A 72,089-nucleotide genomic window follows, 5' to 3' on the forward strand; every position below is an offset into this window, starting at 1 on the left:
AGAGGAAACAGAGAAATCATAGCATCATAGAATATCAGGGTTGGAAGGGACCCCAGGAGTTCATCTAGTCCAACCCCCTGCTCAAAGCAGGACCAATTCCCAACTAAATCATCTCAGCCAGGGCTTTGTCAAGCCTGACCTTAAAAACCTCTAAGGAAGGAGATTCCACCACCTCCCTAGGTAACCCATTCCAGTGCTTCACCACCCTCCTAGTGAAAAAGTTTTTCCTAATATCCAACGTAAATCTCCCCCACTGCAACTTGAGACCATTACTTCTTGTTCTGTTATCAGGTACCACTGAGAACATTCTAGATCCATCCTCTTTGGAACCCCCTTTCAGGTAGTTGAAAGCAGCTATCAAATCCCCCCTCATTCTTCTCTTCTACAGACTAAACAATCCCAGTTCCCTCAGCCTCTCCTCATAAGTCATGTGCTCCAGCCCCCTAATCATTTTTGTTGCCCAGGAGAACTAGAACACCAGTTTCCTGAGGGCTAGCCCAGGGCTCTGCTCACTAGACTGTTCTTCTCAGTTACACTATGCTTATGATAACAGTCTGTAGGAGCTATAGCTTGATTGGTTGGTTGGTTTACAGGTGGCTGTGTTGGCTCTACGTATTTGTGAAGAATTAATTGAGGGAAAGCTAAGGCCCTGTCTAAGGAAATTTTAACTGCTGCAAAAGCCTACAGCAGATGCACCAACCTGGTACACAGTGAGACTTATACCGATGCAGGTTAACCCACTCATGTACCAAAGGTGGGCGTGCGTCCATTAGGGGTTTGCAGCAGTGTAATTCTTACCGACATATGGCCTGTGTTATACAGGAGATCGGGCCGTTGATCACAGTGGCCCTTCTGGCCTTGGAATCTATGATGTTGTTACGCTGGAGTGACTTTCCTTAATGCAGACTGGGCATCCGCCCAAGGAATGAATTTTCCGTTTAGTTCTGAAAGTGGAGAGCTCCTTCTTTGCTCATTGCAGTGGACGATCACAATAACTGGCGCAGTTTGTCCATTCCTGCAGTGAAAGGGCATTTCTTTCTGGGGAAGATGCTACAATGATTTCCTTACAGAGGTGCAGCCACAAAGGGTGAGTGGCTCAGAGGATTCCAGGCATCTGCAGGAGGCCAGTGCCATCTGCACAGAAGCCCTGGTACCTGAGTACTTGCTAGTGTAACCCCAGTAGAGCTATATCTGGCTGTGGCTTCTTCTAGGGCAAAGGGTGTGTGGGGGGCCAGACACCCATAGAACAGTGAATATGAGTCAGGGCTCTATGAACTGTTCCAGGGAAGTTTCACGGGGCTGGTGGAAAGACGACATACATCCTCCCCTGTTCCCCCACCACCTCATGGACAGACACTGGACTTCGTGGAGAGCCCCCTACAGGGGAGAGGAGGGATGGTGCCATGGAGACACCCAACCCCTCTTTCTGCACAGAAGGGGTGAGATCCATGCTTGTAGGCGCTCACCACAAGCAGGTCACGGGGTCCAAGGCCTGGCCACGGCATTTCTAAAATTAAGTATAGGTTACTAAGGGTTGATCCTTGCTGCAGTCGTTATTCAGGTCAAACACCAACAGAAATCCTTCAGTGCGTGCAGCAGGGCTGGAGGATCGGGTCCAGTGAGTGGGGTCTGTCCACACCTTTCACATTTTCAGACAGGTTTTAGAGCTATTTTGAACTTTACATGCTTGCAATACGCTACCTTCTCAGCCTCTCCATTCAAGGCTGAGGTCTTCAGAGACTTCCAGAGACATATTACAGAGTTTGGCACATAAGAAAAGCACACCATTATTTTTCATTCTTGATTTACCGCAGAAATCTTGGAAGCCTTTTCTCTCTCCCTCTCCCATAGGACCTCAGTCAGCACTCCCTCCCCCAGCAACATGCCCATTGACCTCAGTGATGGGTGGGAGGGAGGGAAGAGGGGAATGTTGCCTAGTAAGGAGAGGTAAAGAGGGCCCGTATCTTTTTTCTCAGAATGTTACCTTGATGAATTACCTATAATTTTCCTGTCAAGCTCTCTTCTTTTTAAGGGACGCGATGATGGATTTCAAACACCGTTGCACTTCATCTAAGAGAGAATAAGCATCATGAATATTTACCCTGTAGATTTCCTTAGTTAAAATGAATATTTGTTCTGCAGATTCCACACAATTAAGTGAATACGTTGATACGTAATAGCCTGGGTTGCCTGAGAGCAGGAAGGTGTCCAAGTGGTAGCATAGCAGTGCTACAAGGAGGGGCAAATCTGGAGTAACACAGTGGTGAATTAAGCCCCGAAACTTTGAATTGCCCACAGAAATGTTATGCTTTGGTGTGTTCCTGTTTTGAAAATGTTTGGCATGCAGAAGAACAATGAAATCCATCACGGCATTCCTTATTGTTCAGACACAAATAGTTACACACTTGGTTATGATGTCACAGGTGTACATGAACGTCAATATTCTGTTTCACTTTCTGGTTGGTTAGTTTAGAAAGAGGTGTGTGAGTGTCTGAATAATCCAAAAGGGATTTTATGGCAGTGTTCATATGTATATGTCGAGGTGTGTAACTCAGATGTTTATAGGATGAACCAAACAGCATAATCAGATTTTTGTAAGTAAACAGAAACATTAACTAAACAGTCAAATTGAAATCAGGTAGTAGAACATATGCAGCTTCTGAGAAAAATCTGAGCGGTCATTAAAAGAATCTGCCTCCAAAATTTTCCGGGTAGTTTTGTCTAACAGTGAAAGTATGGTTGGTGTTACTGGGAAACCGCTTTTCTTCATTATTTCCTATAGAGAACATAAGAACGGCCATGTTGGGTCAGACCAATGGTCCATCTAGCCCAGTATCCTGTCTTCTGACAATGGCCAATTCCAGATGCCGCAGGGGGAATGAACAAAACAGGGCAATTATCGAGACACCCATCCCCTGTCCTCCACTCCCAGCTTCTGGCAGTCAGAGGATTAGGGGCATGCAGAGAAGAACATAAGAATGGCCATACTGGGTCAGATCAATGGGAATCAGGACCGATGTGTTTTAGCCTTTAAAGTGTGGGGCCTGATTTTCAGAGGCCCAACACCTGCAATTGGGGGCATGTTTTCAAAGGTGCTCACCGCCCAGCAGCTTCAGGCCATGTTTCCAAAAGGGATCAGCTCAGCTGAAAAACTGGCCCCTTATTTGTGGAAAATCTGGCCCTGACTGTGTGTGCGGAGTGCTTGAAAACCTGTTCTTGCTGGGGTCAGCAGGAGTTTTGCCATTGAGCTCAATGTGAGTAGGAGGGATCTAATGGGTAGCAGTGAGAGCCTCAAACAGCATGGGGATGAGGGGGAATATAAGCTAACGCCTAACAAATTTAAGCAAGTTTTACAAGGGAAGACCAAATAAAAACCTAACTCTATCTTGTACAGTATATGGTTACATAGCCAAGGGTGTAGCTGATAAAGGATTTCCTAGTCCAAAATGTTCTAAATTTAGTTTTAAATTACAGTGTTTTGTTCACATTTAACAGTTATTGTTACCTTAAGTTATATGTTGATGGTGATCTCCATTAACCTCCCCCACCTACCTCCACCAGAATATACAGATTTCCCTGTATGCTACACAGAGAAATGTTTTGTTGAGGCAGGAAAACGCTGGACCACTTTGTAATTCCCCCACCTTGGTGCTGTATGTTTTATATTTCAGAAATAGAAGATGCAGCCAACTATGCCACCCCGCCCATGAGAAATATGGGCCCCAATCCTATAATGAAAAGCCCTCATGGAGCCCACAGCAAGATCAGAACCATCATTAATAACATGCACTTGTAACATTTATATGTGTATTCTTCAGGGGCCTGCTCAAGCGATTAGAATAAAGATTCTGTCACGAGTTCTAATATTTAAATGCCTTTTTTGGGGAGTGGGGGTGGGGGAGGAGAGAGAAGGGGAGTGGTTTATTCTGCCAGAAAAACTGGCTTCAGATTTAACCAAGCTATTTTAAAAAGCTATTATGATTTCCAAGTTAAAAACAAATTGATTTTTTTTTTCCCAAATGTACTTTTGTTCTAACTGGAAAATTATTTCCTAAATGGAGCTCGTCATTTCAGGGGTCAGATGTGCTCAGCCTCCACCATCAGGGCCAGAGTTGCAGAAGAGCTCAGCTCCCAGTTAGGCAACAAACGGAGTAACCAAATTTTCACAGGAGCCCAGCGTGTTTGGTGTGGAGCTGTTTTGAAAAGCTGTCCCTTACATAGATAAACAGGAGCTGAGCTCTCCGGAAAATCTGGCCTTTAGGCTACTCTGACCCTTAAGGCCCGGCTCTTGCAGTTTTGTGCAGGCAGAAGTCATTGTTGCTCCACAGAGATGCCTGGATTCAGCCACATGGGGCAAGGTGGAGAATCGGGGCCTGAAAGAGAAACTAACAGCGATAACGAAGCTTAACCAATGTGTCCTGAGCAGCCACATTGTACGGTCTCACCTGTCATTCACACAGGATTGTACATCAGACAGGTAATATTTTCATGGATGAGCATAACGGCACAGTCTCATTCTTTTATGTGATTTTCTAGTCATGGTGGCAAAATGATATTCAATGGCTCAGTCATTTTTTAACCACCTAGAAGTTCACTTTGGAGGGGGGCGGGGTTGTGCACGTCTGTTGTCCAAGCATCTCAAGCTGCTTGACGGACACCCTGTGGTGGGGTCAATGTGCCCGCTGCACCCTAGCAAGGAAAGAAGGGCGATTCCTTGTACTGCAGGAAAAATACCTGTCCCGCCTTGGAGGGGCTGTTCAGGTTCTGCCCCTTGGAGAGAGGGCCTGACAGTGAGTTTTTTATTAAAAAACCTGATGTTGTCTCATGTCTCATACTTAGGCTGTAAGTTCTTTGGGGCAAGGACTGCCTTTTTGTTCTGTGTTTGTACAGCACCGTGCACAATGGGGTCCAGGTCTTTGACAAGGCACTGCCACAATCCAAATAATAACTATTAATAATAATAAGGGAAGGACCACACCCAGAAAAAAATTCAGACTTTTTAGAGTTAAGGACTAAGGGCTCGATTCTCTTATCACACACACTGGTAGAAACTGTAATAACTCCGTTGAACTCAGTGTATAACCAATGTGAGAGTGGAATCACGTCCCCAACCTTCAAAATCTAGGCAGCTTGTGGATTTCTGACATGATCTTTCACCTCCATGTTGGGCTTAGTTCTAGGAGGTTTAATACTGACTGTGAATTTCTGTATTTTAATTTTGTTTTCACTATTCCAGGGCATGTGAGTGGGGGGAGGAGGGGGAGAAAACACCACCCATCACCTCATGAGGTGTAAGATGCTGTTTATTTTCATGAGGTGCCGCAGCCGCCTCATTCTCAAGAAGGTCAGCCAAGCAGATTCACAAGCAAATGAGTACGTCACCCAGGGGACCAACCAAAAGCCTTGTTTTTCACCCTAAAAGGTGAAATGTCTTTTAAGAAGGCCTTTGTGGAGTGTTAAAAATTAGATATTAAAAAAAAAAATTAAGGAAGTTCTTTTCTTTCTGCGGTCCTCTTTCCTTGGGCACAGCTGCGTGTTTGGTAAAGCAAGCCTCAGGCAGAGTGGGAGTTTTGCCTGAGGAAGGACTGCCATGCTGGGTCCTCTGTGTGTAGACGTTCTCACCAGCTGCTCCACTGCCTGAGGAAGGACTGCCATGCTGGGTCCTCTGTGTGTAGACGTTCTCACCAGCTGCTCCACTGAAAGGACAGGTCGAGCTGGGATCGGCTGTCTTCGACTTCAAGGCCCCTTGCTTGTATGCCCCTGTGGTGTAATTTCTCCCGAAATCCTTCTCCCTCGGCTTTGTCACTTCTGGCCTCTACTGCTCTGTCAGACCTTGATCCCTTGCTGCTGCTGCTCCTGCATCTCTGGAACAGGCCGTTCAACCCTTCTGCCCCTGGACTCCCCCACTCCCTTTTGAAACCTACCTATTCCACCTACAGCAAGGAGAGGAAGGATTGTCCAATGGTGAGGGTGCTAGCTTGGCACACGGGAAAACTTGAGTCATTTCTCTGCGTTGCTACCAACTTTCTGTGCGACCCTGCGCAAGTCACTTCATCTCCATGTGCCTTAGTTCCCCATCTATAACATTGAGATAATGACCCTGCCCTACCTCACAGTGGTGTTGTGAGGATAAATACATAAAAGGTTGTGAGGTGCTTGGATACTATGATAATTGCTGGGTGGCATACTTAATATAGTCAGAACTACTGAGCTCTCAACTGTTCCCCGTGAAGGTGCTTAACAATTACCAGCCCTTCTTGGGGCTCTCATCTGCTTTTCCCCCCATCTCCTTGCTCAAGTATTTCCACTGCTGTTATACTCACCATGCTTGTGCTTTATGTAACATTCTCGTGCGTGAGACCTACCTCTCCCACCTCAGCCATCTTCCCCTGGTTCACCAGCCACCAAATCAAACTTAGCACGGTGATCTCTTCCAGGCCCTCTCAGAGGTCCCGAGAGGGCCGGGCCACTTCCAGTTTCTGAGGCCTCTAGCCATAATAAAAATAACAAAAACAATTATCTTTTACTAAATCACATCTCTTATTTGCTTAAATTTGCAGCTCTAAGCTGAGACAGTGTGTCACATTTTGGTCTGATAGGGATGCGCATAAAAACAAGTTGCGAAACTTATCAAATGCCAATCAATTAACAAATGTCTAAATTTGAGGCCCCCTTTGAGCCTGAGGCCCAGGCCAAATGGCCCTCCTGCCCTCCCCCCGCCCCGATTGGCCATGATCTCTTCCCAAAGCCCATTTCCATTGTTGTCAACAACTCCACTACCCTCCCTCTCTCATGTCCTCATGGATTTGTTTCTCTCTTTCTACCCTCCCATCATGGTTGCTGTGAGAAACTCGATTGTTATTTCTCCACCTTATCTCCACAATCAGTTGGTTCCTCTCCATTCCCACTAGCACAGTCCTGGTTCTGGTCCTGTTCAGCTCCCTGTCCTGTCTAGCCCCCTGAGTCTCACCTGATCCACCAGCAGCTATGAGAACCATCTTCCTTGCTCACCGCTCTGACCACATCCAACTCCTCCTCACACCCCCTTGCTGGTTTTCTCTTGACTTCTGCATCACATTGAAATTCAATTGCCTCCCTTTCAGACCTTGCATCACTTAACCCTCTCTGACCTGCCTGGCTAAGCTGTGTATCTAACCCACTCACTTCTCCTCCTTCTTTCACTCTTACTGCTGTGGTTTCCATGTAACCTCTTACATCCAGAATCCTCTTCCTGGTCTAGTCTGCCTTGCTTCCACCCTTTACTCCTCCTCAAAACACACATCTTCCAGGGATGCTCTTTCTTAAGTGTTATCTCACACATAATAAAACATTAACATGCCCTCTGCATGCTGCTCTCAGCATGCTTTCAACTACCTGACTAGCTGCTTTCAACTACCTGAAAGGGGGCTCGAAAGAGGATGGATCTAGACTGTTCTCAGTGGTAGCAGATGACAGAACAAGGAGCAATGGTCTCAAGTTGCAGTGGGGGAGGTTTAGGTTGGATATTAGGAAAAACTTTTTCACTAGGAGGGTGATGAAGCACTGGAATGAGTTACCTAGGAGGTTTTCAAGGTCAGGCTTGACAAAGCCCTGGCTGGGATAATTTAGTTGGGGATTGGTCCTGCTTTGAGCAGGGGGCTGAACTAGATGACCTCCTGAGGTCCCTTCCAACCCTGATATTCTATGATTCTATGATTCTAAGAGCAACCAGAAACACCCTCTAAACCTCTCATGTCATCGTCACCATCTAAGGCATCAGAGTCACAATCCTCTTCCTTTTCTTCTCCTCCCCAGTGTTTGTGATTATAGATTACAATAATAGAGCTGGTTGAAGTTTTCAGATTTTGTGATGGGGGAGGAAGAATTTAAAAAAAAATCATCTGTTTTTCCAACCAACTCTAGAGTTGGTTGGCAAAATTTGAAATTCAGCTAAGAAAAAAATAAATAAAGGTGTTTTCATGAAAAAGTTTCTGAAAAATGTTTCTAGTTTTTGACCAGCTCTAGCTGTAAATTCTTGGGAACAGGAAACCTTTTCTTTATTTGGTGGCACCTGTCATGTGTACACAAGGCACTGTAGAAATAATAAGAGTAAAATCAACATTCCGCATGTAATAATATTATCATGTGGGGTTATATCTATTTCATAAATTGCATTTATCACACACCTTTGTCCACCTCCCCTTCACTCTGCTTACAAATCAGTGTCTGCCAGGACTTATTCTAACATGCTAGCCCACTGAGCAACTTCACAACAGCCACCATTACAAAAAATGAATAATCCCGTCACAAAAATGTCTCCTCCTTCCCCCACAAATGTGGAATTTCTCCCCACAAGTTACACTGGCAGAAGCCAGAATGGGCAGTATTCAGTCTGGTACCAGTGCCAGTTTTAAAAGTCTGATATCTCATGAGCCCTTAGGGATAGAAATAGGAGCTATATGTTGTGCTAAAGGGCATGCTCCCTAACTGGACACTTGTTTCTCGTCCTGGAACAGCATAAGATATTGGACTCTGAAGTCATGACGTTTGTATTGTACCTATTTTAAGTACTTTTGTAAAAGATTTTAACATTTAATAATCATTCATTTTTCTCTCCTTCAGGGGACTGTGCAGTTGGATGGATGGGTCTAATTCTCATTTACATTAAGGCCTCTTTACACCATTCCAGCAGTGTCTAGGGGCCTTGGTGTACATGAGAATTACACCCATAGTAACCATGTCACCTGGCTTTACAGGTGGAGGGATATGAAAAAATAGCTCCATTAAAAAGTCAAACTCTCAAATATTTTCAAAATCACTTTTTTTAATGCCATCTGCAGAACACACAATAGAAATAGAAGAAATGTTTTACTGGCCCTCGTGTGCAATGACCTCACTTGTAGCAAACAGCATCTTCCATGCATGCTGATAAAACCATTCTACCACACCATCACAGTATACATAACTATGTCATATTAATAAACATTTACAGTGCCATGATTTGGCACAGCGCTTTGGAGATTTTAAAACAAGGACATGGTCCCTGCTCTGGAAGAGTTCACACTCATAGGTCACAATTCTGCAAATTCTTATACACATGTTTAACTTTATCCATGCAAGTAATCCCATTGAGTGTTTGTTTTTAGGTGGCGTGTGTGTTTGTGTGTGTGTGTGTCTGTGTGTGATGAACTATAGAGCCTTCCACATGTGCATTGCTGGTTCTAATTCAACCCAGGTCAGTAGTAACTAAAAGTTGTCACGGTCTATTATTGGCTGTTTGATGATCTCAGTTCAGTTCTGGTAGTCAGGGATTCACACGAAAAACAACTCTCTGCAAAATGATTAGGCTCTTTGATGACAGTCTGCACAAGGGGTCAAGAACTAAATGCCCTTCTCCATAATAGGTTTGAGGCAGGGGGACAGAGTAGTGTGGGCAGCAGCTTGCGCTGCTGTTGCACCTGCGCTAATGGATGACCGGACAAATTCGGTTTCCAATCCAGCAACTTTCCTGTGTACTTTTTTTTTAAAATGCATAAAAATGAATCTGAAAATTCACAGTAAAATGACGCTGTTCCCCACTTCCCAGCCAACCCTTTGGGACTAACGCCTATATTTACCAGAATATGCATCCAAGACAATATTTGTCCTACTTACCTCTGTGCTAATAATTTTTAGAGCAGAAAATAAATAATTTCCAGATATACAATATACAACACACTGGGGTTAGGTGTCCAAATCCCATTGAGTTTCTATAGGAGTGGGGTGTCCAACTCCCTTGGATCAATTCTCTCATGGATCCTTTTCTGAAAAACCTCTGGAAAATATTGAATCAAGGTACCTTCCACATCTGTTTGTGGCCTTAAGGCTTCTAGGAAATGTCAGAGATCTTCATGATAGCTTTGTACAGCTTGAAGACATTAAAAACACAAACATTTATCCAGGTAGCTCTCTATTGGCTACACATCTGAAGAGAATCCATATTATTCCATCGAAAACCATATGGCCCAAATGATGTCCAAATCTACCTGAGAAAAGCAGGACTCAAAGAACTTCGATATTTTGGTAATAATGGCCCTGATTCAGAAAAGCTTTTAAGCATGTGTTTAAACGGACTTCAGTGAGACTCAGGCATGTGCTTTTAAATGCTGAATCAGGATCTAGAGAGCTGGTCTTCACAGGAAAGTTGTTCCAGAATAAGGTGGGGTGTGAATTTAAAGTGCAAGAACTACTCCAGGATAGCTCCCCAGGTGAACACTCTTATTCCAGAATTATTATTCCATGGGGTAAGCAGAGAATGGCAGTCTTATTCTGGAAGCTACTCCGCAATAGCTGCCCTGCACAATTGCCCTGTGGAGAATCCAGAACACCAACTTGTGGACAATTAGATCTGAAGAGCTGCACAGTTTTAGAGGACAGGCCAGGAAGTTAGAAAAATGAGGAGTCTCCATCTGTCCAAGTGACCACCTGCAACTACCAGCCACTCCCCCCAAAACATTTAAACAAACAAAAACAGACACTTTGTAAAGCTGGTGGCAGAATAAATAAATAATAGGGCGGCTTTGGAAAGTTTGGAGCACAGATTCCAGATGCTTTATAAGTCAGGTAGCAAAAATGGATAGTGATAATATGTGTTTAAATGCTGTATTTCTTCCTACGATAAAGCCTGGTAAAAGCATCATCACATACAAAAGCCTTTTCTCAAGGTATACCTCTAGGACACTCTTCTCATCCTACTTTAAAACTCAAACTTTTGGTCCTAAGACCCCATGCAATGTGGTGTTAAGTATTCCTACCCCGTGTGTATATATATCTCCTCAATATATGTTCCATTCTATATGCATCCGAAGAAGTGGGCTGTAGCCCACGAAAGCTTATGCTCTAATAAATTTGTTAGTCTCTAAGGTGCCACAAGTCCTCCTGTTCTTCTTTTTACCCCTCCTCATTCACCTGGATCGCACAGTTAGACTGATTGAGCAAAAGGGCATGGATATTACAGCAGTTGAGAGCCTTTTTGTACCAATTTGTTCTGAATTCATGGCAGACATGGGGGTTCCTAAATCCAGATTTGTCCTGTTCTGTAGGCACTTGAGGCCCGTTTGAAGTACGCAGTAATCTTAAACCCTCATTTGCTGAGACTGTCTTGAAAGAAAAAGAACCTGATGTAAAAAAAAATTGAACTTGCCATTGATTAAAGAAAGATCAAATAAGCGGAGTATCATGAAAGCTAAAGGTTGACAGTATGATTCAATAAAGCAGGGCACATAATATGCTTTTTATTCCAGCTGTCAAATTGGAACTTCTTAGCTTTATCAGAACAGGAAATCCAGTTAATAGACCTGTTCAGAACAACCAAATGAAAAATGTGGTTTGGTTTTATTTGGGAAGTCAGCCGTAAAGACAAGTAAACACTGGTCACCCTTTGTAAAGGTAACATTTAAGGTTTCCGGTTAAAATATTAACTAGTTATTGTTGCTAATCATTAACTATTCATTATAATAATGTAATAGCAATTTTAGTATTATTTCTTTGTAGTTCTTAGAACATATATTTGTAGAGGCAGGTAATTTTGAATGCCAAAAATCCTACTGCAAAGTATATACCACTAAAATATCGTGTGAGCTTTATCATTTTGTGTATCACCTAGGTTATATGAAAAACAAATAGATAAACAATTAATTAGAACAAGTAGATCTGAATAAAAATAAAGGAAGTTACCAGCTTCATACACCCAGTCTTTCCGTTGGGAAATCGACCCTTTAATCTCAGGGAAACTATGACAATTCAAACTAAAATGTGTTGTGGGTTTTTTTTTATTGAACTTCAAATGTATAATGAACTGTTTATTATTAGGAATTATTGTATTACTGGAGTAGCAATTGTACTATGACTTTTCTGTGATAAATTGCATTGAGCAGGGCTACTGTTTGGTGCAATACATGTGCAGAAATCTGGAGAAAAGAGAAACTTTGGAAACACAATAGTCAAACTAGTCAGAACCTAATTCCCAATCATAATTGAGAGGCTCATCATTTCTTTCCTCCTGACTTTAGCTGAAGTTTATGCTAGTAACCCTTGTTTTGCCAGTTCCCCAACACTCCTATCTTTACCAGAATGTTGTACTTAGCACTTGTTTTGTAGGGCTTTCCAGGCAGATGTCTAGGATGCTTTTATAAAGTAAACATTTCCATGTTGTCAAGTATCAGAGGGGTAGCCGTGTTAGTCTGAATCTGTAAAAAGCGTGTGGTGACCCTCTGTTGCCATTTCCATGTTGGTCTTATTTGCCTCGCTGATAAAATGAAGTGGAATCAGCCCTACAGAACTCCCTTACAAGGAACTTTAAAGTCCCTTCTCTGTTTTCTAGAGCCTGAAACTACCTGCCGTCTGGTCTTAATCTTTTATTTACCAGGCGCGGGAAAGGAGTGTGCCTTTGGGGGGGATGATTGCTGAGAACACTGGAAAATACACGTTCTTTTTTCTGAATAGATCAAACAGTCATTTGTCCTGTTTTAAGCAGTAAATCCGGAGTGCTTTGTTATGCTAATACAGTCTGACATCACTCCACAGATCAAAGCCACTGGGACCCCATATAAGCAGGTTCTTAAGGCAGAGAGGGCAGAGGCAGACGCGCAGCTGGCAATGTGCTCATGACACACACACACACACACACAAACACACATTATCCGCTGCATCTTCACGCAGCCTTTCACTTTTGTCGCTCTTCCCTTCCCCTCCCCTTCTCTGTCCACCCTTAGCGGAGTTTAACAGCTTTTACCTCCGGCTGACCTCCAGTGTTGGGATCTGTATCTACAGTATTTTGTCTGCTGCTGCTGCAAAAGTTTGTGTTTGCTGGGAGAAGGGGTCAAGGCGAAGGGGAGCCGGTGCGGCTTTACCGGGAAAGGTAAGGAAGGGGATTCTTGCTGGTGGGTATCGATTGATTCATGTCTAATCCCTCACCGTTAAACCTGGTCAGGGGCAGAGGGAACCAGATCCCCGAGTGGATTATTTTTCACTGCTGCCAGGGAGACGCAGGTTTGGCTTCCTCAGAAGGCGAGGACTTAAGAAATGTTCACACGAAGGACGCAACAGTGTCAGGGCTAGGGGAGAAAACCCTCTAACTTCCCAAAGCTCTAACCAACCCCGAGCGGGGCAAAACGGCCATAGGATGGTCTAGCTGGGATCCCGTCTGGGGTGATGACACAGCAGAGCGCTGCGAAAAGAAAGAAGAGATTCAGAGCCTGGGATATGTTGGTGAAAGTTTGCTGCCAATGTTCAGGGGCCATTAACGAGGGACGGGCGGGTGTGGGTTTGCCTGGGTGCAAGGCGGGGGGTTGTTAATGTGTTCCACAAACCCGAATTGTTAAGGGATTGTCAATGGAGATGGAAAATACAGAGCAACGCAATCATTATTTAGTTGGGAATTGGTCCTGCTTTGAGCAGGGGGTTGGACTAGATGACCTCTTGAGGTCCCTTCCAACCCTGATATTCTATGATTATTATACACACATCCCCACCCCTTGCCTATCTGGTTCATCGCTTTGCAGCGTGTTTACCTTTAACGTGTGTGTGTGTGTGTGTGTACACATCACATAGCGATCAGCTCGGCTGTAATGTAGAGGATCTGTGCTGTAGCATACGTGACACACAATCACACGCCCTGGAATTGGAAGCCCGGTCCCTGGTTGGAATGAATGGGACAATAATACTATAAAGCTTAAGAATGACCCGGGTTGTTTCTCTTTCCCTCTTGGCGGACAAGCTGTGATGTGAGTTTTAGGGAGAGGAAAAGGTACGTGAGGTTTTTGTGGTGTTAGTTATCATCATTATCGGTTTTCTGATGAGCGAATTTTCTTCAGCGCGGACGTAGCCACCGAAGAAGCGGCTGCCAAGGGCAGCTGGTCTGAAACATACACGGGCAAAGCAAAGCCGGACTTTTAGGAGAAAACAGGTCGGGTTTAGACAACAAGCCCCCTGCTGCTGGCTTGATCGGTGACCTAGGGCTCTTCGCCCTTGTAAACAACACGTCTGATGGCTTGAATAACTGTTCCCCCCCCTTGCCAGTTTCTCCTGAATTTGTAAATGTAACCTGTTCCGGAGCGAGAGGCTGGAAATCCGGTGATAATGATACAGACTGGACCGGAGTTCTGGTCCGGACAGTGTCCGGTCTGGGCTGGGGGAATTCTGCAGAGCCGGGTTAGATCGCTCGCTCCCTTTCAGAAATTTCACACTGAAGTCTGTGCTGTGCAGCAACTTCGTGAGAGACAGATAAGGGGTCTGAAATAGCCCCCAGGCCGCCCGATGCATGGTCAGGATTCAAGGGTGAAGGTTTCAAGTGTGTCCTTGTTTTAAAAGAAAGATAAAAGACCCCGGAATAAATCTCTCGCTGTGCAGACGCAGGAGACCAGGGAACATGCCTCTCCGCAGAAGCGGCGCGAGCGCTGCTTGCAACTTAATAAGAAAGGGAATAAAAATCGAGGCGGGTGAAATCTTGATCCAGTGGTACAATGTCACTTTCCCGACAACAGTGTTTCAGGGATTGGGTTCTTACGCCAATGGGGACACCCTGAAGGAAAACCCAAAGTTCCCGTGCGGGAACTCGCACGTTTAAACGGGTTTCCAAAGTGGAGTCCTCTCCTAGGGGATTAAAGAGTTGACCCTTCAAAGAGCGCAGTTTGGAAGAGAGCTTCAGGCAGCCCCAGACCTGGGGGTCAGGCAGGCATTGAATTATCAACATGAAGGGCATGATCCTTCCTCCTATTCTATTGAATGCCAGTGGCCAAGGTTTTCCGAAGTGACTGGTGATACCGGCTCGTCCAGTTTTGGGGGTGGCTGACTTGAGACACCTTCAAGAGGCCTGATGAGAAAGTGCACTAGTGCTCAGTAATTACTGAAAACCAGATCCCCCTCTAATGTGTATGAAGGACCTAATTTGGGCATCCAAATTCACTAGCCACTTTTGAAACCTTGCCCGTTGACTTTAAGAGGAGCAGAATCTGGCACACTTGAGAAAAACCACTGGAGGTAAAGAAGAAAAGAAGACCCTCACTGTTGTCTAGAATGAGTGATGGGAGAAAATCCCGATTGCTTTATTACTACCGTTGTTACAGGGAGCAGGGCTAGCCCCTGTCTGGGAAAGGGAGGACTCGTAAGAATTTAGGAGTCATGTGCCTTATTTGTTTAATAAAAAGCAAAAAAAGGGGGATCCTTGAGATCTTTTGTTTGCTGCTGGACGCTTCTTTGAGACAATTTCGATTGTAATGTTTACTATGGGGCCAGAGTGGCGGGCACTTCCTTGCGCTCCAGGTGCTCGTGTATTTGGAAGAAGCGAGAAGCAAAGTTAATGAGGTGAGAATGAAAGCAGGAGGGAAGGAACAAAACACATTTGTTTGTAACAGATCAGACAGACGGAAACATGTGCAGAGCAAGAGCACCTCCATTAGTCAACACATGTATGTTTAATGTGTCTTTTTTCAGAAAGATCTATCTATCTATCTATCTATCTATCTATCTATCTATCTATCTATCTATCTATCTATCTATCTATCTATCTATCTATCTATCTATCTATCTATGAAGAGGATTAGCTAAAACAGAGACCTGAGATTTGTATTTCTTCCCTCCCCAAGCAGATTTACAGAACCTGGGGTGGGGAGAGGAATTGAAACGGGGAATGAAATCTTGCCATATGCCGGGTTAACCAGAAACATACAATCAGACTATAACTCAAGTCATAATTCAAGCCATACGTTTTGTCTGTCTGTTGACTGTTAAGGTTCTATCAAGAATTGGGGGGAAGGGAATCTGAACTTTTTCATGATTCATAAACCACTCCTTTGCAATTTGGATGATAAATGTCTCTGTCACCAGGATTCACAACACTTGAGTGTTAACCATACCTTTGTGCTTTCTCCTTGATTTCAGGGTGCTGTGCTTCAAAAAGGAACCACATCTAAACTGAAGGAAATACATTGTTCAGAACATTGGGAAGATCCCCTTTTAAGAGTTGATTTCCTTCCGAAAGTGGGTGGCTGTGGAAAAATGAAGCTGAGTCTTGCAATATTTCTGTCTTTCATTTTACAGACTGGGATTTGCTCTGGAATAAAATGGCTGTAAGTATCTCTCTCTCTCTCTACATTTTTACGAGCAACACGTTATTTTTTAGAAAATCTTGTCATATTTGCTGTTGTATGACAGTCATAGCTTCAAGTAGAGCACTATTGGCTTTGGACACACTGGAAAAACATTTCAAGACTGATACTGCCTTCCTTAGGGCACCAAAAGTCTCACTGATTTCAAGGAACGCAGGATCAGATCGACTACGACAATATGTATATGCTTTATTTCTAAAATGAGCCCAGCTCTCCCCTCATTTACATCAAAGGAAGAACTGGACTAGCCTGATCCACTTAATGAAGCATTTAATGTCAACTTCTACCGAACACTTTCCCACCAGGCACTGTATCGGGCGCAGCACAAACTAGGAGAGATAGGGCAGGCGTTAAGATAATGCTGCCAATCTCTAGCCAAACGGAATAGCTGACAGATAACATGTTTTTGTGAACCCTTTACCCTTAGGATTTTGAGAGCAGCGTTCTGACTGTAAACCGGCTAGAGCTGTAAAGTCTGGATTAGGGTTTCCCCCCAGTGTAATCACCTGGCTCAGTGTGCAAACAGCAAAAGATCATTGACATATTTCTCCACTTAAATAAACAATCAATTAGCTGATTATCACAAAACAAACAAACAAACCGCTAGAACAGTCATCTGGTTTCACCCTCTATGTGGCTGGTGAATGATCTCTTGTTTTTATAGAATGTAAGGCCAGGCAGAGATTAAATGAGGCAGGTTAGCCCCGAATGATCGCAACTCAGTTAGTTTCTGGGCCTCAGTTCCCCACTGGTAAAATGGGGCTAATAATCCTTTCTTTCTCCCATCCTTTTATCTTGTCTATTTAGACTGTAAGCTCTTCAGGGAAGAGACTGACTCTTGCTACATGTATGCACACAGGCTAGCACAATGGGGCCCCAGTCCCAGGGGGGCCTTAGGCATGATTGTAATGCAACTAAAATTCAGGGTGCAATAATATATATTAATATTGAAAAATAGGTTTTAATAGTATCAAACGTCACTTATCTATGCAGTACGACTGGCTCACTGCTTATTGAGGCCCTGATTAACCACTTAAGCACATCCTTAACTTTAAGCTTTGACTGTCAATGGTAATCCTTATGTGCTTAATGTTAAATGATCTGCTAAAGCAAAGCCCGAAGCAATACACTCAACAATTGCATTGGGAGTGTTGCCTGAGAAAAGAGTGTGGAGCGAGTGCTGAAATCAGCCCTCCGAAAGGCAAGATTTAGGTTGGTTTCAGGGAAGTTCCGTTGCAGCACTGTAATCGGATCAACACACCAGGAAGACTTGAGGGGTCTGAAATAGCTCTGCCAAAAAAAAAAAAAAAAAAAAAAAAGGCTTTCAGCATTTATGTTATTAAACTTTTAGTTTTTGGGGGAGGAAAAAAAATCAATCTAAGGAATCAGAGTAGCAGCCGTGTTAGTCTGTATCCGCAAAAAGAAGAACAGGAGTACTTGTGGCACCTTAGAGACTAACAAATTTATTAGAGCATAAGCTTTCGTGGACTACAGCCCACTTCTTCAGATGTAAATTTGTTAGTCTCTAAGGTGCCACAAGTACTCCTGTTCTTCTTTTTGCGGATACAGACTAACACGGCTGCTACTCTGAAACCTGTCATTATGCAAGGCACTGCATTTAGCCGTATGGAGTGGAAATCCATCAACCTCATGAAAAAACTCGTACAGATATGCATCCGAAGAAGTGGGCTGTAGTCCACGAAAGCTTATGCTCTAATAAATTTGTTAGTCTCTAAGGTGCCACAAGTACTCCTGTTCTTCTTTAATCTAAGGAATGGCCTTTCCCCTCCAAATGTGTCCCCCTATCTGAATTTTAGTATGGAAGATGAAAGTTAAGATTAAAGTGACATTTGAAGTATGAACTACATCCAGATGCCCTGCTGTGCGCCAGTCACACCTGTTCGAACCCCGGTGGAAATCTGCACTAACTGTCTGAGTGCACTTTTCACAAGTGGAGGGCAGCCAGCTGCGATTTTAGAAAGAACTGTTTTTTTTATTTAAGTTATTTTCACTCTCCTTCACCCACCCCCCCAAAAGAACAGGAGTACTTGTGGCACCTCGGAGACTAACAAATTTATTTGAGCATAAGCTTTCGTGGGCTACAGCCCACTTCATCAGATGCATAGAATGGAACATACAGTAAGGAGATATATATACACATACAGAGAACATGAAAAGGTGGGAGTTGCCCTACCAACTCCAAGAGGCTAATTAATTATAAGCAATTATCAGCAGGAGAAAAAAAACGTTTGTAGTGATAATCAAGATGGCCCATTTCAGACAGTTTGACAAGAAGGTGTGAGGATACTTAACTTGGGGAAATAGATTCAATGTGTGTAATGGCTCAGCCATTCTCAATCCCAGGATGGGGCAATTTGTGCTCAGTTACGCTGGTGTAACTCCATGGAGTCACTCCTGATTTACACTGGTGTCAATGAGAATTGTTTTGGACCTAAAGGGCCACTCCCAATGAAGCCAGTGGGATTTCCTCCTGAGTAGTGACTGCAGGGGTGAGCCCTAAATTACTTGGAGTTGATTTTGATTGTGCATTTTGATTTAAAATGTGATGTAAGGGGGTGGGGGATCAAAGCTTTGTGATAAACTATTTAGAGCTTCTATGCTACGTTTCAATTATCAGAGGGGTAGCCGTGTTAGTCTGCATCTGTATAAAGCAACAAAGGGTCCTGTGGCACCTTTAAGACGAACAGACTAACAGACGTATTAGATGTCTTGCATCTGAAGAAGTGAGGTTCTTACCCACGAAAGTTTATGCTCCCAATACTTCTGTTAGTCTTAAAGGTGCCACAGGACCCTCTGTTGTTCTATGCTACGTTTGTACATCTGTAAATTAAAAAAAGAAAGAAAGAGGAAAATGCAATAGAACATGAAAGGTAGCTATTTATTTTAAATTATTCTAATTATATTTATGGGTACTGTGGGCCAGATACTCAGATGGCATATATCAGCACAGGTCCACTGACTTGGGGTTCTGCCAAGCTGAAGGACACCAGCTGAGGTTCTGCTCCTATATGTATAAAGCCTGGACCTTGCAGAACAGTTACTTGCATGAGAAACTTTGTGCTTGGGAAGAGTCCCATTGACCTGAAGAGGATTACTTGTGTGTGTAAAGCTATTTACACCAGCATGGGTGTTTACAGGATCAGATCTTTAATTACTGTGCAGCCTTTTCAGAAACTGTTATAAACCCAAAGTTTGTATGCAGTGTTGTTGTAGCTGTGTCTGTCCCAGATATTAGGGAGAGAAGGTGGGGGAGGTAATATCTTTCATCGGACCAACTTCTGTTAGTGAGAGAGACAAGCTTTCAGGCTTACGCAGAGCTGTTAGCTTGTCTCTCTCGCCAACAGAAGTTGGTCCATTAAAAGATATTGCCTCACCCACCTTGTCTCTCTAACACACCCATAGGGGAATTTTTGTTTTATGAATTTGTTTTTCCCGATAGATTCTTTAGACTGAGGGAAGGTTGTTGTTTTTTGGGGGGGTTTTGTTTGTTTTTTTCAAAATAAGATATCATCAGAGAAGCTGTATGCATTGTCTTGCTGAATATCTGGCCCACAGTACCCATACATATAATTAGAATAATTTAAAATAAATAGCTACCTTTCATGTTCTATTGCATTTTCCTTTTTTTTTTAATGTACAGATGTACAAACGTAGCATAGAAGCCCTAAATATATGAACAATCTGCGAGAGCAGAGTTGCAAGGGGCCATCCTGCACCAGGGCTTTATTGACGTGATTTGTGATCAAGCCTTCCAATTTTTCCAGGGAAGTGTGAGAGTTGCCTAGCGGGCACCAATTTGCAGGCAAGCTACTTGTTCATGACTGTGACAAGTGAGGGGAGCACTAGAGGGCGCTCTGTGCAACTGCACATGTTGCATTGCACAGGCTTAAGACAGGTAGCTCTCGCAAATGCATTGAACAAGGTGCACTGAGTCTGCTGAAAGCAGCAAAACACATCACCCACGTTTCCGAATTAGAACATTCACCCTTGTGTGAGAATTAAGTGGTGTCTAGCCTTTGTGTTGTGCCTCTGCCGAGGGGTGAATTTCACCCTAATGAAAGAACTAGTATAGAGGCCCAATCCTGTGTTCATTTTGCATGTGACACTTGCGCTGAAATCAGGGCTTACAAAACAGCTGCAGATTCAGGCCCAACCATATTTTCTTCTTAATGGGTGTGATGTTTAAATAGGCTCTTGACAACCTGTTCACTCGAGAGACTGATTGCCACACAGTAAATGGAGTTATTGTGACACAAAGATGTGTTTTGTTGGCATTGCGACTTACCAAGTTCTCTGAGGTTTTCTCTTACAAAGACCTGTTTTCACACTCTCCTGTTATCTCTGACTAATTTATCTCTGACTCAAGCTCCCTGGTATCCCACGTTTTAGTTATTTAAAATGTTGTTGCCTTGGGCCTGATTCTGCAGTCCTCACTCCTGTACAACTCTCAGGGTAAAATCCGGCTCCCATCAAAGTCAGTGGCAAAATTCCCATTGGTTTCAGTGGGGCCAGGATTTCACCCCAGACTACAAGTAAGGACTGCAGGATCGGGCCCTTTTCATCTGCTGCAAACAGGTTAGTTTAATCACCTTCCAGGATTTTCAGAGGAACATTTCTTTCAAGAGAGAAGGGGGGAAAAAAAGAACTTTGTTCTTCCTCTCAGTGGGCCTGAATCTCTCCTCCCACTGATGTAAATTGGCAGTAGCTCTGCTGTGGTATACGTGAAGGGAGAATCAGGACCGTTGATGCCAATGAGTGAGTTGCATGGGGAAAAAACTACAGGATCGGGCCCTCGGAGGGAGTTTTGCTTTGAAGTTTGCTCTTCCCTTTTTAGCTCTGCAACTGCAACTGGGCTGTTGATTTAAACCAAAGCCAGAGAGCTAACCCTCGGAACCTCCTCTTTGCCGTGCTTAGAACTCTAAAAAACAAAACCACCAACCTTAATCTTCCTGAAATTCAGTTAAGATAGAAAGATTTAAATAAAATTACACTGGGAGTGTGTGTGGGAGAGGGGTGAAGGGTGCAACAAACTTCGGCAAAGGAGGGCTGGTGATTTTGCACTGGCTATCACTTAAAACGTTTTACCCGAAGGAACAAAGGGTTCATAGATTTAAAGGCCAGAAGGGGCCACTGTGATCATTTAGCCTGACTGCCTGCATCACATAGGCCAAACAACCTCACCCAGTAATCTCTGAATCAAGCCCGTAATTTGTGTTTGAGGCTGAGCTATATAGTACGTCTTTTGGCAACATCTCTGGTCTTGACTTAAAGACTGTAAGTGAAGGAGAAGCCACCATGTCCCTCGGCACGTTGTTGCAATGGGTAAATGAATACCAAAGCTTTTTCAGACAGACAAGTGGCATTTATAGAGTAAAAAATAAAACGAAGAAAAGCCCTAAAGTGAAACCTTACAATAAGAAGTGCTTTCCAACCTGGAACCAAGTTTGCCACTGCAAGCACAAGTCCATCGGCTTCAAATCCAAATCCCCTCTGAAGTTACTGCCAGTTGTGATTTGGCGGATCTATTGCAGAGAGGGGCCAGTGTGGCTTTGTCCAATTTTGTTTAGCTGCCCAGGTATCCACGGGGCTCTAAAATATCCGAAAGTATGTGAAAGGATATTCCATTCCTCCTTTCCCCGCAGGTTCTCCCTGGAGAGCATTCCCCCATTCCTACAATCCAGGAAGACATGGCTGTGCTGAAACTGTACTGGGGCTGCCGATTTAAACCAAACCCAGAACCTCCTCTTTGCCATGCTTAAGAGGACTCTAAAAAACAAAACCACCAACCTTAATCTTCCCGAAATCCAGTTAAAATAAAAAGATTTAAACAAAATTAGACCAGAGGTGTGAGGACGGGAGTGGAGGGGTGTGTGGGGGGGATTGTGCAAAACCATCAACAAAGGAGGGATGGAAATTTTGTACTAGATATAGAGCCTGATCCTGAAAAAACCTTACTCATGTGAGTAGCTCTTTGTCATGCAAGTAGTGCCAGAGGATGACTGATTGTGCCCATGCTTCCCAAAGCATTAAATACTGTAGTTTATTCATATTTTAAAATGAATTTATTAAAACTGTCCAAGATAATTAAAAGAATAAACAAATGTCATGATCTGAGCATGCATCATATTTCCCCTGTAATTATGTTTATGGTTTTCTGTCAGTAGCCATAACTTCAACTGAAAGCCTTAGTATGTTTTATTTAAGGCTGAATAAATTTGGTTTGAAACCTGTTTACTTAAAGGGAAGGGTTGAATAAAAAACCCAAACCCTCAGTCCTCCTCAGCATCCTGGAGAATGAAGGATTGTTTAGGGTAGTAAAGGGAAGGGCAGCTAGAATTATGAAATTGTAAAAAGTGACATTTATGAAAGAAAACATCCAATAACACCCCTTGCTCTGGAGTCTCTGTGCAAGTCCACGCGGGAGAATGGGGGGGAATAGTGGCTGTGTCGCAATCTTGTGCCCCTCCGATTCTCAGGCCATCCCCTGGAGTGAACCCCAGCATCCTAAAGGCTGTGTTAATCTGGGCCACCTGCCCACAAGAGTCTGTTGCAACCTCTGGGATTACATGGGGTGCAGGGAAATCCCCTCCATGCCCCCTTTCTCTAGACATTTTCCCTCTGCCTGCAGCTGGGGTGGGGGTGGAGGAGGAGCTCCGATGGAGACTCCCTGCCATCAAAGACTCCCCCATGCAGTGGGGGCTCCTCGTAGGACGAGGGAAGGTGGGTTTTATTTCTTTGGGCCTCCCTTACCTCACAGTGTCCTTCTAAAGAGACCAGGGGCGTGAGGTAATGTCTGTCACTCAAAGTGGAGCTCTGTGTAGCTCGAAAGCTTGTTTCTCTCACCAGCAGGAGTTGGTCCAATGAAAGATATTGCCTCACCCACGTTGTCTCTCTAATATGCTGGGACCGACACAGCTACAACAACATGGCAAACAAGCATCCTTCTAAGGCACAGCCGGCCTTTCCACCAGTGACACCAACTGTCATTGTAAACGAGCAGGATAGGGAGCATAAAATGTCAGTTATGCTATGAAATAGCCGGCTGATGCGTCATTTCTGGAGTTATTTAAAATTAGATTGGTTGGGGACAAACCACTTGCGGCTGCGCAATAGAGATCAACCAAACCTGCAACGTCCGAGACACGCACTAGATCAGGGTTTCTCAACCCGTGGGTCGGGACCCAAAATTGGGTCGCCAGAATGTTTCAAAGGGTTGTGTGGTGGCTCCTGTCCCATGGGGCTGGCTGCTGGGCTCGCCTCCCTGCACCCTGCATCCTCTGGGGTCCCAGCACCACTCAGGTCTGGCCCAGCCATCATCATGACAGGCCAAATTTGAGTGAGTGGCACTGCAACCCCATGGGCCAGGTCACAACTGCACTCACACAAATTTGGTCCAGTCAGGGGCGGGGCCAAACCTGAGCAGGGCTGCAACCCCAGAGGTTGCAACGCCTGGAGCAGAGAGCCATGCCCAGCCAGCCCCACAGCACAGGAACTGCAGGAGCTGCCAGAGTGGGGTGAGTGCCAGGCAGGGCCCAATCCCCCCCCCCCAGGTGGGGGGGGGGTAGACGCCAACCGAAGCCACCCCATGGCCTCCACCCCCAGGCTGTTTACTGGGTCGCAACAGGCCATAAACATTTACAAATGGATCCTGAGCCCAGAAAGGTTGAGAACCATTGCCCTAGATGACCTAACGTGTCTCTTGCATCCCTAATCTACGTGATTTATAAATATGTATTTCATTCTTTGCAAGTGTCTCCAATAAATATGAGTTTTCTTTTCCATCTCCATTACTCTCTTCCTTTTTCTCCTGACACTCAGAGATGTTTCCAATTATAAATTCTCGTAAGCTAAGGCATGAAGCTCAAGCATGTGAGTTGGTCACAAACTAGATTTCTGCATCCTGTGTTTTATTCATGGCCGGCTCCCCAGAGTGCGACTTACTCAACAAGAAACAGCGATTGCCTCCAATTCCTGAATTCCTCTCTTTGGATTTATAATGCATCCCTCTCTCTTTGCCTTATTGCAAATCCTTCCACTCTTCCTAGTTTCTTATGACTGCACAGTCACTTTGAAACATTTTAGCCTTAAAATTCACCATCAATATCAGCAAGTGCTGTGGTACCACATTTCGCTATGAGCCCCTCTGTTCATATCACTCCCTTCCACTGCACCATTAGCACTGACATAACCTGTGATGCTTTCCAGCCATCTTTCCTTTGCTTTCCCGTCATCTTCTGATGGGCCTCCCCTGGGCTGCAACATTTCTTCCTCTAAATGACCTCAATTTCTGCTGGCTGGGTCCCTGAAATGCTCTAGCTTCCTTTCCATATAAACATCTTGCTTTATTCCACATTGTTGCATAATGCTCACTCATGTGGCTTCTTCCCTGCTGGTGATAATCCCACTTTATCTGGAGCAATGCCATATTTCAGCAGGCTCCTTTCATGTCTCCGTGGTCCTGTTTTCCCAGCCATATCAAGCAACAGATCAAATCCGTTCTAAGTTGTCCCAACCTGAACTTCAGCATTTCGGACACACCTGTTTTCTCTCTAAATGAATCCAACCTTCCATGCCCAGTCGGGACAGTCTAGTTCTGCAAGCCTAGGCAGAACTCTTTTACTTGATCAGACTTACTGGGTACGTCTACATTGCAAAAAAACCCCCAAACAACACCGCTCCCCCCCAAAACCAAACAAACCCACAAGGCAACGCGTCTCAGAGCCCAAGTCAACTGACTCAGGCTTGTAGGGCTTGTGCTATGGGGCTAGAAATAGCAGGGTAGATGTTCCCACTTGGGCTGGAGTGAGGGGGAGGATCTCAGAGGATCTCAGAGGATCTTCAGCCCGAGCAGGAATATCTACACTGCTATTTTTAGCCCCGAACCACCAGCCCCGCGCGCCCAAGTCAGTTGACCTGGGCTCTGAGACTCGCTGCCACGGAGTTTTTCCGCAGTGTAGATGTACCCAATATGTTTGTTTATTTTGCGGCTTGGAATATACTGCTTCCCAAGCAGCCATCACCCTTGTTGTATTTATGATTAGGTGTGATCTGAATCTCACACTAGTTTTGGCCTCTTGCCTAACTAGCTTTTGAGTCAGTTCCTGGGAGTTGCTGATAGTCAAATTTTCAAGGGTTTTGGATGCCAAACTTTAGACGCCAAGTGGCAGATCTTTTGCTGATGGATCTGGTCCCCAGGGCCTGATTTTCCAAGTTACTAAGCACCTGCAGCTCTAATTGACTTTAACTCTGGATCTACCTGTGCCAGTCTTCAGACAGGGCAGTTCCTCCTTATAAGTAGTTCATATGCTTATAATGAGGTGATGCATTATCTTCCCAGCTGCCAGGCCATATCAGTTGTGTCTGGCCTGGCAGCTGGGACCTAGGCACCCATGGTTACCTAGTTCCATATCACTCAGTATGATGCTCAGGTAACAGGAAATTCCTCCTCCTCCTGCCAGCTCATGAGAAGCAATGAGATTATTTTCCAGAGCTGCATGTAGGGACGTTATAGACAAAACCTGATAATGAAGAGCATGGTGAAAACTGACCAGGGATTTCTGCAAAGCACTCTGCTTAGGGCTTACCCTTGAAAAGCAGGCAGACGTTTCAAGTGATGCAGAATGCTATCTATCAACCATGGCAACTTATCTGGCCTTCCTTGCAATAGTATCTGAGCTCCTCACATTCTTTAATGTATTTATCTGCACAACATCCCTGTGAGGTGGGGCACTGCTATTCTCCACAACTAGGGAACTGGAACACAGGAAAACTAAACTCCCAGCCCCAGGGCACAAAGGAAGTTTGTAACAAACAGGGAATTTAAGACATTGTTTGGGTTTTCGGGTTCGGTTCATCTCATAGTCGCGGTAAGGGCCAGTTCCGTGAGATTCAAATGCAGATATGAATTCCCCAAGGGTGGGCATGAGAGTGGGGAGCAAAGAGCAAGTGTTGCGGTTTGGGCCCATCTCGAAATCCGTTTTGGGTTTTTTGTTTAAGTTGTGAATCACTTATCTGCGGTAGCAGTAAATAAAATAAATGTGCCCATTAATCAACAAAACTCACCTAGGAGGTCAGGGTGGTGTAGAATGTAACTGAAAGGCAGCACACTAACTACGGATAGAAGATACGTTTTATGGCAGCATATCGCCAGCCTGTGCAGGATTGTTCACCGGTTAATGACGCAGAGAGTTATAAACTAGTTTCATGATCAGGAAGAATATTTACAGCTGCACTAGGTAGATCATAAAGATACAAAGGCAGCCATGTTCTGTTCTTCAGCTGACCACCGGTGGGTGGCTAGGGATGAATCACATGCCCAAAGGTGCTGCATGGCATAATCAGTTCCCTTGTTTTCCTTTCACTTGATGCATCAAATGTTGGCAACTGCTGGAGGAAGGCTACCAGAGTAGGTGGGCCAGTGGTCTATGGTGTATTGTTGCCTTCTATGTTGCTTCATGGTAATGTTTGCGCTGGTGTTTTTGGACTAGCTCTCAACTTTCTCCAGGATGCTGCCTTTCCATTACTGTCATTTTGTTGTTGCACCGGATTTTTGAAGATCTTGACACTAATTTATCTAAGCCTAATGGTAATTACACTGGTGGAGCGGTTTGCTTTAACTCAATGGTGAAGCATCTGTTTTGGAAACTCGATAGGTTTTTTTCTAGGCTAAGCAGCGGATTTCCCCCCCTGTAATTACATACTTGGACATTTAGCATAATCCTTTGCGGGTGTGTGAGGTGGATTCTGAATGCAGAACACTGATGGTGCCTATGTAGCTTGCTTTCTTAAAGCCAAAGGAAGATCTAGCTATCCATTATGGAGCTAGTAGGTCATTTTCCAAGTGTTTGGGAGATCCTTGCACTAGCACACGGAAAATAGCTGTGTGGACACTGCAGCACCAGTGGAGGCTCAGGCTAGTCACCTGAGCTCAGATCCAGGGGCTAGGGTTGGCTAGTGTGAGCCCCTCTACAGAAGCTCGCTCCTAGCTGCAGGGTAGGCATGCCCAAAAGAATTCCCAAAGCATCTCTGTTGTTCGATCCATGTGGCATTCTGAGAGCCTTTGGGTGGATTTAAGTGTTTTCCTTAGTTAAAAAGGAGTGGGGGGTACGGTGTGTCAAAGGCAAAGTGATTGCAGGTGGTTCTTGGGCAGCCTGGCAGAGGAGAAACTAATGCCAAATGGAAGGTTAACTTTCTAATGGCTTTGGTGATGTTTTTGTTCCCAGAGCTTTGTCCAAGACTCCCTCCGTCCTTGCTCTGAATCAGACCCAGCACTGCAAGCAGCTAGAAGGCCTGGTCGTGTCCCAAGTGCAGCTGTGCCGCAGCAACCTGGAGCTCATGCAAACCATCATCCAGGCCGCCCGGGAAGTGATAAAGTCGTGCCGCAGAACTTTCGCCGACATGCGGTGGAACTGCTCCTCCATTGAGCTGGCACCCAACTACCTGCTGGATTTGGAGAGAGGTAACCGTCGGCGCTGGCTTTGCAGGGCTCAGGGAGAAGTGAGTCCAAGGTGTGTGGGGGGAGGCAAGTTTTATCGTGCTGTGCAGAGGGGCTGGGGCCCTCGTTATATGCAGGGAAGGAACTGCATATCGTTCCTATTCTGCACACATGCTTATCCTGCACTCCTCACTGGAGTAACACTCTCACATAGGGCCAGACCAAACCTTGCGCTGGCCACACCCATATCCCTCCCACGCCCCCTGTGACATGCGCCCTCAGGCCAGCCTGTCCAGCTTGGGTCACTCGCTCATAAAACCGAAGCGCCAAGGTTCTCCTGGGTAGCACCAAGTTTGGGTTGCGCGGCAGAAAAGATTCCAGCCGCGCTTCTCTACTCTGCGTGTTTGAGACGTGTCTTCTCTGAGGCAGGGGCTGTGCAGGCCTCTCTTTGGAAGGTACCCATCACGTTGGCAGCGGTGGCTGAGTTGCAGTTCTTCTGTCTTGCAGGTACAAGGGAGTCAGCATTTGTGTATGCCCTCTCTGCTGCAACCATCAGCCACACCATCGCCAGGGCCTGCACCACCGGGGACCTCCCTGGCTGCTCCTGCGGTCCCATCCCAGGTGAGACACCTGGACCTGGGTATCGATGGGGAGGATGTGCTGACAACCTCAACTATGGTCTTGTCATGGGGTCCAAATTTTCAGATGCTCCCATGAAGATGAAAAAATCAGGATCACAAGCCCATAAGCTGATGCATCTGCACAACAGTGAAGTAGGGAGACAGGTAACAAACCAAAGAGAGCTACTGTCATTGTACAATCCTCTGTAGTGGTTGATGGCTTTGTGAAAGTTCAGTGTCTCTACCAGCTAGCTACGGAAGCAGGCCTTTACCCAGTGGCCTGTATAAGCGTTGACGATATAATTCAGTCTCTAGAAATGTAAATTACTTTAAGTACTCATGGGCATGAGCAGCAGAGAGAAAGGCGTGGTCATGTATCCTAGGCTGGGCACCGGGAACTCCTGAAGTCTCAGTTCTGGCCTGGACTGTCTGTATAAGGTACTTATGTGGCCCCTGCTACCACAGTGTCGGAGCGCCTCACAATCTTTAATGAATTTATCCTCACAACACCCTGGGCGATAGGGCAGTGCTGTTCTCCCCATTGTCCAGCTGGGAAACTGAGGCACAGAGAGACTAAGTGACTTGCCCAAGGTCACATAGGAAATCTGTAGCAGAGCAGGGTTTTCAGTCCAGCTCTCCCAAGTCCCAGAGTAGTGTCCTAATGATTGGACCACCCTTCCTCTCCCACTGAAGTATCCTTCCTCTCCCTTTGTGAGCCTGGTGCATCACCTAACCTTTCTGCCTCAGTTTCTTCATTTGGATGACAGATGGGTTGGGAAGCACAAGTACAGGCTGGGTGTCAGGAGGTCCTGAGATCTAATCCTGGCTCTGCCAAGGACTCACTGTGTGACCTTGGCCAGGCCACTTCCCTTTCTCAGTTTCATCATCCGTAATGTGAGGATGATGTTTTCCCCAGGATGTGTTGTGTGAACTAATTGGTTAATAGAAGTACTTTGCCCATGTAAAATGCCATGTAACTGGTAAGGAGTACTAGCTGTACGCTGAGTCAGTAGGGTGGATGCTTTTAAATTGTTGTGTCAGTGATGAGTGCAGTGTCTAAAGGCTTGTCTACACTTAAGCAGCAGCGGCGCCACTGTAGCGCTTCAGTGAAGACACCACCAAATAGGTACCCCACCTCCCTGAGAGGCAGTAGCTTTCTCCCGTCCACCTGGTGCTGTCTATACTGGGGCTTAGGTTCACGTAGCTGCATCACCTAGGGGTGTCGATTTTTCACCCCCCCTGAGCAGCGGAGTTATACCGACCTAATTTCCTAGTGTAGACCAGGCCTGAGTGAGCCCAGGGATTAGTTTTCTCCAATAAAATTAACTTGCAAAGTAACCAATACCATGAAGGTGGCGCTTTGCAGATGTTAACAAACGAATCCCCTCAACAGCCCTCCGCAAATGGAGAAATGGTTTCAGAGAGATTGGAGGGGAAACCCAGCTCCAGTCGCTATGGCTGCAGAAGTTCCCTTCAAGTGGATTCCACTGCTCGAGAGGAGGCTGGATGCCTGGCTGCTTCGAGGGTGCACCCCCAGTTTTCGCGGGGTGGAGCTCAGCTGCAGGGCTCAGTGGGTGGGGGATAGGCAGGGGCAAAGCTGGTAGATCTGCCATTACTCAGATTCTCCTGTCCTCTCTCTCCCCAGTGGGCGGCTCTGGAGGCTGCTCCAGCCACTGTGCTGGGACAGTCTGTGTGGCGCACCTCCGTAACCATTCAGGGCATGTCTACACTGTATTGTAAACCTGGGTCTGTGGGACCCGCACCCGTGGACTCGTTTACGAGCCCGCTCTTGAACGTCCACACTGCATTGTAAATCTGGGCTTACCATGGTGGCCCCAGGTTTCCCAGCCATACAATGCATCCACATTGCACTACGCAGACCTTCTGACTCGAGTCTGTGGACCCAAGTCACGGTGGCACTCGGGCTCGGACCCACTCCCCTGCCAGGGTCCTAGAACCCGGGTCCCAAGTACTGGCTGACCCAAGACTGATTTGTGTGTGGACAAGAATGAGGCTTGGGCTCAAACCCGAGTCAGAGCCCCAGCTGAGTGTGCAGTGTAGACATATCCACTGTGGCTGGGGGAGAAACATCTTCTCTCCCTCCCCTGTATGTTTCCCAAATGGCTGGCCCAGCTACTCCCGCTAGGGCCAGTCTCCTAAAATTTGCTCCTGAGAGACTTGTCCATGGCCACACAGGGAGTCAGTGTATGCGGAGTTCACAGCACTGCACCACATCTCTCTTTCTATTCGCTCCTTAATGTCTCAGTTCTAAAGGTTAAGCCCCTTTGGCAAATTCTTGTCTAGTGTAAAGGGACACGGCTCTGTTGATTCCCACCCCCAAAGAATCTTTCCTGTTGCCTTCTGGGAATTATGCAAACTGCAAAATCAAAGGAAACGATATAATGCATAATATAGCAGTTCTGTATTACAGCTAATGTGGAGATATGGTCATTGCACACGGAGTTGGATAAATCTAAGCTTTGAAATCTGCATTATCAAATGTATAAATATGCGGAAGGCACAAATTTCATATTGATTATTTATTTGCAAATTACTTCAACTTCCAGCCCCTCAGGCGTTTAAAGGATGTGTCCAGCACTGTGGGAATATGATAGAAAACTGTGGCACCGCTCTGTGTGCTGCCTTAACACGTGCCACAGTAAAAATAATATCCAGGCTGACAGCAATCTTCAAGCTGTGAGCTGTGTTTCACTTTGCACAGTAGGTACTTTAACCTGGTTGTGCAGAAACCAGAGTAGTGAATACTCTTTACTGCAATCCAGTTAAGACATTAATTTCTTAGCAATTCTGTGGGAGATTTAAGTAAAGAGAAGGCCACTTCATAACTCATTGTGGTTGTTTTTTCCATAGGCCCTGAAAGCCTCTCTTGAAATGAAATGTAAGTGTCATGGAGTTTCTGGTTCCTGTTCTATCAAGACCTGCTGGAAGGGTCTTCAAGAACTGAGAGACATCGCACAGGACCTCAAAAACAAGTACTTGTCAGCCACAAAGGTGGTACACCGACCCATGGGCACACGCAAGCAATTAGTACCAAAGGATATTGACATCAGGCCGGTTAAAGAGACAGAGCTGATTTACCTGCAGAGCTCGCCTGACTTCTGCATGAAGAATGAAAAAGTGGGATCACACGGGACACAAGACAGGTAAAGACTCACAAGTCAGATTTGTATTGTGCTTTTGTTTTCAGCTGGTGCATAGAAGCAGTGATGTGAGCGTAAACATCTCTGTGCAGGTGGCATTTACTATCGGGGATGGTTGAAGTGCCACTCACTGGGCTAATGCCACCCATGGAAACCAGCAATATGGTCCACAGCTGCCCAAGTCTTTAATGTACTGGAACAGCCAATGGGAACTACAGATCCCAGCATGCAGCACTCCAACTGGATGATAGATGGGCACAGTTTGGATCCAGCACCAAACTGCCTGCAAGTTCATGGTTGGTCAGATCCAGGGTTTTGCTTCTGCCCCATCTCAAACCTTGATCCATGCCGAGGGCTGTTTGGGATAAAATGGAATAATGTCTGCTGGGATCTGTAGTCTCTGCAGGATTGAAGCTGAAGGCAGCTACAACAGATTTATTTGATGCAAAGGGCTCTTGGGATGTAGACTCCCACCCCTGTGTTGACTTATTTATTGAAATGCCACAGGACTGTAACGGAATGAACTTGTCTCTTGGGAAATGGACGATGATCAAGCCGCCCGGCTTAATGGTTCACTAAGCCCCTCTTATCTGCTCTAAACAATTACAGCTCATGTGGGAGCTGCTGTGGTGTAAGCGCTCCTCTCTTTGGGCAGGTAGGACTCGGTGTAATGCCAACACTCCCAAGCAACATTAACAACAGAGACGTTGAGCTCTATTGCCAAGTCTCTTGGGTTTTTGATTCCACCTTTTTTGTTTTGAAAAATCTCAGCGTGACCTGTGTATAGCTGCTGTTTGTGCTTTCAAGGAGGCACCGCAGGATCCCTTTACTACTAATGACTTAGGGCCATCAGTACTGTTCACATTTCCATCAGGCACAGCGGAGTCCTTGGGCCTTCCTACTCACGCCACATAAATTCTATGCTACTGGAATCGGAGTACTGGTAAGTGAGTGGCAACACCTTAGCCAGATAACATGTACCCTGTGTGTGTATCCAGAGTGCTGTGGGAAATGGTGTTAGTCACTCCACAGAAATATTATTTCTGCTGAGCCAGACATGAACCCCGGTAGGAGGTTATAAGATATGTGCTGCAGGGGGTGCTGTCTTTCGAATGAGACATAAAAACTGAAGTCCTGACCACTTGTAGCCATTCAAGACCCCTTTAGTTAAGAGTGCTATCCTAGCTAGATTCTAGTTTGGATAATTACATTCTGCCTATCTCAGTCCTCGTTAAATACCATAATCCTCTTCACTCCCTGTCCTGGCCTGTTGTGCAGTATTGCTGTGCATGTTTACACAACTGCAACATTCCCACTCATTGGCACCTGAACCTGTATAAACACAAGATGTGTGTCTTTTTTGGCCAGGGCCACAGTCTGTTTACTCAAGGAACATCATTGTTGATGGTGATGGGCATATCACTGTGTATTGTGTAGCTGGTCCAGAGGGATTCAGTAGAAAGAAATGCCACTGTAACAGACACTAAATACATTATATACATATATCCTGCCAGTACATGGGCATCATATTGCAGAAGGGAAGAGACTACAGGGGAAATACACATCTGGGCATTGGGAGACATTCGTTTTATAATGGCTTCTCTCTCCAGAACCATGGTAATTCCCTAGCACCCAGTTAGTGCACAGAACAATTCTGCAATGGCCCGCTGGAGCAGACCAGAAGATGCTTAGGCAATGCAGATCTTAGAAAAGATCTGTCTGATTTTCTGATACTTTACGGTAACTAGCTTTTCATATTGCCAGCTGGAACAGAAAGTTATAGCCAGGACTGGAGGTCCATGTTCTAGAGAGCTCACAGAGTTCCAGAAAAGGTACCTTATCCAAGCGATGCTGCATGGCAGACCACATCTACCTTTTCCAAGCTGGGATGCAAGGTTTCATATACTCCTCAGGTTGAAGATGGATGATTTAGTTGCGGTTGGTCCTGCTTTGAGAAGGGGGTGGAACTAGATGACCTCCTGAGGTCCCTTCCAACCCTGATATTCTATGATTCTATGATTCTAGTAATTAGCAAGTGAGGAAGGGATCAAGCAAGGGCTATTGTCATGAGTCCAGTAACAGCAGGGATTGTGAGTGTGGAAGAAGAGAAGCCACTGGAACTGACGTTGGTTGAGGTTGCAAAGGGCCAAGGTGGTAAGGCAGGAAGGAGGTGATGACTTTTGAAGGGAGCCCAGTAAAGCGATACCCTTTGTTCACAGACCGGGCAAGGTCGGTGTTGACTCAGAGGCAGGTGGGAGGAGGACAGAGATGGGCTGCAGTGTTGACTTGTAGGTGTAGCATGTGCTAAGTAGTATTATCAGCTGACTGTGTATATATAAAATAATTTTCACAGTTGTTAGTTGCTGCTTCTGCAGAAGAAGCCCCGTGTCTCAGAACTCGGCTATGTAAAGTACCATGTAATAGAGGCTTTGCTATAGTAGCACCATTTCTATGTTAAATTACCAAAGGAAATAGGTATAAAATCCCCACAGTGCGTTTCCAGATCACTGCTGTTCCCCTCGGGGGTTGCAGTAGCTAATCCAGACCCCTTTTTTTTTCAGTTTTCCTTTCAAAGAGAACACTTTTAATATCTTCTCAATACGGTGGCCCCATTCCAGCCCGGCATGTAACTGAGAGATAGTGCCTAGTGACAGAGATGAGGAGAAAGAAGCAAAAACCAGTTGCTGTTATCTACAGGAAATATATATATGTAGTTTGCATTTACTACGCAAAGGTGTATAACATTCATTTGGAAATATCCCAAACAGGGTTTATTTGATAAGTAGGGTCCCAAAGGCATCTTAATATTTTATTCCTTCTACACTTTAACTTTCAGGAGATCTCGCTATTTCCTTCAAGCCTGATTTTTTGAAGGAACTTGAAAGTGAATGTAACTAAAAGGAATTTCAATGAAGTCCCTCCGCCTGTTTCCCATCTCCTCCGCACCTACCCACTCTCACTCACTTTTTGGCCTCTTTTCTGGCCACTAGAACAAGAAAAATGTTTCCCTTCAGCGGTGCTGCCAGCAGCGCTCCATGGAGCAACAGACAGGAGGTGTTATAATCACACTGCAGCCAGGGCATCCTCTCCTTTACCTCACACCCCTCCATCACACACAGTCCATCCTGATGACCGAGCACATCACACCCCCTTTCCAGCTACAAACTGAGAGAACTCCAACCTGAAGTGTTTTTGGCAGATAGTTTTTCAGATCTGCTGGCTATGTTTAAAAGTGCACGGAGGAGACAGGCACACTTGCAGCTCCCTTGACAAGTAAGGCCTGCATTCTGTGTTCCCTCTTATTATTTTAGATTGCATTACGTGAGCTCATTCCCAAACCCTTAACCCAAGACATATTTGCTAATTGTGCTGCTAACTTTGAGAGTCTAGTGAAATTAACAAGGCAAAGCAGAAAGAAAGCGGGGGGAAAAGGGAAATAAAACCATCCCATGATGTACAGTGCTTTTAAAGAATCTAATTTTCATAAAACTCTAAGTGCAGAATTTATGAGGAATCTTTTTTCTAAATTGGATCATTAATTTTCAATACAAAAAGGGGGGAGGGACTTTTCTGGCTCACGTGGAAAAAGACGGGTACCTCAATGTCCTCTGAATCAGAACATGTTTTGATCATGTAAAATGGGAGGTTTATAGCCCAAGCTCTACTGTGCTGAATATTGGATTTCATTATATACTGTAGGGAACAATACTGCACTGGCTGACAGGTGGATGGAGTGAATAGCCCCGTAGATCTTTTCTTTCTCTAACTTCTACAGTTATCTAGTTATCCCTCCCATTGCTTACACTAATCATGGAGTTTGGGGAGTGGCAGGGGAACCAACTTTCTTTGCAGCAGAGCTGTGTGAAATGTTTCACTTAGAACTGAGCCCAGGATTAATCAAAAGTCTTAGGCCTTATTTTGAGTTAACCTGGGATCATTTGTCAGTCAAACTGGGCTATTTTATGTTTTTATGTTGAAACTAGACATGGTGTTGGATCAAAACCCACAGAAGTCAAACCTCATTCCAAGCCTGAGATCCGAACACTCCCAGACCTTTGACGTGTACAAAATCTGGAGCAGGGTCTGAATTTTGCAGCTTGAGTCCCTTTCTGTTAACCACTGTCTTGCAATGGATCCGTGTTCTTATCAACGTAAGACAGAGCACATCAATCTATGAATCACTGCCACATTTTTTATATAAAAGAAAAATGGTCTTGAGAGAAAATAAATAACCAGAGCAGCTGACACATGAAGCAGGTCCCCGAATTTATGACTGTCAATAACTAGAACAAGTTGAACCACAGAGAAAGATGGTTTAAGGTTTCGGGGCGTACTTGTGAGAAAACACTCTATAACATCTCTTCAATGAGGTATTTCAGAAAATTCATCATCCGTTTCAAATCAAAGATAAATTATACCAGATTATGAAACGGGGATCCAGTCTGTGGGAAAAGAGGCAAAGGCATTCCCTTTCTTTATCATTAGGGTGCAATGTATCATATTTCAAATATTGGTTTAAGTCCCATCGGAAAGTGACTGAAAGGGAAATATTGCCAGGCACGCAGAAGTCTTGTACTGCTAGAATCCCACAAAGATTAGTGAGCTGTTTATTACTGATCTGTCCCGGAACGGTCTTGGAGCGCAGCGGATGCCACTTCTCATTGCTGAGGGCGAGGTTTCTGGGCAGCAGAAAATCATTCTGCAGTTTTCTGGAGGCTAACCAGTAGGGCTGGTTGAATGCTGTAAAACAGGGCCCAGGAGTTCTCTGGAATTCTGAATGAGTAGCTGTTTGGTTTGGTCACATTTGTGTCTCGTGCCATCCCGCTGTTCATGAACATTAGCGCAAACAAGGTTTTCTTGTTTGGGGAATGGCTGTTTCTGGAACAAGCACCAGCATTTGCGTGTGGACAAGGGTATTTGTGTGTGAACAGCAGCACTTGCTACTTGTTATTAATTATTGTCCTGCTTAAGCTGTTTCAGTCATCCAGCCAGGAAGCAGAAAGGATGTAATGAGGACCAATCATTCACAACTAATAATCGCACCATACTACTTGTCCCTCTAACATGCTTATAACTTGTATTAATCATTTATTAAACTTTTTAGAAACATATCATGCGTTTATATATATAAACTTTTCATAAAGCGTGACCCAATGAATACCCATACTTATTTTGCAAACGTCCCAGAGGCTGATATTTGATTGTATAAGCCAGGGCAGAATTTGAAAAATATAAAAGTAGTGATACGCTCCCAAACTCTACCAAGTTCAGCCTACCTGAGACATCACTCACAATAGACGGTTAAGTTGTTCAGATTATGAACATATGTGCTTTACTGGGTTCATTGGGTTTGGTTCTGCCTTGGGGGTTTGGATACACCTCACTCAGTGGAACTTGGATGCCCTCTGGGCTCTGCTATGAATTATTCAGCAAATACTTTGCAAATAATGAATATATTGGCGCCAAAAAGAGTAAGTTCACAAACAAGGAAAATACACTGGGTATTGTATTCGTAAACATCTGTATTATTTCCAGTCCATTATGAACTAGAACAGCTCCTTCCAGCACTCATGAAAATATGGAGTTATACAATTTTTTAAAAACGGTGACATGATTTTAAGTTTCCTGTGTGATACGTCATCAGAAGCTAGCATAAAGCAGTGCCTAGAGCACCATCCCGCAGATTCATATCTACACAAAAGGACACGATAGCTCCCAACAAGTTATTCTAAGTCTTGTGACACAAGATGAGTAACTTCATGATGCAGGACAATGGGCCATCAGGCCATGATTTGATTTGACTTAGAAGAGCTTGCTCAAGTTCTCACTGGACTAGCATGTATAATAAGAGTAATAATCTTTTATATTATTTATATAGTACCTTTCATCCCCAAGTGCTTTGAAGAAGTTGGGCTACATGCTACAGACTCTCTGCAGCATGGGGCAGAGAGCAGCAAGGTGTGGCTAAAAAAGATGCATACCCACAACTAGGAGGAGAGCTGAGGGTCTGATGCATTCTCTGCCCTGGGCCCTAGACACTGTAGAAGCCCTTCTACCTGGTCAGGGTTCCATGGTTTGAGGAGTGGGCGAGAGTGGCTAGGAGTGGGTGGAGCTAGACGCAGCTGCTTTCCATCTCATGCTCCCCTCTGGCATGGCTGGATTTCTAACTGGGAATCTGAGTGCAAGATCAGCAGGGACTCCTTGAAGGAGCTACAATCCCTCCTTTGCGGCAAGACCACTAGTAGGGAATACATGGCAGCCTAGCTCTTGAGGGAGCTCTGGTAGAGCATTTGGTCTTTACACTAATGGTCTTTTCCCCTGGGCGTGGTCTGGGATTCACACAGATCTTGGACCATCAGGGAGTTGACATGGTGGAACCACCTGCCAGTTCCACAGGGAGCCCAGAGTGAATGGTTCAGAAGATTCTCCATGTGTTTGTGCTTGTGGCATTTCTTAGCCTATGCTGTCTGTGGGAAGACTCATGTAGGTGTAACCTGTGACCCTGTGGGTTCAAGAGTCTCTTAGGTCGTCACTGCAATACAGTCACTTCTGGGACGCGATGGAGCTGTTCTGAACCAAGGACTACTACACAACAGTAGCCACAGACGTAAAGAGCACTGTTGGGAAAATTTAGCTGGGCAGAGTGTGAGTGAAATTTGGCTAGGCTACTGGCTAACCTCCCCTCTCGTTGCAAAAAATGTCACGGCGTCTTTAAGGAGCACAGTTGGGTCTGGGGCTTGTTTTATGTTTCATCTGAGGTGGCTGGTACATTATTTTCTATTGTTTCTGCAAATATTTCTAGGAATTACAGTGCTAGGTTCGAAACCAATGGGCCGGATTCTCACTTGCAGTGGAATTGCACTGGTGTCAATGGAATTGCACTGGATTTACACAAGTACAAATAAGGCTCAGTCTAGCCGGGTGGGATTAGAATCAGGCTCTGTGACAAGCCAACATCAAAGGATTGTTCCTGTATATAAAATATGATTTGTCTGCTAATTTGGACAAACTTGTAGGTCCTGTCCCTGCTCGTGTTTAGCTACTCATACACATAGGTCCGGAAGAAATACTATAGGTACCAGCAGCTGTTTCAGTCTGTAAAAAGATTTGGGTATTATTCACCCAATCCCAACACTTACAACAGAGACCGAGATAGTTGTTTAATGGTATTGACACAAAATCATTCAAAAAGCATGTTTGGGGCAGAGGTGGGCTTAACAGGCTGAGGTTTTGCGAAATCAAAATCAGAATGATTCAGCTCTGAGCTCTTTGATCCAAAATGACAAAATGAAGGGAAGATTGGCATTCTCTTATAATGTTTTCTTTTCCCCTCTCTCTATGTGAGGCCAAGTGGGGGTGAATTTAGTTTTGGAAAACTCTAACTCTACAGGTAGTACAGGATTGGATTCCATTTGTATCCAAACCTTCAGTCTTTTGGTGGGAAGAAAGGAGGAGGGGGAAGATTTTAGATAAATGGTACCAGTTTTGCTCCATGTCTAGTTTGGGGGTAACTTTGATCATAATGTGCTAAATATATCTCACTACAGAGCCATATGCGTGTCCCTATAAGACATAGTGTCCCTGACACTATACTAGGGTATTGGTTCCATAACGACTCAGAGGAAAGAGTGACATCAAATCATCCATGCCACTTCCTGAAGCAGCTGTGTGTGTCTTGGAGAGCCCCATCTAAGTACTAGCCCCACCCAATTCTGCTTAGCTCCCGCTGAATTGTACAAGATGGCATGGATGCATCGCATACCCAAACATGTGAATTTTATGGCCTGTTATGAACTCATGAGCCTTGCAAAATGAATCCAGTGGCTTCAACCTTCCCAACTTCCGTCAAAGCTGACTAAGCCTTTAAAGCCCCTCCATAATGTTAATATTTATGTATTTGAACCTTTGCTCTAAATATTTAACGTATTGACTAATATGTTTATGAGGAGTCATTCTGAGGTTTCCTGTTGGAGGGGGCGCAGGGTCACAGGCGTATACGACACTGCCGCTCGTTCAACGTTAGGTAAACACACACAGTGTGGTTATGGACTGAGCTTTTGACTGTTGGTCATAACAATTATGAGCGGGTTTTGGTTAACCTACCAGAGGTTTGTAGATATGTACCCGCACTCCCAAGGTGGGGGAATGAGTGGGGAAACTTTAAAAATGGAACCTGGCCATGAATGGAGGTCAGAAATAACCAACAGAAGGTCGTACCGAGTCAGAAATAAATAAGGGAAGAACAAGAACAAAATTCCCAGCACTTCATTAATCCTATAACGTCTCATAAAGCATTACCTCATGAGGAATTCCTATAAATCACTTGGCTTCATTTCCAGCTGTTAATGGTGTGCTCAGCACAGGAGTCCAATTCTCCCTCCTCACTCTCCCTTCTCCTCTCTCCCACCTCCCCCCGATCTGATGTAAAAATACTTCTGGCCAAAATAACCTAAGCAAAATGTGATTTAGAAACGATGTCTGAGCAGTTTCCTAGGGAAATGCTTCTCACTTGATATTAGCGTCTAGAGGCCGCAGCTAAGTCTGGGGTCTGGTTGTGCTGGGTGCTCTAAGTACACGTAGTCAGAGTCTCTCCCCTAAAGAGCTTACATTCTAAGTACTCAAGAAGCATTATTGGTATTGTGCAGATGAGAACCAGAGTCAGAGCGAGATTAAGAAACTTGTCCAAGGTCACACAGGGAATCTGTAGCAGAGACAGGAGTTGAACTCAAAGTTTTTGAGTGGCCAGCTAGTATTTTAGCCATAAGACCAGCTTTCCCCATATGCTGGTTTTATTCACCATGGTGCTTTATCACTGCAGTGTTTGATGCCAGCCTCAGAGCCAGGCAAAACTTGCACCGCTTTACCAGGTGGACATGAACTTCCCACTACCCACATTTCAAAAGTGACTAGTGATGGTTGCATGCCCAACTCGAGACACCTTAAGGGGTGGGGGCTGGTTTTCAGGAAAGGCTGGGCATCTACCCTCAGAAAATCAGGCCCTTTTAAAGGTGTGTCAAGGTGACACCCAAAATCACCAGTTACTTTTGAAAATGTAAGCCAGCATTGTGAAATGATTCCAGCTGACAACCCCAGAGAACCATACAGAAGTACAGACTGACTCTCAGGAGGATGGGTTTAATTAAAATCAGAAGAAAGAAAAGGAATAAATCTGTATGATAAGCTACATGTATCATTCTGCACTACTCATGTGCCCCACGGCCGGCCGTGAGATGGAATGTCAGAGCCAGGCACGGCCTGGTGTTTGTACACGGCTGTGAGATACTCATTTGGAAGGCCCCACAGAAGTGCAAAGTATTACCCCAGGGCGATTTGCTGTAATGTACCTGACACAGTTGTGGCTAGACCATGGCTTTAAGACAGGGAGGTGACTTTCCCTGTCTCAGGCATTGTGCAGCTGGCCTCTGCAGTGCCTCAGGGAGTGCGTGGCCCTTTCTGCACCCTTTCCAGTGCTGTCGTCTCCGCTAGCCCGGTGCTGCTGGCCAATGTGCAGGCATATGGGCAATGGCACAAGGGTACTGACCTAGTCTCATCCCTCCCCACCCTTGTGGGGTTACTAGTGCTCTTGTTGGGGCTAGAATCTCCAGCGCTTGCATAGTAGGGGATTCTAAACTCCCAATTGACTTCAGTGGGCTTTGGCTCAGGCCCCAGAACACAGGGACTGAGAATTTATCTGGCTTCTTTGCAGGTGCGGCGTGCTCCTTGGGCAGATCCCCAGATAGCTTAAGCATCCAGTTAGCCCAGCTGAAGATCAGTCCCACAGCCCCTCCTCCATGCCTGGCACATCCGCACAAGCCAAGCCACAATTGCAGACATAGAAGATTACTTCATTTCTAAACAGACTTTGTGATGATTTGCACTAATTCCCCCATCTCCTTTATTCCAGGCAATGCAACAAAACCTCCAACGGCAGCGACAGCTGCGACCTGATGTGCTGTGGCCGAGGCTACAACCCGTACATGGACAAAGTGGTGGAGCGGTGCCACTGCAAATACCACTGGTGCTGCTACGTGACCTGTAAAAAATGCGAGAGGACTGTTGAAAGATACGTGTGCAAATGAAACACCTCCCACTCGATCAAAGAGCTTAGATGCCAATGGCACCAAAGCACTGTTCATAGAGGAGGAAACCTTTCCTGGACTAGATATCGTTTATCTTGCAAAGACATGGACTTGGAGATGATATAAAGAGAATTCAATTACAACAGTAAATATAACATTGTTTTTTAAAATGTAAAAAGGGGAAGGTTTTCCCACCAATCAAATTCTTCCTGAGAAGACAAGCGGCTTAAGCCAAAACTCATTTTGGATCGTACCTTCTTGCAAAAACATGCCATATGGTTGCCAACGACATCCAGCTAACAAGTGCCTTTAGTACTGTAAGAAACAAAGAGAAACTTTCCCGGGGAGGAAAAACAGCTGTGGCTGAAAATAATACAGGCTAACATCTGCTCATGCATCCTACCACAAAGGGCCTGGATTCTCCAGTAGCCTACAGGACAATCCTTGACAAGGGATGCACTATAACTTCAAAGCAATCATTGTATTTGTTTCCAAAGACTAAATTTTTAGGATGGGAGAATCCACTCAGCATGATAAAGCCAGAAACATTCCTGGTTCTGCCCCTGAAATGAAAACACATGCAAATCAATTTAACCCTTTTCTTTTGTCCAGGGCTGAGACTAAAGTTATTGTTCTACCTAAGGACCGGAGGTCTTGTCCCTACTTAGTATAGGCTGCCAGGTGTCAAATTCAAGTATTCACAAAAATGTATTGGACCCCAGTGTCAATGTGATCCGGGTGTAGTGAGAGGAGCCCATTGGACACAGGGGCTGAGTGACCAGAGAGCAGCCGTGGGACGTAACGAAATACACAGTGAAGTCAAAGTAAAATGGAAATGGAAAGTCGACTCATGTGTATCCCTTTCCTCTCTCTCGACCATTGGATGTTACTCCCTAATTCACTGTTACTCCGATGCCTTGTCCCATCCAGTCCGAACATAAATATGGCACCATCCCTCCTCCCTCAACAAAGCTATAAACTCAGAGCCAAGAAATTGCCAAGACATCAGCAGTGCGGGAGGTGTGTTTACATCTTTAGAAATTCCAGACAAGGCGAGATGTCAGCTATTCTAAGCAGACCTAGCCGGAGTATGTGAATGAAATGTATGGTCCTGCCGTGACAACAGCACAGAACCACTATCTGTGGATGTACATATTTTATTTTGTATGCAGAACATACAGAAATATTTATAAAATATATCTTGTGCTTTTCTCTATTCTACTTTATATATAAATATATCTATTATAAACAAGCTTAACAATAGTATGAAATAAATGCTGAAATTACTCAACAGTGCAAAGAAAAGAGCTTATTATTATTATTATTATTATTATTTTATTATATCTAAATCTATAACATTGTCTTCTGCTTGGACAGATGTCTAATTTTCCGTTCCACCATTCCCCGTCTCCCCGGTCCATTACCTCCTACATGTGATCAGTTAAAAAAGATTAATCACAGATTAATTGAAGCAGAAGTAACCAACATTTAGTTGAGTGAGGCAGATGCATACACAATAGAAGAGAGAGAAACTATGCTGTTTTCGACAGGTTCTTATACCACCCTCATTGCCATAATACCTGAGTGCCTTCACATAGTGCATTACACGACACGTCTAACATCTTTCCCATCTGGTTTGTTCTCTCTCACATCCTCTCTCCCGGGGGACAATTGTGTGCATGCTGTGGAGTGTTTTGTTTGGGGGGTTTTGATTTTTTTTTTATTGTACACACTGCTCTGTGTTTATATTAGAGAAGGCAAGATTGAAGAAGTGCATCTGGCATTTGGAGTGAACGGTGGTGAGTCTGGGATGGTGCTTAGTCCCTGCGGGAGTTTGTTCCACAGTCTGGGGACAGCACAGATGAGCTTTACCCTTATTCAGTGAGGGGGGAAAAACAATAACAGGAACTGTGAAAATGGCAAAAGTGCTAAATGACTTTTTTGTTTCAGTTTTCACCAAAAAGGTTAGTAGCGATTGGTGTCTAATGTAGTGAATGCCAGTGAAAATGAGGTAGGATTAGGAGCTAAAACAGAGAAGCAACAAGTTAAAAATTACTTAGACAAATTAGATGTCTTCAAGTCACCTGGGTCTGATGAAATACATCCTAGAATACTCAAGGAGCTGGCTGAGGAGGTATCTGAGCCATTAGCGATTATCTTCGAAAAGTCGTGGATGATGGGAAAGATTCCAGAGGACTGGAAGAGGGCAAATATAGTGCCAAGCTATTAAAAGGGCAATAAGTACAACCTGGGGGATTACAAACCAGTCAGCTTAACTTCAGTATCTGTTAAGTAATTAATTTGCACACACCTAGAAGATAATAAGGTGATGAGTAACAGTCAGCATGGATATGTCAAGAAAAAATTGTGTCAAACCAACCTAATAGCTTTCTTTCATAGGGTAACAAGCCTTGTGAATGGGGGGGAAGTGGTAGATGGTAGTATATCTTTACTTTAGTAAGGCTTTTGATACTGTCTCACATGACCTTCTCATAAACTACCGTAACTAGGGAAATACAGCCTAGTTGGAACTACTATAAGGTGGGTGCATAACTGGTTGGAAAACAGATAACCAGAGAGTAGTTATCAGTGGTTCACAGTCATGCTGAAAGGGCATGTTGAGTGGGGTCTTGCAGGGATCAGTTCTGGGTCTGGTTCTGTTCAATATCTTCATCAGTGGTTTAGATAATAGCACAGAGAGCATGCTTATAAAGTTTGTGAATGATACTAAGCTGGGAGGGGGTGCAAGTGCTTTGGATGATAAGATTAAAATTCAAAATGATCTGGACAAACTGGAGAAATGATCTGAAGTAAATAGGATGAAATTCAATAAGGACAAATGCAAAGTACTCCAGTTAGGAAGGAACAATCAGTTGCACACATACAGAATGGGAAGTGACTGCCCAGGAAGGAGTACTGCAGAAAGGGATCTGGGGGTCATAGTGGATCACAAGCTAAATATGAGTCAACAGTGTAACGCTATTGCAAAAAAAGCAAACACCATTCTGGGATGTATTAGCAGGAGTGTTGTAAGCAAGACACGAGAAGAAATTCTTCCGCTCTACTCCGTTCTGATTAGGCCTCAACTGGAGTTTTGTGACCAGTTCTGAGCACCACATTTCAGGAAAGATGTGGACAAATTGGAGAAAGTCCAGAGAAGAGCAACAAAAATGATTAAAGGTCTATGAGGGAAGATTGAAAAAAAATGGGTTTGTTTAGTCTGGAGAAGAGAAGACTGAGGCGACAGGATAACAGTTTTCAAGTACATAAAAGGTTGTCACAAGGAGGAAGGAGAAAAATTGTTCTCCTTAATCTCTGAGTATAGTACAAGAAGCAATGGGCTTAAATTGCAGCAAGGGTGATTTAAGGTTGGACATTAGGAAAAACTTTCTGTCAGGGGGGTTAAGCACTGGAATAAATCGCGTAGGGAGGTTGTGGAATCTCCATCACTGGAAATTTTTAAGAGCAGGCTAGACAAACAGCTGTCAGGGATGGTCTAGATCAGAGGTTCTCAAACTGTGGTCCGCAGACCACTAGTGGTCCATGAGCTCCATTCAGGTGGTCCGTGGATAGTCCCCTCTAAGGTGCGCGCCTGTGCGGCCGCACACAAGAGAATGAAGGGCCACCCACCTAATTAGTGGAGTCGCGCAGGCATGGCTCCACTAATTAGGTGCCTGGACCCTGGAGAAGACGCACATGTAAGATGAGATGGTGGCCTTGGCGTGAGAAGAGGGATTGGGGGGAATTTGGGACATATGGGGCTGCGGCGGACAGAGAAAGAGGTGACTTTCCCCAGCTCCAGGGTTGTGGCTGCCAGGGAGAGATAGCCCTCCTTCCCAACCTCAGCTCTGTGGCTGCTCTGGCGGGGGAGAGACCAACGGTACAAACAACATTTGGAAAGATCCAGTGGTCCGCCGAGACCCTCAGCAATTTTCAAGTGGTCCATGAAAAAGAAAGTTTGAGAACCACTGGTCTAGATAATACTTATCCTGCCATAAGTGCAGGGGCCTGGACTACATGACCTCTTGTGGTCCCTTCCAGTCTTACAATTCTATGATTCTATGGTAGGCATAGGTGCTGGAGCTAGAGGCACAGGGGATGCTGCAGCACCCCTGACTCTTGAAGTGGTTTCCATTATACACAGGGTTTACAGTTTGGTTCAATGGCTGTCAGCACCCCCACTATACAAATTGTTCCAGCGTCCCTGATGGTAGGAAGTTCCAAGGTGCCTGAGAAGCAGAGCTGTCTACAATGGTCTTCATCCTGGAGCTTCAGTCAATCTCTTAGATATCCTGGGCCCAAGCCATTGAGAGCTTGACGATAAGGACTAAGGCCGTCAACATGGCTCTGTGTTCTGTCGGGGGCCAGGGAAGAGAGCAGAAGATGGGCGCAATGCACTTGCAGCAGCCCACATTGGGGAGGAGACGCTGCAGTGTTCTGTACCAGCATGACTGTCCCAGATGGCTTCCTACCTGCAATTAATACACCACACACACAGTCCCTAAAATAAATCTACGAATCTATAAACAGCAGCCTTTCCTGTTTCAAACCAGACTCAGGAAGACACTGCAACTGAGTGGTATGCAATTTCTAAATCCCTTAGAGGGACAACAGAATTTCACTGACTGTCAAATACTGTATCATGCGCATAACATACAGAGGTCTTTTGGGAACCCCGTGAATGCTTCGGATTCTTAAATGCCTTGAAGCCCCACGCCCAGATTGCGGTTGATGCTACCGTGCCTTTGCACCACAGTGGGAGTGCAAAGGGGCTGTAAAGGCAGCTTGGCCAGCTAGCTGAGAATTCACCCATCCTGGGGGAGTCCCTGGGTGGTGCCCAGCCAACATGATGCCCCTTCTTTGCAGTAGATGGGGCCATGGCTGGGTGGGAAAGGGAGCACTGCAGGTGTGTCAACCCCTTAAGGACCATTGCAGTTGGCGTAACTTAGAGCAGCCTTTGGGGCAGGGGGCTGTCACAGACGCAGGGAGCCAAAAAGGTGGTTTTGAGCTACCTTTACCTTCTGCTTTTCAGCTGCACTGAGCAGAGCGTATCCTCAGCAGAGAATTGAGTCCAGTGTTGGGCAAAAAAGGTGCTGAATTGATCCCTGGGTTGTTTTGTTATCAGCCTACAAAGCCCATTGACAAAAGGTGTAACTCACCCCAGTGAGGAGGACCAATGCAAATCTCTGTGAACCACGAAAGCCCTTACGTCCAGATGGGCTCCAGCTGCATTTAATGGCAGGACCCCCAGTGCCTCACTGGGACCAGAATTTGGCCCATTACTTGAGATTTAAACTGGCGACTCGACTACTTTTTAAAGTTATTTTTAAAAATTCCACTTTCTCAGAGGGTCCCTATAAACAGGGTGTCCTGATTTAAGACAAACACATTTGCTTAGATTTTAGTCTAGAAGGGCTTTTCTGTTCCTCTGTTGATGTTTATAAGGGGCTTTATAAAGTAGCTGACTAGACAGGTGAAAATGACTATGCACAAAACGCCACCAAATGCACAAAGGCACCACACTTCTCCACCACACACAATGTCTTTCATTGCTCACTACCATAGGTGTTACATGTACAAAATTTGCAGACAGAAATGCAATTGTCAAGTTGATGGTGTGGCCCTTTAAGAAGAAACTCACTGGTGGCAGAGAGATTTGTACAGACTTTCTTGACTAGGATAAATTTCACCCACAGAGCATCGAAGGTCACCTCTAATGACAAACCAAATTCAGCAGTCCCTGCTTGGGATTTCTAGAATGGTAATTCCCATCTCAGAAGAATCAAGGTCAATGTACTATGGCTTGCCAAGATTTAAGTAAAATCCAGCTTGCACATTTATCAATACAGTTTTTTGCATCCCAAAAAATACTACTCAGGTAGGTTAGAGGTGCCCCATATTTCAAGGAATTAGTCAACATGTTACACATCATGCCTGATTCACCATTCCATGGCATCAATTTTATCTTGGTGTAATTCCACAGAGGTCAGTTTCAGTGGAATTATTCTGATGAAAAATGGAGTAAACGAGTGGATAGTCAAATTCTCTCTATTATAGATAGATATAATAGAGTTTGACTATATATATACACACATACACAAAATTAAGTGCAAAGTAAAGCACTCAAAGAGATTTATTCAGCCCTCTTGTGCACATACGTTATGATACAGTCGTTAATTACATGATCACATATTGGTTTTTTCCACAGGACCCTGCCTCAATCACTGCAGAGGATGGATGGGACTCACCGAATGGCTAGCTATTCAATATTTCTCTGTATCACGAGATGTGGGCCCGCCCCCTCCTTATTTATTGAAAACCAGGCATTGAATACAGAATTATTAATTTCTTCATGGGCTTTTCTATGTAAAGAATTTACCATCACAATGCTCTTGTGAGGTAGGGAGATCGTATTACCCCTGTTTTACACCTGGGGCCAGAGGCATAGAGATTAAAGCCAAAATTGACCAAAGCATTCACTAATTTTGGATGCCAATTTCAAACACCTGACTTTTCAGAGTACTTAGCATTTTTCTCACACGCTGTATGTTCAGAGTACAGTTACCATTGACTTCACTTGCAGTTGTATGGGCTTCCCACCAGACCTCAAGAGTACGTCTACACAGCAAAATTAGTCTCAGAGCCCAGGTCAGCCGACTCGGGCTCACACTACAGGGCTAAAAAGAGCCGTGTAGACATTTGGGATTAGGTTGGAGCTCAGGCTCTGAAACCCAGTGATGGAGGAGGATCTCAGAGCCCCGGGTTCAGCCCGAGCCTGAATGTCTACACTGCTATTTCAGCCTTGCAGTGAGTGGCCGAGTCAGTTGACCTGGCCTCTGAGACTTGCTGCTGTAGAGGGTTTTTTTACTGCGTAGACATCCGTAGGTGTCTCAAGGCAGGTAACCAGAAAAGGAGGAACACAAAAGTAATCATGGCAGGTATGCATCAGAAGAAGTGGGCTGTAGTCCACGAAAGCTTATGCTCTAATAAATTTGTTAGTCTCTAAGGTGCCACAAGTACTCCTGTTCTTTTTGCGGATACAGACTAACACGGCTGCTACTCTGAAACATGGCAGGTTCGTGACTCCCACATTTGGGGAGGCTGGGCCTGAGCGCTGGAAGCTCCTTAGAAGTGTGTGTGTGGGGGGAGGGGTGGGGGGCCCACCAGCACCAAGACCGTGGCCCTGCTCCCTGCTCTACCCCAGGCCCTGCTCCTGCTCAGCCCCCCCCCCCCCGAGAGATCCCCTGCCGTTATGCCTCTCTGCCCCCTCCCTCAAAGGCCCCCTGCCCACCACCCATACCTCTCAGGGGGCGAAGAGGCATGAGCAGCAGGGGCAGGCACAGGGGAGGGGCCGAAGAGTCGTGAGAGGCAGGCGTGGGGGGCCGCAGGGGAAAGGGGCAGAGAAGCATGAGCAGCAGGCGGGGGAGGTCTTGGGGGAAGAGGCAGAGGGGTGATGGGAAGAGGAACAGTGTTTGGCAGGGCCGCGGGAGACGAGCGGGATGCGGGATCGGGGCCTCCAGGTGGAGCATGGGTGGGGCCACAGTCCAGTCAGTGGCACTCCAAAGGTGGCAAGCCGGCAGCGTGCCTCCAAAGGGAAGGGCACCGCATCTTATTTGGAGAGACTTAGCCTCCCCAAGCCTATTATACCCGCCGCCCATGAAAGTAGTGGCCCTAGGGAAGAAGTTGGTTTAATTAACTTGCCCAGCATCCCATAGGAATTCTGTAGCAGAGGCAAGGAGAGAATCCAGTGCTTCCGGGTGGCATTCAACCATTTAAACCACAAGACCATCCTCTCTTTCCCTGCACTCTCATGCCTCATTCACTGCACACCTTCCAACTTTTGCAATAAATGAGGCAGAGGTCTAGATACTAAAACCTCCTTCACTACACACTCTTAATGCAGCCACAGAGTACCGTCCATTATGTGTACTGAATGAGGCAGGGGTCACAGGGGAAAAATAGCATGTGATCATGTAATTAAAGACTGTATCATAATGCAAATGCACAAGGGGGCTGAATTAGGGTTGCACAGGCAACCTTAATTTTGGCATTTCTTAACGTCTGAGTACCGGACTTTGCAACCTTAATGTTCTATTAAAGTAGTTTTTTAGGTTTGTAATTCCTTGGTTTTAAAAAAAAAAAAAAAAACTGAAAAAAGAAACTCTATAATGTGGAACCATGTTGACTGCATTCTGCCCCACGCACAGCCAGTCTCCGCCGTTATCCCCCTGCAGCCTGTCTCCACTTTCTCTTACCTCCTCTCCTCTACACTGCCTGGGACCCAAGAGGGAAACTCTGAGAGCACAAGACAGACAATCTTTCTATTCTCAGTTCTAGTACCTGGCACTACAGCTGCTGAGAAGAGCAATTGAAGGGAAAGTAATGGTCAGCTCTTGCAGCCTTGGGATGGAGCACGTGTAACCCCAGTCATCGGCAGGTGGGATTGAACCAGGAATCCTTGGAGCTTAGTGTATGAGTGTCTACCGCAGGGGTCGGCAACCTTTCAGAAGTGGTGTGCCAAGTCTTCATTTATTCACGGTAATTTAAGTTTTCGCGTGCCAGTCATACATTTTACATTTACAGGGGCCGGCGGATGGAACCCCAGACTGGCAGAGGGCTGAGCGGACCGGCGGCTGGGACCCCAGGCTGGCAGCGGGCTGAGCGGACCGGCGGCTGGGACCCCGGGCTGGCAGCAGGCTGAGTGGCTCAGCCCACTGCCGGTCTGGGGTTCCGTCTGCCAGCCCCGGTCTCAGCCGCCGGCCCCGCTTAGCCTGCGGCCAGCCAGGAGTTCCATCCAGGCCGGCAGCGGGGACCCCAGGCCGGCAGCAGTGTGCCACAGTAAATCAACTCACGTGCCGCCTTTGGCATGCGAGCCATAGATTGCTGACCCCTGGTCTACCGCATGAGCTAAGAGCCTACTTGCTGTTAGCAAAGGCTGTAGAGCAGACTCATTTTCTCTCTCTCTCTAAGTGGTCTCAGCGCCACTAGATGGGACTAGGGTGACCAGACAGCAAGTGTGAAAAATCGGGACAGGGGGGTGGGGGGTAATAGGAGCCTATATAAGAAAAAGACCCTAAAATCGGGACATCTGGTCACCCTAGATGGGACAGAACACCACACCAGGAGGTGTGTGGGTTACACATGCTCAGTGCAGATGGAATCGTTGGAGACTTTAGCTGCCACACAAGTCTCTAGTGAACGTGTGTGAACTGAGATTTTTGTATCAGAGGGGGAGCCGTGTTAGTCTGGATCTGTAAAAAGCAACAAAGAGTCCTATGGCACTTTATAGACTAACAGATGTATTGGAGCATAAGCTTTCGTGCGTCTGACGAAGTGGGTATTCACCCATGAAAGCTTATGCTCCAATACATCTGTTAGTCTATAAGGTGCCATAGGACTCTTGGAGATTTTTGGAGGCTCATAACTCTGTCAAATCTCAGTGGATTTTTCACAGGCATAGCAAAATGCACATCCCTGTCAACAGGGCTCCCCCCCGCCCCCAGCTACACAAATTTATAATCCCTTGCTCCATATTACAGAAGGCACTAGAACTTCTCAACAAAATGGTGGTAAGAATTTTTTTTAACGTATGCAAAACACATATTTTTACCTACTCTCATTTTTTTTTTTAAAGATAGTTTCCCAGTGTGAGGCATTTCAACCTAAATGGTTCAAGCTCAGCAAAGTAATGAGCAATTGAGAACAGGGACTTATACTGGAAAGTGTTAAGCAACCTTAACTTTAGGTTTTGCCACCAGCTCTGCCTCTAATAACTCATTTAACCAGTTCCTCATAGTTGGTGTAAATTGGTCACATTCCATTGCCTTCTGTGGAGCCATGATGATTAACCCTAGCTGAGAATCTGGCCCGTGATCTATAACTATATCCAATGTAGTCTCACAAACATTTTTATTTCAGAATGTTAAAAAAGCTGTTTTGGAAAGAAATTTGTCAGTGGCTTCATAGCATTTGTTTGAAATATTATTCAAGCTTTAATAAAATGATTTGTCCTTAACGTTATTGTGCAAATCCTGGGGTTTAGCTCTTTTCATGCATCCAGCTGGCTCTGTATTTGTGGTGTTTTTTTCAACTCCCTTTTCATCTTATGTTATTTAGGCTGCGCTCCTTGTCTACATGGATTACATTTGTTATAGAAAACTCCCAACCGCTTGTTTATTTTAGACTGCAAGATGGAAAGTGCCTTAATCATACTACAGCAGACAGGGCAAGGGTGTTCCACACCCAAATACAAAAGGCCTTTGAGGGGGGGGGGGGGTTGGGGGGAGGCAAAATCTGAATACAATTAACAATGCCTTTGTCAGGAAAGTGATAAAAGAGTCCCAGAGGGAACATCCCTGTTTCCTGTTAGAAAACAGACCCTGAAGACAACCACTAATGTCTTCTGAGTTAACCACTGTTTGGTGCTTGCTTGAAAAACACATCCAGCCACTTTGCTCTTGCTGCTGCTATCTGCTCAGCAAAAGGTTGAAAAGGGAGCTCTGGAGGTATGTGGTTACCCAGCTACTGGTGAATACAATTCTGGATTACCACCCAGGTGCTTTTTCTTTACCTTCGGACGCAGCAGCAATACAAAGCAGAGATGGAGGCAGCTCCTCCTCCCCTGCTTTCCCTCAGAGCTTGCTGCAAATATGTTTCTAATGGAATCACTCATGGCATCAAACAAAATCCCAGCAGGAAATGAAGCTTAGTGCAGTGGAACTTTCGTGCACTGTCTGGATTCATTTTTTTCCAGCTTAAAATCTCACCATGCGCGGCTCTTTATCGCAAAAGGCTGCAACGAAACCCCACGCTGGCTTGCTGCCGATTTTACCCACCAACACAATATTTGCATTTCACTGGTTGGGAAGAAGGACATGACACGGTGTAGCTGTGCTTGCCGATTTATTACTGTGGTCTCCTGATCCAAAGGATGTGAAACATTGACCTCTGAAACAATGGGACAAAGAACAAAAACCGAGGGCCACACTTAGGGAAGAAAGAAAAAAAGCAGGAGGCGGAACAGGAAGCTTGAAATCCATGTGGAATTAATGACTTTAACAGGTACAGCGTGTTTCTTCCCTAGGACCAGTTTCATTATTCAGAAGGCATTGATTAAACATCTCAGCAGAACTATGGTTTATTCATTTAGCGTGAAATTCGCCCTCTCGAGGGGGAACAACACAAGGTATATGTACACCACTTAAGACAAGTCCTATCGTTAGGACTTATGTGGTGCATATATTGCTGCCAACTGCCAGCGTTCAAAAATCCTGAGTCAGGCCCCCAAATCATCAGATTAGCTTAAATACCATGAGGTTTTTTTAAAGTACATTTTGGGTTCTTTTTATTTGTCTTGTACATGACCTCAATACAAGAATAAGTGAATGAAATTTTATGGCCTGTGTTCTGCAAGCCGTCAGACTAGTTGATCTCATGGTCCCTTCTGACCTGAAAGACTATGTATCCTTCTGGTTATTCATCCTTTTGGGTTCACATTTTCAAGCTTTTCTCCACAACCCATAAGGGCTGGAAATTTCCAATTCCATATAAAAATGGTAGATGAGATTCTCACATAGCCACATGACTCTAAGAGCCGGGACTTTAAGAAAAAACACCAAATAGCACAACACTTGTGACAAAATTGTGAGAGCTGACAACACAAGACCTTGTACTGCCCTCTGTACTAGGATGAATTTCACCCTTAGTAAATGGATTAAATTTCTTTTATATTATGCTGGTTCTAACTGTGACAGCATTGATTTAAGTGGGACTATTCATATGATTAAGCATGTGCTTAAATGTTTTGCTGTATCAGGGCCAGAGTGGTCAGCATAGGGTGACCAGATGTCCCGATTTTATCGGGACTGTCCCGATATTTCCTTGTTTGTCCCCCGTCTCGACCGACGTGCGGTCGGGACACTGGACAAAGAAGGAAATGCGCCGGAGCCTGAAGCCCGGAAGCTCTCGCACACCCCCCCCCCCTCACCCCCCACCCCGACTCCACCTCCTCCTCCCCCGATTGGCTCCCTCCCCGAATCCCCGCCTCTTCCCCAGGCTCACCATTCCTCCTCCCTCCACAAGCGCTGGAGGGAGGCCCGGGAGACTCAGGGGAAGCGCGGGGCCAGGGCCAGGGTGAGTAAGAGTCCGGCCTGGCCCCGAGCAGGCAGGACTCAGTTGGGTGGTAGGGAGAGGAGGGGGGCGGCCCGCGGGGCCAGGCGGCGGCTATTCTCCCCCCCGGGCAGCGGGACTCGGGAGCAGCCGCTGCTGCAGCTCCCACTGCCGCGGGGGGGAGGAAGCGGCCGATGGCCAAGCTCGGCGGCTGTGGCTCTGGCGCCCCCGAACCCCCCGAGCCCGGGCCTGTTGCGGGGACCCAGCAGTGCGCACGCTGCGCCCAGCCCCTGGCCAGTCGCGTCTGGGCTGCTGCCCAGCTGGTGCTATCACGCGGCGGCCCCGGGGCGGAGGCATCAGCAGCCCAGCCCCATTCGTTCCCCTGCGGGACCCGAGCGGGACGGGGGGGCTGGGGCCTGCTGCCAGCCCTGGAGCACCCACGGCGTCAGTGCCTATGGTCGGCACCCTGGAGAATTGAGTCCTACAAGGGGAAATTACTGATATCTCAAATCTCTTTAAGTGGAAACTGTTGGTAAATGCTGTCCTTTGGAAGTGGAAACTTGCTAGACATTTAGCATTCTATATGTTAGAGTCAGGCCCCAAGTCAAAGTTCAGATCTGATTCAATCGAATTTTCTGAGTGTGGGGATATTTAGATTGGGCGTCCCATTTGGTCCAACGTAAAGCAAACCCTACATTGTGAAATACAAATCTGGACCCAAATACCTTCAAAAATTCAGTAAGTTGTGGGCAGAGGGAAGGGATGGTTTCACAAGCAATGTTGCGGCCCATCTCTACTGTTTACAATTAAAGAATTGCTATTCTCCGTCAAACAGTGTTGTTGCCCAATTTGCTATTTGAATAATATAAAGTTCATTCAAAAGTATTATCTATGTAACCTTTCTGGCAGGCGCCAATGGGAGTAACAAAGGCCAGGTTCAAACTGTCTAGGGGTCCTTTGTCTAAAATAAAAGTGTGGCTCGAGCACCTACCCAGAGCCATACTTCTATTCTCGCTCTAAGAAATTAAAATACAACCTCTTGTATTTTCACCTTCCTCTTGCAAGCACTCAGCAGGCAATTGGGAATAGGGAACTGGAAGTATTTTTTTTATTTGGGGAAAAGGGAAAACAATAGAAACACGTTAACTTTCTATGTATTTACACACAAGAAAATGAGCAACCCACATCCATGCATCAATCCCCACAGTTCCAAACAATCACCGGATTTAAGGAGGCCTGGAACTCTTAGTCTCACCATGACCCATACATACTTAAAACTTCACTCATGGGTCCAACTAGATTCAGTGGTTGTTGCGGCGCGGCCTTCCTCCATTGGTTGCCCAGAAAGAACCACTCTGCCAGTGCCTATGTGCCGCTATTGTAGCTGGGCTGGTGGGCCAGGACACTGTGAAGTCAGCTCTGTAGTGCATCTATCAGCGGTGCTACAAAGTCACCTCTGCACCACTGGTGGTCCGGTCATGTCTTACCTGAACCCTTCCTGTATTGTTGTTTACACTGGCAGCAAAATCAGTAGGGAAACATTTACCTCCTGGGACAAAGCGCGTATTCCAAATGATGAATTGTAAAAAGCCAAAAGAAACTTCAAAGAATAAAACTGATGGGGTTGAATAACAGAAGCTGAGACGGAAAAGACCTATTGAGCTATGTAGACCTGCCAGCACAGGATTGTTCATTATAGAACATTTCCTAGTGCTTTAATTGGTCTCGTTTGGAATAGTGACGGGGGTTACCCCACTTCCCTTGGGAGTCTGTTTGACAAGCTGGAAAACTTTCCTGAAAGTCAGCTGAAATGTTCCTCTAATTTCATCCTTTTATCCCTTGCTATGATCCCTTGGGCCAGTCTCAAAATTCATCTCCATTCTTGTGGCTTAAACCCTTCTAATACTCTTAAGCACTTATGTTCCTCCTTTAGCCACTGTTTATACCAGCCCAAGTGTATGTCAGGAATGAGCTAGGGAACCACAAAGAACATGCGTTTGAAACAGTCTGGAGCAGCAAGCTTAGGCATTGAGGCATCTCAAAGTGCCTAAATGACCCAGGCTGGCAGGAGGCCGGGCCCCAGCAAGTGCTCAGATGGCAGAGCAAGCCCGGTGTCTTCTTCCCCAGGTGGGACGTGAACTCACACAGATGCACTTCTGAAACATGGGTCCTCGCTGACCGAGGGCAACCACTGTGAGTGGGTGAGCAGAGGGGGGCACAGTAGAGGAACTTTTGGTTGTAGAACTCAAAAAAAATGAGGCAGAAGACTCTGCTCCATGCTCTCTGGGGTGGGTGTCCTGCTCACAGTTTTAGGTTTATGAATCCTGCTTGTGGCATTTTCCCTAATTAATGTCAGGTGACTTCCCTCCTGTCATTAAAAGTTCCTGTGCTGGTGAGTGGGGAAGTATTGCATCTCAGAGGCGCCCAAGGGCGGTGTGATAATTTCCCCAGGTTACTGAGTGGGGGCTCGAACCGGTTCAGTGTTGTGTTGTTGGAAAGGAACCGCTGGGTAGTGAACCCGGCCCTGGTTGCTGCCGGCTCCACCTGGCAGAAGGGTTACAGATACAAACCTAATCTTTCCAAACCCAGCTATATAGCATGCAAATATTCCCAGTGGCTGAATGCTACACTGGAAAAGAAACACATCATTGTATGGGTTGAATGTGCTGCCCTTTTTTGTGCCATAATTCCTAGTGAAGTTGAATTTCACCTGGTCTAGAGCTGAAACGTTGTAAAAGTTTCACCTGGTTTTTATTCAAAACTCTGGCCAAATTTTGGACTGCAACCTGACCTAGGCTTTGGATTGCAATGAAATCCAGAACCAGTACTGCTGGGTTTCACAATCAGAGTTTTGCATAGCTTTAGCCAGTGGTAGGTAACACAGCTACAATATGTTAGTGATCCAGCCCATATTTATCATCATCCTGTAGCTGGAACTGACAGGAAAATAGATTAAAGTCATAAAAACAGAGGAAGAACATCTTCCCACGACGTTTTTTTAAAGGGCCGAAGTTTTCAACTAGGATTTGCCATGACAGATTAAAGTACATTTTCAGACTCCGCTTCTTAATGGGCTACATCTGCTTAATGTAATTTTGCGTTTGAACTGGGTGTCTTGTCAGGAACAGTGCCGTCTGAGCTGCATTCAGCAATATTCACTTTCCCCAGAATCAGATAAACTCAGCCCAATAAATTAATTTTACTGCTCTCCTTATCACCCTGTTATCATCCCGAGTGATTTAGTTTGTGCTTCACAAACTGAAATGAAAGAAGCCAAACTCCCAAATTGAATAAAAAAATACTTTTTTTTGGAAACACTTAATCTAATGATGGATAATTATTCTGAGCTCTATTTTTTCAGGATGTTTTGTTCAAAGGAATCTATTTCGTTAGGAAACTGGTGCCCAGGCCTCAGCTGGTGAGAATCAGCAGAGAGATTTATAGCTGTTAAGGATCTGACCCTTGGTGTTTTTAGTATGTCTGTCTTGTGACGTGCCCCACACAGCTGAGATATTATATTAGCCACAGACAATTTTTTTTAAACAATATCAATACAGTTTTATTTTATGGAGCATGTTTCATACATACTATATCCTAAACTCCTTCACATAACTAAGCAACATGGGAGGAAGGATGGTTCTGTGGTTGAAACACTGGCCGGCAATATTGGTTCAAGCTCCCTGTTGAGCCATGGGCAAGTCATTTAACTTTGAGGTGCTGAATGCTTCTTATGACATACTGACAGCTCAAATCCCGTAGAAGGCAGTGGTAGATAAGGGTACCTAATGAGCCAGAGGAGGCACTCAAAACCTGGCAGGACTGGGCCACAGGTAGGGAGGTCAAAGTGGCAGGAGTTGGAGATAAGTCGCTAACCACCCAAGGTGAGATTGTGCAGAGAGGAGCTCAGTGCTAGATGGGTGGAAAACCGGAAAATGTATCCGGGCTTACCTGAAAATTTGCTTTCTTTGAGCAATAAGGTCCACAGATCCATGACAATGGATGCGTCAACCTGCCTATTAGAGAACCTGATATATCAGGTACTGGCAGCAGGAGAAAACCTGCCTCCTGAAATTTCCTCCAGCTGAGGTAATTTTTACAGCCAGGATGATACAAATCTGCTTTCCAAAATTAGAGATGGTGTTAGATATTCTTTGAGGGAAAACATGACAATTTCTCCTACTGCAGAGCATGGTAAATTCCACCTGATGACAACAAACCCAAATCCTTGGATGTCCATTTCCATCTCTGTTCTGGATGACCCATTTGTCTCCAGGGTGGGCTGGATCTGTGGACCTTATTCCTCAAAGAAAGGACATTTTCAGGTAAGCACAGAAAATGTTTCCTATTCTTCATGCTAACTTCAATGAGATCCACTACAATGAGATTTTCATAGCAATGTGCCTCCAGGCTGGGCAGCAGGATCATCCTTGAAATATGGGCATTCAAAGTTAGGTATATGATATATTAATATTTCGTCCATCTTCCCCTGGAGACTAAGGCATGGAAAGGACTTTTCCACTAAGGCATTGGCTAAGACTGGATGACCGCTATGCAGAATTTGGTGAACTATATCCAGGAGACAGGATTACTCTGCCCTGAGATCGTCAGTGCTCCTAAGAATTGGACTTTGATGCTTAATGAAAGGAGGACTATCTACCAGATTTACTTAGGGAATGAATGCTATGGCAATTGTGCAGACAAGATAGTAGCCATCTGGATTCCACTCAAATGGATAGGGCGTAGAATGACACCTCCTATAGGGATTCAATCTGGGCAGGGCTAGAACAAGCAGGATGAGGTTCCAAGGTCGTCCAGTATGTCCGTGTGTGGTGGCAATAGCGTGGGTGCCCTACGGAAGTGTTCCATGCCGGGATTTGTTCAAAAAAATCCTTTTCTTGACCATGCTGAGAACGTTATACAATAGAGAGCAACAGAGGGTCCTGTGGCACCTTTGAGACTAACAGAAGTATTGGGAGCATAAGCTTTCGTGGGTAAGAACCTCACTTCTTCGGAAGGTTCTTACCCACGAAAGCTTATGCTCCCAATACTTCTGTTAGTCTCAAAGGTGCCACAGGACCCTCTGTTGCTTTTTACAGATTCAGACTAACACGGCTACCCCTCTGATACTTGATACAATAGAGACTTGCCCGTTGTGCTTGGGCACTCTTATACACCCACCACAAAGCCCTCCTGCAGGAACTCCAGCCTATGTTTCACTGGTTTAACAGTGGACTATGGACTTTGCATCAACCAGCAGAATAAGGTCTATTTGTTGAATTCTCTTTTGGGGTCCATGAGAGCCACAATCCCCTCAACCAGGTGTTGATTTTAAATGTGTCTGGAGCAGGACTGGTTTGCCATAGCAGATCTCCTCTGGGAGACAGGGACCTCTGCCGATCTAATGCTAGGTTAATCAGGCCTGAGAGTCACACACTCTTCAGCCAGTCTCACTGCTGCTCTCCTGTTCCTATCTTTTGTATTGTCCTGGAGAGCGGTGGAAAAGATGGAGAGATATAGGGAAGGTGGGGCAGAGACTGGAGTGCACTGGGACTGGGGGAAGGGTGAGGTAGAAATAAATAAATGGAGAGTCAAGAGCCCCTTACTGTTTTCCATGTCTGGGTCATTATAGCTATCTCCCGCGGGGAGGAGGTGGAGGCAAGGCTTGGCGACCTGCAACAGAAGCTGGGAATAATAAACCTGGACAAGGGCATGATGACCTGCAGCAATGGCTGAGGAGGACAACCCACTACTTTCCCAGTCTTTTAGGCATGGCAGGAAGCCCATATCCCTCCATTACAACATCTCAGGGAGCAGGAGGAGGGATGTATAGTTATAGCTTGTCTAGAGCAGCTGCAGATCTCCTAAGAGTAGTTTCACAATCCTCAGTATTCTCTTGCCTGGAAGAGTCTGTCTTTCTTCTTCTTTTTTAAGTGATTTGGGCAGCTGGCTTTCCTCACCTACATAGGAAGAAGTCGCTTTCTGGGAGTGTGTGTATACACACCCCTTCAGGAATCAACACATCTATGGCCTAGTCTTTTCAGCACTGATCTGCCACGCTGCACTCTGTGAGGTGAGCAGGGGAACCCAACATGGAGGATTATCTGCCATGGTGCGAAGATGAGCAGAGGAACTAATGAGGTGGCCCTCTGGGTGGCTAGAGCACTGGACAGTGACTTAGGAGACCCAAGTTCTAGTCCTGACTCTACAGAGTGAAGAACCTGCCTGAAGCCTGGGAGGGACAGAGTGGTCAACTGGGCATGCCCCAGGACTGGAGCCCGGAGGAGCACTGTGCCAGGGAGGAATCTCCTGAGAAGGACAAACCGCAGCTGGACCCAGTATCACTGCTGCCCAGAGTTGTATGGGGCTGTGAGTACTGGGGCTTGTAACTTTGCATTGGAAATAAAGAGAGAGGCTGTAGCTAGTTAAGTGGGGAGATTGTCACTCTGTGTGGCTTTGCAGAGAGTGGCAGAAGAGGGGTTTGTTGGGGAAAGTTTTACTGGTGCCGAAGACGACCAGGAGCACCCAAGACTCATCACAGGACTTGAACTCTGCCCAGGACTCCTGAACTCTGTGTGTGGACACATTGCTCAGTGTCTGCCCTTTCAGACTGTGCTACCACTGGGCTTGCGGGGCCTTGTGTTGAATACAACCCTGTTTTACCTCTCCCCTGTATTTCCCCCTGTTGTTTTCCTCCATTCATCCCTCTGTGAATATCCTATGTTCACTGTACTATTCTGGCGTTGGTGTTCACTTCGGGGGGGTTGGAACAGGTGCCCTGGGGTGGAAGGGACTTTCCCTGCTCTGTTCCTACGCACGCACCTTCTCTTAGCCAGAGCTGCCTGCAGAGCAGATTCCATGTTGGCCACCAGGGTGCTAAAGTTACATAGAGGGGGCAGCAGCAGGAACACACTGGGTCCAAAGGCCCCTGACCACGTTCTCCAGTGTTGGTAGTGCCCATGGTGCTTGATCTGTGACCCCTGGGGAGGAGATGGCTGAGCTCTGCAGCCAGAGGGGCAGTTGCTGGTGCAAGTGATCGGGACTTGGGCGCCATCTTCCATCTGGTGCACTGCCCTTCTGGCTTCACCCCGCTCATGGAGATGGGGCTGCTTCTCTCTGGAGCCAGTTCTTTTCCAATCCTGCCTGGCTTCTTTCCTGCAGGGGCAAGATGACCTCACTCAGACTGAGCTATGAGGGAAACTGCTCTCAGCCGACAGAGCTGGCCAAGCACCCCAACAAGACATGCGAGAAGTGGGGAGCAGGAGACACAGACCTTTCCTTTTGCCTCTGGCTTTTCACAGCCTAGCTCGCTCCCTAAGCCTGCAGGGGCACCTGCCGCTGCAAGCGCCTCAGAAGGGGAAGCGGAGCAGAGGGAGCAGTCTCCCCATAACGCAAATGCAGCCAGGGGGACACGGGTGGGAATCAGACGGACACATCATGGAACCGAACTGTTAGTCTAAAAATTGGGAATAAAGTTTGGAACTTCCCTCAGAAAAGCTGTACGGCAGGGAGGGCTGGGGAGCTGCCAGCAAATGACAGGACTGGATCTGCCCCCAAGCTGCAAGCGGGCTGAAGTACCCATTGTAATGCAGCTGTGGGCCTCAGGACAAAGAAGAGAAACGCTCAGATAGCGCTGAAGGGGGTGGTATTTCATCAAATACCTAGATGAAAGGAAGATAGATTGGGCCTGATTCTCCACTTCCTTGGACTGTGTGCGGTCAGGAACACAAAGGGGTTATAAAATGGCATCAAGTTAGAATGGTGGCATTTTACAGCCTCTCTCCCTTTGCTTTGCACCAATGTAAGTGACTAAAAAGAATATCAGGCCCATAGAGTTGATTTGAGTTTGTGACATAGACTGAAGCAAGTCCGAGCAGGGTTTTAAAACCAAGGTAAGCAGTTTTGACCTGACTCTTGAAATGAATGGGAAGCCAACAGAGTTATCTGAAGATGGAGTGATGCAGATTGGACTGGATTGCTCGGTCTGTGTGAGACGGCAGGTAGTAGCCTTATGTACGTGCTGGAGTAAGGAGAGTTGGTAATTGAGGAGACCCCAGAGAAGAAAGTTCAACAATCAAGGCAAAGGGGGATGGAGTTACAGATTGCTTCTCAAGATTGTGTTTTAAAATATAATCTGATTGTTTTTCAAGCCAAAAGGTTTCCGGCCTTGGGGGTTTCGGGCGCTGGAGGTGAAGTGAGGAGACATGTGTAATGGAATTTGAAAACCTTGCATTTCAATTCCAGGTTTCAAAAATGGGTCAGTTTCAAGAATGACTTTTGTAGTTTCCACTTTGAAACCAGACTTTGGGGGAAAAGTCGCCTGTTTCCACTAACAACGGAGCCTAATTCTGAGCAAAAACCAAATTCAATTTCCAACATCTGACGTTTGGAATTCGAAGTTTTATTATGGACGACCATTGGTTTGCGTCAACAATGTGCAAAATGTCAAGTTTTCTCACATTTTCACCGTGGAAGCAGCCATTCTGTAGACATAACATGAAGAACAAGAGTTCCAGAGGGCAAAATGGCCCAGAACGATGTGAACAAATCCTGCCGAAATGTCACTTTCACACAGCTCTAGGAATTGTACTGCCATAGTCTCACTGATCGGTGCTCCATGAGATGGTGCAGAGGGGAATGGGCCCATGACTAGCTCATCCCTGCCTCTTGGGGGCACTGTACACCTGGTCACCACAAAGGAGAAGTCCCTGTGCTCCCCACCAACCACAGGGACTGCAACTGTGACAGAACCTTGCACGAGCTACACAAAGATATGCGGGTGGGGGGGCGCCAGCATACCCATGTCAGGTCTGCCACAATCTTCCCCATTGTATTTCCTTTTAATGCAGGGCAGCCCCTTGTATCATTTTGTGGTGTGTGAGCACCTAGGGAACAACCAGCTGTTCCCTAATGACTGTATTATCTGGCATCCCAGTACATGGGGTGCTAAGATGCTCTGTGCTTCTAGCCCTAATAGAACAGCTAGCAGCAGAGGGAGGGACTGTCTCCTGGCCTGACCAGCCTTTGGTGTACTAAGGGGGCAGTGGCATAGCCTGAGTTTTCCCCTGAAACACCTTTAGGAAGGGGAGCAGGCAGCAGGCCAGCCCATGTCTGAGGAGGGCTCACGCCCCAGTCTACTGAAGACAATAGTAAGGTTCAGTAGCCCAAGGCAAGTGGGGGTTTTCCTGGAAATTTTGGGGCTGCAGAATCCCAAACCTCAGTGCAAGTCAGCAGGGTTGGTCCCAACCCTAGGGACCCGTTTACAGCCCAAGCCAAACACCTCAGCCCTAAAGCTGTCCCAAGGGTACCATGAATTGACACTATTTGCCTTATGTGGAATGGGTTGCAGGGGATTTGCTGAATGCAGCCTGATTGCCATGTGTCTTATGATGAAAACTGTACTGCAGCCATTAAGATAGCATTGGCTCCTCCAGATGTGACAGTAAATCTGCACAGGCGTACATTTTAACAGCCTGCTAGCTTAAGAAGACATTTTATGATCTGGATGTATGAGGTTGTTTAGTGTCGGCGTAAAAAGAAATGGCAAACAGCTCCTACTAAATCTTTGTTTGAGTGTTCACTAGCCAGGCTATGGGTCAGTAACCAGTATGGGCATTTGGGATGTATTAGGCCATCTTTGCATCAGAGTAGGGGCTAGATCATCAGCTGGTGTAAATCATACCAAATGGACTGAAGGTGAAAAATCCATTGCTATCCACATACTGCACAGACCACAGTGAGAGATTATGCCATACATTATCAAAGAAACTGAGGAACCACCTGATCAGCATCCTATACAGCAAACAGAAAAACATCAAGAAAGAGCTCTCCAACCTGGAGACTTTCATAAATAACCAACCCTCCACACAAATGGACTTTACTAAAATAAGACAGGAGATCTACATTACACACTTCACCTCTCTACAAAGGAAAAAGGACCGTAAGCTGTCTAAAATCCTACCTGCCACATGGGGCCACAACAGGGGTACCCCTAACTCACCCAGCAATATCGTCAATTTATCCAGCTACACACTCAACCCAGCAGAAGAGTCTGTCCTATCTCGGGGACTCTCCTTTTGCCCCAGCACCCCCACGAACATGATACAGTTCTGTGGTGATCTGGAAGCCTACTTTCGCCGCCTCCGACTCAAAGAATACTTTCATGATAACACTGAACAGCGCACTGATACACAGATACCCTCCCACCAACAACACAGGAAGAAGAACTCCACATGGACTCCTCCTGAGGGTCGAAATGACAGTCTGGACCTATACATAGAATGCTTCCACCGACGTACACAGGCAGAAATTGTGGAAAAACAACATCACTTGCCTCATAACCTAAGTCGTGCAGAACGCAATGCCATCCACAGCCTCAGAAACCACCCTGACATTATCATCAAAGAGGCTGATAAAGGAGGTGCTGTTGTCATCATGAACAGGTCTGACTACCAGAAGGAGGCTGCCAGACAACTCTCCAATACCAAATTCTACAGGCCGCTTTCCTCAGATCCCACTGAGGAATACACTAAGAAACTGCACCATCTACTCAGGACACTCCCTACACTAACACAGGAACAAATCAACATACCCTTAGAGCCCCGACCGGGGTTATTCTATCTACTACCTAAGATCCACAAACCTGGAAATCCTGGACGCCCCATCATCTCGGGCATTGGCACTCTCACTGAAGGACTGTCTGGATATGTGGACTCCCTACTCAGACCCTACGCCACCAGCACTCCCAGCTATCTCCGTGACACCACAGATTTCCTGAGAAAACTACAATGCATTGGTGACCTCCCAGAAAACACCATCCTAGCCACCATGGATGTAGAGGCTCTCTACACAAACATCCCACATACAGATGGAATACAAGCTGTCAGGAACAGTATCCCTGATGATGACACAGCACAACTTATTGCTGAGCTCTGTGACTTTATCCTCACACACAATTATTTCAAATTTGGTGACAATATATACCTCCAGACCAGTGGCACCGCTATGGGCACCCGCATGGCCCCACAATATGCCAACATTTTTATGGCTGACCTGGAACAACGCTTCCTCAGCTCTCGTCCACTCATGCCCCTTCTCTACCTACGCTATATTGATGACATCTTCATCATCTGGACCCATGGGAAGGAGACCCTGGAAGAATTCCACCATGCTTTCAACAGCTTCCGCCCCACCATCAACCTCAGCCTGGACCAATCTACACGGGAGGTCCACTTCCTGGACACCACCGTACAAATAAGCGATGGCCACATTAACACCACCCTATACCGAAAACCCACCGACCGCTACGCCTACCTTCATGCCTCCAGCTTCCACCCCGGTCACACCACACGATCCATCGTCTACAGCCAAGCACTGAGGTACAATCGCATCTGCTCCAACCCCTCAGACAGAGACCAACACCTACAAGATCTTCACCAAGCATTCTCAAAACTACGATACCCACACAAGGAAATAAAGAAACAAATCAACAGAGCCAGACGTGTACCCAGAAGCCTCCTGCTACAAGACAGGCCCAGAAGAGAAACCAACATAACTCCACTGGCCATCATCTACAGTCCTCAGCTTAAACCTCTCCAACGCATCATCAGTGATCTACAACCCATCCTGGACAATGATCCCTCACTTTCACAGACCTTGGGAGGCAGGCCAGTCCTCGCCCACAGACAACCTGCCAACCTTAAGCATATTCTCACCAGCAACCACGCACCGCACCATAACAACTCTGACTCAGGAACCAACCCGTGCAACAAACCTCGATGCCAACTCTGCCCACAAATCTACACCAGCAACACCATCACTGGACCTAACCAGATCAGCTACAACATCACCGGCTCATTCACCTGCACGTCCACCAATGTTGTATATGCCATCATATGCCAGCAATGCCCCTCTGCTATGTACATGGGCCAAACTGGACAGTCACTACGCAAGAGGATAAATGGACACAAGTCAGATATCAGGAATGGCAATATACAAAAACCTGTAGGAGAACACTTCAACCTCCCTGGCCACACAATAGCAGATGTAAAGGTAGCCATCTTACAGCAAAAAAACTTCAGGACCAGACTCCAAAGAGAAACTGCTGAGCTCCAGTTCATTTGCAAATTTGACACCATCAGATCAGGATTAAACAAAGACTGTGAATGGCTATCCAACTACAGAAACAGTTTCTCCTCCCTTGGTGTTCACACCTCAACTTTTGTGATCATACTGAAAGTTCTGAACCTGACACAAGGAGAGAGCCCAGATGTGATATGAATACAGGACTTTTTGCTGGTACTTTTTGACATAGAAACATGACCATCGAAGAGAGGAAACAGTGAAGACTTACCAAGGCCCCTTCAATCACCCATTCGCTCCTACTGGATGATTCCACCACTCAGTGATTCAGAAGGTGAAAATCCCCTACCAATATGCCTCAACATTTCTTTTAGACTTCAAAATGTGATGATCTGGTAAGACCTGTGGAAGCCTGATCAAGAATCAGCCTGGTCAAGTACACTTAAATATCCATGGTTAAGTGTCCACTACAGCTATCTACCCTGAGGTGCAATTAGTTTCCTTACATCTCAGTAATGATGGATTTTACCTCTTGGGGAAGAGGATTCCAAACTTTGATCACCCTCTGGGACAAAAAGCCCTACTTGTCTTTAATCCAAAATGTGGAGATTTCAGTTTTCCAGGAACGCCTTGTTATTATTTATAGTGCAGCAACATCGAAAGGCCCCTACTGGGATCCAGGTCCCATTATACACGGTGCTGTACATACGCATAGAGACAGTCCCTACCCCAAAAAGCTTATGGTCTAAACAGACCAGAGAGGACACTTTACAGGTAGAGTTCTGAGGCACACAGACAGATTCAGGGACATGCTCAAATTCACCCAGGGATACTGTAGCAGAGACAGGAATTGAAGCTAGAGCATCCAAGTCCTAACTCAATGCCTTAACCACAAGACCACCCTCCTATACATCTGCAGGTTGATGCTCCGTTCAAACAGCTCATCATCCACCAAACCATTACGTTTCAGCAGCTACAAAAAGCTCCCGTCGTACCTTTCTCTTCAGCAAACAACACAAGCTGAAACTCTTGTGACTCTCATTACAGCCAAGACGCTCGCTATCTTTGATCAGCGTGGTTTGTGTCTCTAGTAACCATACAGTTTGTTTTGGAGTCTTTACTTTTGAAATCCCTACAGACTTTAACATGTATTTCATGAGAATCGAATGCTGGTGAAAGATGCCCGGTTGACACTGTTAAGAGTGAAGTCTTTGTTGGGTTATGTCTACACTGCCCTTGGAGCATGTGTAGACATATCTGAGCTAGCTTTAATCTAGCTAGCTCGGGTGCCAATAGCAGTGAAACCATGTTGCAGCTTCACAGATGTTGGTACCTGAACTAACTAGATTAAAGTTAGCTCCGATATGTCTACACATGCTGCGATCACGCCTCCGATTGCCAGGTAGACACACCCTCTTTCGCCAAATAACAGGTACAGCATGGGCAGTGAAAGCTTCTTTCCACAAAAGTGCCTCAGTGCTGACCTCTAGGGAAGAGAGGGGAATTAGTTCTGCTTGGCCAGTTGCATAACAGCCAGCGAGGGGGCTTAGCAGTGGAGAGTTTGGGTTTGTGAGGTAGGGTGACCAGAGGGCGTGTGTGAACAATCGGGACAGGGGGTGGGAGGGTAATAGGAGCCTATATAAGAAAAAGCCCCCAAAATCGGGACTGTCGCTGTAAAATCGGGACATCTGGTCACCCTATTGTGAGAATACATGTCTTCTTGGTACTGAACCCAGACCAGACAGTGAGTCAATGACAATTTTTGCCCACTACCAAGCTGGCCTCGATTTGACTCAGCAACCAAAAGGCTTCATAGCCAATTGCTAAGCCCCCAAACCACCCAGTCTATCCCCTCCTACCTGTTTGTGCAGCAGTCAGCACAATGCCTGCCCTCCCCCTGCCCATCTGACTGGAGTCCCTGGGTGCTATCCAGGGCTGGCTCCAGGCACCAGCCCAGCAATCAGGTGCTTGGGGCGGCCAAGGGGAAGGGGCGGCATGTCGGGCTGTTCGGCGGTGGGTCCCTCTCGGAGGGAAGCACCTGCCGCCGAATTCCCACCGAAGAAGATAGTGGCGCGGTGGAGCTGCCGCCGGAGTGCCGCCGATCGCAATTGCGATCGCGCCTTTTTTTTTTTTTTTCCGCCGCTTGGGGCGGCAAAAACCCTAGAGCCAGTCCTGATGCTATCGTAATACAAATTAATAATAACCCTCTAACTCACAGTCAGATTGTACCTTAGAAATGCCACACACTTTCCCAGCCTTTAGGGATTTCCCCAAATCCTACCCGTTCAGAGGAAATTCCCTTGTTGCTTATTTTATAAAAATTCAGCTGCTTCTTGTATTGTCCCTTTACAGAGATTATCTCAAGGATTTCCCTTCAGTTCAGGGCTGCAGCTTGTGCAATCTTGACCTATAGTATGAAGAGCGAAGCCAGAGAATAAAATACCAGGGCACAGCATCGTCTCCAGCTAATATTCCACTGGGGTCAGCTAAGCGACCAGAAGGGAAATCCCTGCACAAATTAAGGAAATTGTAATACCTCTCTTGTTCTAAGAGGCACTCCCATCAGAGTCAGGGCTCACTTCCAAAAGCATAGGCTGGCCTCCAGCATCAGGTCATTGTTATTATGCAAATATTGAGTAGTGTTGAAGGAAATGGCAATAAAGTATTGTCAAAGGAACAGAAAATATTGAGTTTGGGTTGCAACATCTGAAGCCAGAGGGTGAGGGTATTTTTGCATCAGCGAGGTGACTGTTGCAAGCCAGTGGCAACAATTGAATTTTTTTGTTTTAACTGAGGAGTTTTAAGAGCTGGCGAAAATTATGGAAACACTAGCTAGTGTATGGAAACTTCTTATTGTCCAGGACTTGGGTCATGTAATGATCCCAACAATGCTCCAACACATACAGCAAGACTAATAAAGATCTACCTGGCAGGAACAAGAGAAGAATATTACACATTACGGACTGGCCCCACGAATAAAAGGTCCGGTTGGAATAATATTGGGAAAAGATGGGAACGCTGTATATAATGTAGTTCATGAAAAAGGCAAAGCGCACAACCAAGAATTATGAGACAGAAATTGTGTAATGGGATATATAGGGCAAGGAAGCATCTGGTGCAAGGTTATGGGCCAAATTCAGAGGTGACGCATCCGGTGGTATAAGTTACACATCGGTGAATGCAACCGAGGTTAAATGCATGTAACTTACCCACGGAGGGTTCAGGAGGAGGTCTGTGTAGGCTGTACAACCCCGCTGCCTAAGGGGACTGAGTCTGGGTAACATTTGCCCTTCAGGTGAATCCATGTGCCTGTGCAGCAGAACCAAATTAACTCCTCACAAACCGGGCTAAAAAACTTTGACAAGTTTCCTTTATGCAGAAGCTGCTATTCACCCTTAACTAAAGCGTGGCTATGGCAGCACCTTATGTTATAATATGTAAATATTGAGGCTGCTCAGTGCCCGAGCACACCAAATCCTCAGGGTGCCAGCAGCGTTCCCAGTGTACTACAGCCAATAACTACTCAGACATGGCTAAGGGAAAGGGTATTTACTAGGCTGGAAGGAAAGGGGAAGGTTGCAGATACCCTAAGTACAGAGGCTTAAACAATCACAGTTCAAGGTCAGCAACAGCAGTAAATGTTTGGGTCCCTGGCAGGAGCGCCGCCAGCTTTTCTGCCACCCTAGGCGGCGGAAGGTCCCGCCCTGAAATGCCGCCCCCCACAGAGGCAGCGGAAGGTCCCGCCGCCGAAATACCGCCGCGGTTGCCGCCCCCCAAATTGCAGCGCCCTAGGCGCCCTAGGTCGCCTAATGGGTTGCGCCGGCCCTGGTCCCTGGGGCAATCCACTTGAGGGTCAGGGCTCTTCAGGCTTCATGACTGGGGTGTCCTCTCCTGTCCAGTTTTATTCAACCAAATAGAAGTTTGTATTTTTCCAGGCCAGGCTAGATTAGTGTCTCTCATGGGAGTCCCTCTGCACTTGCTCCCTGCCCAGCTGCTGCTGCTCCCCCCCCGAGTTCCATTCTGACCTGCACCCAGCTCTGATGTCCAGCAGTCACACCCTGTCCACTCACGGCTCTGTGCATGGCTCCTGGCGGCGCCTCTCTGCATCCAGATTCTCTGCACTTCCTGGCTCACCGTGCCAACAGAGCCCTGCCACTTCCTGGCTCAGGACGCTTCCCCAGCCAGGGGAAAGGGAAATGCAGTGGGGAGAGGGCCGATGTGAGTTGTAGTCACGAGCTTAGTAGAGCAATCACAAGAGCATATATATATATATATATATATATATATATATATATATATATATATATATATATATATCAGCCAGAAGTCTGCCCTCAGTTCTAGTCAGGTAATCCCACTGAAGCCAAGAGATCAACCAAAAGCGGAGTTTTGCCCTGGGGTAAGGGCTACTTTAATTTATATCCTCCCTTTCATGCTATACCCCTCGCCTCTGGGCCTTCAACATGTAAATTACTCTAGCCTGAAGTCCTGTATGCGACAACCACCTTGGCAAGTAGATGTCAAAGGAAGGTGTTTGCCAGCGGCTATGTTCGAAATCTCCATTCATCCAAATATGACTTTTCTCTTTGCCCTTTACGTGCGCACACACACACACACACTACCGTGAGGTACAAATACCTGTTCAGCCCTATAGTGGTTCCAGAGTATAGTAAAGATCTATCCACATTGGACACGCTTTAATGAAAGGGTCCCAGAGGAGATGGTGGGGACAGGTGGGTCATTTTTGCCATTCAGTTTCCTTTTATTTGAGGTCTTTCATTTTAAATTTTGTTCATGGTTGTTTCAGTTAGTATTAGCTTGTTTTTCTTCCTTGCTTCTTTCACCAGATGATTCAAATGCTCAGAAAGCTAAAGGCTCGATTTTCAGCCAGGCCTCCATTTGGCTTTTGCCTGGGTCTGTGAAACTTTGCATATGCTCTGAAAGCTGATAAAATCTAGCACAGAGGAAGGATGACCTTGCAGTTAAGGTCTAGCCTCAGTTTTTGGGTGCTCAATTTGAGACACCTTAAAGGGCCTGCTTTCCGGAGGGTGGATGCTGAGAATTTTCTTAAAATCAGGGTCTTTTAAGGTGTCTTAACCTGGGCACCCAAAAAACGAGGCATCAAGAATCACTAGCTACTTTTAAAAAACGTGGCCTATCTCTCTGTGCCTCAGTGCTCCGTATTTACAATAGGGATAATAATCTTTCCTTTGTCTGCCTGGTCTATTTAGATTGTAAACTCCTTTGGGCAGGGCTTAACAGAATGACGGTTTGCTATTGGTTGTGGACACTGTGCTACTGTAATAAAAATAACCCACACTAACAAAGGCCTGCATTGCCCAGGGAGAGTTGTATGCAAGAAAGAAGCACATTTGGCTAAACAGGTTTTGCATGTGCAGATTCTATCACTTGCACGAGTGCACCAAAAATACACATCTGGTGGTGGTGGTGGTGCATGTCCCTGACTGCTGAAAATCAGGTCGTACCAGACAGCTGTCAGTTATTTTTCCTCACATAATGAATGACATGCCCTGCTGGGGTGTGGTCCAGTAACTCTTACTCATGCAGTAACTCCTTTCTTTATGTGCAGTGCCCTATTGACACCAAAGAGACTATTGCCATGAGTAAGGACTGCAGGATCAAGCCCTTAAGACCCATGCAACTGTTGCAAAAACCAGGCATGCAACCCATAGATATCTCATTACACCTGCAAACTGCAGAAATAGCCCTATTAAATCCACAGGTGGGGTGGCACCCCTTAGACACAGGAGACTTACCCTGCCCTAAGGAGAGCTGTTGGAATGTCAGGCGGGAGCTGCTCCGATGTCGGGTTTTACATTAACAGGTTGCTCATTAAAGAAGTTGTCAGTTGTTGGAATCTGCTCTCTGTCTGAAGCTGCATGGTTCGTAGACTGAAGCAACACAGGTGGGAGAGAGGGTTCTCCCTTTTCACCCCTAGCACCGTTAACCTCTAGGTAAAGGCTAACGAGGCAAGAGGCGACAGAACCAAGCCTTTGTTTTCAGAGACACAATTGGGACAATATTTGTAAAGGTCGCGAGCACCGTTGCGGGACTGTTAACAATCAGAATGGAAAGAAGTCGTGAGGAATTAGGGGAGATAGGAGGGGAGACGGAGTGACATGCTATCTTTTGTCTATTTAGATGACAAACTCTTCAGGGCCGGGGCTGCCTCTTGTTAGGTATTTGTGCAGTGCCCAGCACACTGGATTCCTGATTTCAACAGAGGGCTGTAGGTGCTAATATAATGCACACAATCAAAGGAATAATGGGCTCTAGACTTGTTAATGTCATTTCCTTACTAGCCTTGTCTGTTGAAACCTGAGTTTTAAAGTGCTGGTGCCTTTTTCATTGTAGCTTTCATCTTTTTTTCAAATCAATAAATGTCCCTGCACTCCTCTGTCTGGAGGATTCCTCCTTCATCTCCTCACTGACAACCCCAGTCA

General features: G+C 45.9%; 1 protein-coding gene across 5 annotated transcripts; it reads left to right on the plus strand.

The window, feature by feature from the left end:
* The first annotated feature begins 12,572 nt into the window (after positions 1-12,572).
* On the plus strand, positions 12,573-42,744 carry WNT11 (Wnt family member 11). 5 transcript variants are annotated; one of them, XM_005290535.5, is made up of 6 exons: positions 12,573-12,877; positions 15,898-16,085; positions 27,368-27,603; positions 28,087-28,364; positions 31,071-31,363; positions 41,265-42,744. In XM_005290535.5, exons 2-6 carry the CDS (start codon positions 16,015-16,017, stop codon positions 41,437-41,439), a joined length of 1,053 nt encoding a protein of 350 aa, XP_005290592.1. In that variant the 5' UTR covers positions 12,573-12,877; positions 15,898-16,014; the 3' UTR covers positions 41,440-42,744. The 5 variants fall into 5 exon arrangements, with proteins under 5 accessions (XP_005290592.1, XP_042706294.1, XP_005290593.1 ...); XM_042850360.2 differs by lacking the exon at positions 41,265-42,744 and adding an exon at positions 33,922-34,114 and having other exon boundaries at positions 12,596-12,877; XM_005290536.5 differs by lacking the exon at positions 12,573-12,877 and adding an exon at positions 13,605-13,765.
* Positions 42,745-72,089: the final 29,345 nt, after the last annotated feature.

This window comes from Chrysemys picta, chromosome 1 (assembly GCF_011386835.1).
Source record: "Chrysemys picta bellii isolate R12L10 chromosome 1, ASM1138683v2, whole genome shotgun sequence".
Taxonomy (NCBI): Eukaryota; Metazoa; Chordata; order Testudines; family Emydidae; genus Chrysemys; species Chrysemys picta.

Bases quoted from the DNA above. Each gene is read 5' to 3' on its own strand.
- WNT11 (XM_005290535.5), top strand. From the start codon at position 16,015: ATGAAGCTGAGTCTTGCAATATTTCTGTCTTTCATTTTACAGACTGGG. The intron at 27,604-28,086 runs GTAACCGTCGGC...TCTGTCTTGCAG, and splicing joins CCTGCTGGATTTGGAGAGAG to GTACAAGGGAGTCAGCATTT. The intron at 31,364-41,264 runs GTAAAGACTCAC...CCTTTATTCCAG, and splicing joins TCACACGGGACACAAGACAG to GCAATGCAACAAAACCTCCA.